Genomic DNA, 72,089 nt, shown 5'->3' on the forward strand with positions numbered 1-72,089 from the left:
TCTTACACAATTATATTATATAGCACAGTGTGGGTGACAGTCATACTTTATTATTCAGAGAAACTGCAACACTCACAATTCCCTACAATGCCAGAGTAAACAGTACCAGTACAGGGTATAATGTTTTTTATTTCTCAGCACAGTCTTTGTATCCGACGTACCTGTGGGAGCAATGTTTGTTAGCACTACCTGAATGCTGCCACTCAACGTTCCAGATTACTTATTAGTATTATGTACATACATCTCACTCTGTTACTGTACACACTCTGGTCACAGCTTCACAACATGGGGGTGTAGATAGGACATACTTGGCTTATTACTCTCCTAACAGTTTTGGGAGTTGCTACAGTGGCAGGATTGTTCTCATAGATGTTTGATAATCACTTGTATTCTACGTTTGCTGGCTAAACATCTGGGATCATCCCACAGACGTAAAAAGGGAACAGGGGGACAGGCAGCAGATATGGGCCCATATACTGGACATTTTGGTCTTATCTGTACAGTTGTGGGGTATGATTCTGTATGCAGCCTACTTCCACTCCCAGGCTTCAGACCGTGGCTGTGTCTGCTACAACTTAAACACTGTCCATCAGAGTTGTGTGCACTATATAGATATTGTTGTACATCTCCTATCTGCTTTCTGTGTTCTAATTCTCCTGTACTTTTGCATTCTGACCTTGTATTACAACACTCATACAGATTTCCTAGACAGTTATATTTTGTAGGACAGTGTGGGCAACAGTGATGAGTAATACCTCATTATTCAGACCAACTGCATCAGTCACAGTGCCATACAATACCAATGTAAACAGTACCAGAACAGGGTATAATTCTTGTATTTCTGGGCACAGTGTTGGTATGTGACAGACCTTTATGAGAAATATTTGTTAGCACTACCTGAATGTTGCCACACACAGTACCAGATTCCACATTAGTATTATGCACATACATCTCACTCTGTTATTGTACACACTCTGACCACAGCTTGACAAAATGTGGGTGTAAACGGGACATACATGGCTTCTTAGTCTCATAAGGTTTTGGGGAATTGCTAGTGTGCCAGCTTTGTTCTCATAGATGTGTGTCAATCAGTTGTATTTCCTGTTTGCTGCCTATATATCTGGGATCATCCCACTGATTTCCCAGGGGGACAGGTTGACAGGCAACAGATATGGGCCACTCTACTGGACATTCTGGACATATCTGTACAGTTGTGGGGTATGATTCTGTATGCAGACTACTACTACCACTGGCAGGATTCGAACCATGGCTGTGTGTGCTAAAAAAAACAACAGTTCACATCTCAGTTGCATGTGCTATTTGGGTTTTGTTGTCTGCCTTTTACCTGTTTTCTGTCTATGTGTGTCTCTCAGTTGTACTAAATAGCCTCTGGGGATTACACCAGTCTTATACAGGCATTCCTACACATTCTATTTATGGTGCACGGTGTGGGTAACAGTGCTTATTACAGCAGTACTATTACATGAATGCAAATCTACATTACTATATGATACCAAAGAATACACATGCAGTCCAGCAGTTAGACCTTTATTGTCGGGCTATTATGCTTTTATTTACATACATACTATATGAGTCTTTTCCTGCCATATTCTCCAGTGTATGCAGTACTTGCCTTAAACAATACAGGTTTTATACAGGCAATTAATTTATTAATACTTTTAGATTTATTTCCTATGACAGTACATGCAAGAGTATTACTGACCTGCCTTGCATTGCAACCTCTCCAGGTGACTGCCATGGGCCTCCTGGTTCACGGCCCACTTGATTACAGTTGTGGAGGACATAAGAGGAAAATTTAGCCATACCTATCCATGATATGCATGAGCTGGCAATGATTTCACACTTAGTGGGGTGATACTTACAGACAGCTGGGGCATCCCTTGCCGTTCTAGCCTCTTGGATCCACTGCTCCAAGAGGTCCCCCTTATGCTGCTTCAGGTTGGCATAGTGATGCCTGACCTGCTCAGCAGTTTGGGGTATGCCAGTGGCACTGGTGAGGTCACGGGCGAGATGGTCCCATGCGTCTGCCTTACATTGGCAGGCCTGATACTGGCCCTGCAGCAGTCTCTGACCATGGTCTTTGACAAGGAGTCATGCCATGACTCTGGACTCCTGGATGCACCAGCACTGCGCCCAAAAGCACACACTCTCTCCCCTTCCTGACATAGTGCCTGCAAGGGAAGCTATGACCAGTTATGGGATGTATTCCCGCCTCTTAGGTTTAAGTAGGGCCGATTTCCTGCACTTTTTTGTGAGTGGCCAGTTTTGAAAAGGCTAAGCTATGGCCAAACCTGCTTACCTAAGGTTGGCATTGTTTAAATGGATATAACCCTGGGAACATTGAGTTAGCTAGCCTACTAGCGTTGCTTAGATTTGACTTTGCATTATATTTCCTTTTTGGCATTGATTTATTATTCATTACATCTTATATGTATGCCTGGTATCCATGATTCATGTGAACGGACATTGTATGGATTCCTTGTGTTTCATTGGGGACTTCAACACTCTATTACAATTACACCTGACTTCTGGGATTACTGCTGTACTCCAGTTCACATATTTATGTTATGTAGTGGGTTACTGAACATATTTCTGTATACGGATTCCTTTCACAGGTTCAGTTTGATTTTACAATAGTGAAGACTTGTTTGCTAATACCTCATTCTTCTCTATTGTTGTGATGGCTTGGTGGTTAACTGCTGTGACTATGGTGTATAGGGTCCTGGGTTCAAGCCTTGCAAGGCTGTTTTTTTTTGTTGATGGGCAGAACAAGGGCCATTGGATACAGAGTGATTAAGGCACTTTTGTGCATTTGTAAGCGGGTTTGCATGGGTTTGCATGGGTTTGTGTGAGGGTAAGCAATGCTAACCTCTGGTTACATATGCTTACAGAAAGTTAGCTTCAATATTGCTTGACCTGCGTGTGCATTGCTACCCCCACGCAAATGGGCTTAAACTCGCTTACTACTGCTTAAATATGCTTTTTACAGCTTATTGCTGCTTAAACCTGCTTACTAGTGCTTTATTCATTATGACACTGACACCTGACATGTGCGTTTACTGCTGTACTCCAGTTCACAAATATATATTATTTAGTGGGTTATGCAGCAAAAATATTGGTCATAACATGCTTTGCCATGGAAAATGAAATGCATGGCAGTGGGACTCAAACTGGGAATGCCTACTCATAAGGCGAATGCTCTGCCTACTACACTATTGTTATGCTGCCTCACTTGCATATATCTTCCTTGTTATCCTCTTCAGCCATTTAAGCTGCATTAACCATAGATAAGAGCTGGGCACACCCACGCACCTATGGTTAGCTTTAATCGGATTTTTAAAAAATAAAGAAATACAGGTTTGTTCATTTTATTTGTATTTACTTGCTGTTGTACACCAGGGGGAATGTTGGTGGTGATATGCAGGCACCTATGAGTGGTCTTGCTCATTTCTTGGGCCTTTCTGCTGTTCTTCATTGCGGGGGCGTGTATATTATGAGAGCTCTGCTCTCAGACACACCCCCTGCACTCTTACACGCTCTGTGTAAGACTAGGAGCTCAGGCAGCATGCCTCATTAATATGCATGACACACTGCCATCCTGCTCCTAAATGGCTGCTTCCATGCAGGACTAAGCTAGTCCTGCACATAAGATTAGTAAATCTAGGGGTACATCTGTAATTAAATGTTAATTGATTCTTATCTTCAAGGCAAGTGTGTTTTTTACATTGTACTACTTGAAGGCCTTAGCCTAGACAGCAAAGTATGTTATGTTTTGCAGATTACTGTATCATATGTTTTGTTTGAGAGTTGCATTAATCAGTTATGCATTTCAAACACCTAACTGCTATACGAAATGGCATAAACAACTGAAATAGTACACAAATAAACATTTTTATGTATGAAAACTTGTGTGTGCTATCCTGTCCTTTGCATTGTGTGTGGGTATATGTTTCATGCAATAATTATCATAATTAAGAAAGAATCAGACACTGGCCATTTGAAAAGGTGGCAACTGTAGGAATAATGGCTGTTTGATATGCTGTGCACCCTCTATATATACTCGTTTTATATATATCTATAAGTATTTATATATTTATATGTGTATGTATGTGTATACACACACACACACACACACACACACACACACACACACACACATATATATATATATATATATATATATATATATATATATATTTCTGTGTATATGTATCATTGGAATGTTTAGTGCTTTCACATTGTACATTCCCTATGGTAGACTGACTGTTCTGCATATGTTAGGGAAATCATCCTGACATCTTACAACTGAGATGGCTTACTGGTAACTTGTTGTGGCAATGTTGTGCAGGGCCCAGCATTCAAGACTTGCAAGTGTTGATTATTGTGTTGCAAAGCATATCGGTTTAGCTGTGGAGGAAGGTATACTGGCAATAATTACAAGCGATCCCTATTTTGGTCCCATTCACCCCCATTAACAGTGCCTTTGGTCAGATGTTTTGCAGTGAGAGGTTCAGAGTGTGGATCCAATGTGTGAATGCAATACATACACACGCACACACACACACACACACACACACGTATATATATATATATATATATATATATATATATATATATATATATATATATATTTATAGATATATATATATATATATATATATATATAGACATATATATATATATATATATATATATATATATATATATATATAGAGAGAGAGAGACATATATATATATATATATATATATATATATATATATATATATAGACATGTATGTCTACATATATACAGATACATGATATATATATATATATATATATATATATATATATATATATATATATATACATATAAATATATACACACACACACACACACACACACACACACACACACACACACACACACACACACACACACACACACACACACACACACACATACATCTACATATATAAATACACTTTCCCTGCTGTTGAATGATTGTGCTGCATGATATGTTTGAGAAAACATCACACTTATGTACAGCTCAAATGGCTTAGTGGTAAGTCGCTATGGTGTGCAGTGTCCTGTGTTCAAGACTTGCAAGGACTGATTATTTTGTTGCTGAGCAAAACAAGGGCTGTTGGATACAGAGTGATTAAGGCACTTTTAAGCAGTTTTAAGCAGGTTTGCACAGGTTTGCATGGTGGTAAGCAATGCTAACTTCTGGTTAAATAAGCTTACAGACCACCTGAAAGTGCTTAATCTGTGTAGGCATTGCTTAGTGCCATGCAAACAGGCTTAATCCCACTTACTACTGCTTAAAAGTGCTTACTCCCACTTACCCCAATGCTAATTTCTTTAAAAGAAAAGAAAAAAGGGGTGATAGGAAAGTGGTGAAAAAGGGGACACAAAGAGAGAAAGACAATAGGAAAAGTAGCTAGGGATGTGCAGGACGGGTGTAAGGAAGGTCCATAGCTGTCCATTTCTTCTACAGAAACAGCTGTGCATATATACTGAATTTGGAGGTAGATTTGGACACTCAACCCCCTGAGAGGGGAGTGAGGAGAACAATAATGTATTGTGACGCCAGTTAGACCAGATTACATGTGTCCAGTGGACTTGTGTGCAAAAATGGACAGCTATGTATGGGGCAAAATTTTGGGGGGGGACAGATTGCCCTTTTTTTTAAGGTGAGAGTGGGATGTTGGGGAAGGATAGTAGGTATATTTGAGGAGGTAGATTGGGTTGGAAGACAGACAAGACAGCATACAGGGGTAGTATATGACACATGTGGGGGTAAACATCTTGGATGGGGAGGAGTATTTGGAAATCGGAAGCCCATGAGCCCCCAAATGAAAACAGTGAGACTGAGGTCCCCACCTATGGGTAGTAACGACTGCACCTTCACGGCCTCAAAGGTGGCTGTGCTGGGAGCTGAGCAGGTGGGGCAGGCTGACCCTATAAATGTGCCCAGCGGCCCTCAAGCTGGCATAGCAGATCTCCAGACTGCCTTCAGAACTTGCTACTCACCAATCCCCGGACCTGACTTCATGTGACAGGATCCTGTCCATCCCCACTCCCGGGGGGGTGAGCCCCATCCCCTGAGGCAGTTCCACCTGAAGGTGCTGCAGGACCAGCAAATGAGGAGGTCCCAGGGTGGGTCCAAGATGTGCCGGGGCCCAGTGCAACAGCTTGATGAGGCGGGAGAGGTGGGTCCGCTGGGACCGGCCTTCAGAAAAGTGCTATGGTGTTGCAGTTTTAAAACATATGTAGGTTAGTAATAGTCAGCACAATCCAGGATTAGTTGTAACAGTATGCATAGATATTCCCATTATCCCAAAAACAGATTTGGAACAGTTGCATAGCAAACAGAGCACATGCATATATGGAACCCCAGTGGCCATTACAATGGCATGCAGGTTACATTGAAAACAACAGGCCACCAATGATAGTATTTCAACATGGAACATTAATAGAAACACATTTCAATATTTATTGAACAATAGGACATATGTCCCAACAGTAGGTTTGGTGTAAACATACCCATTGATTTGTGTATTTAGATTATTGTTGCAGATATGGTGGGGGGAGAGACAGATGTCAATTAACAACTTATATATCCTTGTAGTACTCACAGCTTTAATGATCATTGCTCTAATCATTAATGTACAGGTATTATTACAATACCCTATGGCCTTGGTTTGGGCAGTGGTATGTTTGTACACAGTGTGTAACTGTCTTATAACTAAATTTTACATCTCTTACCTGGTAGACCTGAGGAGGGAATGTTTGTTAACACTACCTGACTGTTTCTCCACATATTCCCAGATTCCAAGTTAATATTATGCACATAGCTCTCAATCTCTTAATGCACACAATCTGGGCAAAGCTTGACAACATGGGGGTACAAATAGGGACATATTTTGAAAATTAAGTTAAAGCAGCAAACAAACACCAACTGTACCACAGCTAGGAAGTTTATTATAAAACACAGGTAAGCGCTTTCAAGGATGTACCCCTTCATCAGACAACTCACAAAAACACCTAATTCCTTATATACTAAAAACACTTGCTATCAATGAAGTCTTAAAGATACAATGTTAAAAACAAATACATGAAAATAGTTCACTCTAATATATCTTAAATATACATATATCTGATTCAAAAATCCATAGATATAGATACTCACATTGTATATATGAGTTGTGGTTAGTCATAATATAATAAAATTGCTAAAACCATGTCCTACTGTGCAATGATATTAAAACTAGAACTATAACGTACAACATAAATACATAATGCACTAATAACATGTAAACTATAATAAGTATGCATATGAAAAGACATAGTGTAAATATATATATATATATATATATATATATATATATATATATATATATATATATATATATATATATATATATATGCATGTGTGTATATAAGTATATAAAAGTGTACATAAATGTATATAGATAAGAAATGTATACATAAGGAATATATAAATAACTTAATTTGTCATAATAACAGAACATAGATTACAATAACTAAAGTTATATATAAAAAATTGTAAAATCCTAACAGCCAATGTTTGAGTGGACGAGCTTTTAAGAAAGGTTTCAAGTACGCCATATTGTTTAGACCTGGAGGTTTATCTGCATTAAACAACATAATCCATTTTGTTCTGCAATCTCCATGTCATTAGACAAATTGCCCCTCTCAATCTCTCTGGCAGGACTTGTAGTACAAGGAACTTAAAATTATGGTCTGGTCCCTCGTTCTTATTATGCATAGCTATAGCACTGCCCTCTTTACAATTCTTGATGTCCCTGTAGTGTTCTAATATTCTCTTTTTTAACGGTCTGTTAGTTTTACCTATGTAAAAACTAAAACATACTATGCAATAGGCAAGATATACTACATTGGATGTAGTACAGTCAGCGTATTGACTGCTGTTAAAACTGAAACCCTTAGATGGGTGTACAAAGTTTCTACCACTGTGAATATACTTGCAGGCTGTACAATCTCTACATATGTAGGTACCCAATCTATCAGATCTATTCTGGATGGTTAATGTATCATTCCTATAGCAAAGGTGACTCTTTAATGTTCTATTGTTCCTAAATGTAAAATTAGGTTTAGGCCCAATAATACCTTGCAGATCATTAATTGCAGAAAGAATGCCCCAGTTCTTAGTAATCACATTACAAACAGAATTAACATTACTGGCAAATGTTAATGGCATTCATAGGGTGTTATCAATAACCCCTTGCGTATGGCTGGTTATATTGTTGTTAATGATTGGAGTATTTAGTTCAATGCTCCCATCTTCATAAAAATAAGGTCTGCACCTTCCATTTCTATTGCTCCAACCTTCATTAATACATTTATCTATAATGTGTGCATTATATCCCTTCTCTAAGAATTCTGTCTTCAATAGTTGTAAAGCACTGGCTAATTCACTGTCATTATTGAACAATCTCATAATTCTGTAAACTTGACCCTTAATGATATTCCGCTTGGTATGCTTAGGATGCATACTTGTGTTGTGCAGGTAGTTGTTCTTCCTAACAGGTTTCCTATATAGGCTGGTTTTGATTTGAAGTAAATTATCTTTCCTAACCTTGACATCCAAGAAATCAATCTCTTGAAGAATACTTAGTTGTAAACCTAAGAAATGTAGTAGTATTGTTCAAGTAAGAAAATAATTCATTTAAATCAGCCTCAGTGCCATGCCATAGCAAAAAGATGTCATCCACATACCTAGTGTACCAGCTAATATGTTTGCTGTATATAGCATTAGATAATACATGAGTTTGTTCCCATTGTACGAGGGAAAGGTTGGCGTAGCTGTTGGCACAAGCTGTGCCCATAGCTACACCAACTTTCTGTAAATATTAATTCTTATGAAAAATGAAAACGTTGGTCAATATGATGTCCAACAATGCACAAATCAAATCACACTTGTTCCTAGTGTGATTTGCGTTGTTAAGTAACTCCCTTACATTGTCAATGCCCCATTCACTGGGGATGACAGTGAAATGTGATTCTACATCCATTGTCACAAAGAAACAATTGCTATCACCATTAATGTCAGCCCATTTAAATCTAAGAGTTTCCAGGAATGTTTTGGAGTCTTTAAGCACACTATCACAATCTTTCAGTAATGAATGTAGAGTTTTTTCAACAAAAATCAAAAGGGGCTCAGTCACCCACCCTCTGCTAGATACAATGGGATGCATTGGTGGTATGTATAGGTTTTATGAATCTTGGGTAACCCGTATACCTCAGGAATAGTAGGACTACTCACAGAAAAATAGTCAAATAGTTGCTCATTAATCATCCCTGTAATCAACAGGTCAAAAATCAAAAAGGAAACCTTATCTATAATACCTTTCACAACAAGGCATGATACAGATTGATATGTTACATTATTATTTAACAATTGAAACATTTGTTCAAGATATAGTTCCTTGTCCAGAACAACAATCCCCCCTCCCTTATCTGCAGGCCGTATCTCAATAGAGTTCATTAGTTTCAACTCTTCCAGGGCTTTGTATTCAGATGTACTTAAATTGTAAAAAGTCTCAGAACAAATACCAGCATTTAATACCTCTCTAATTTGTTTGTCACATACTTCAATAAATGTGTCTATTATAGCATTACCCTGAGGAACATATGTACTGGGCTTCTTAAAAATGCCTTTGTTCATTTGAGTGTTAGTGCCAAACATGGTTCTTAGAGTTAAACTGCGACCAAACAAATGCAAATCTCTCAGAACTTCAGGTAGATGTGCTTTCTTCTTTGGCACAAAGGTTACACCTCTATTTAACAACATAGTCTGGGTTTCAGAAAGCGTATGAGAGGAGATATTGAAAATTAAACCTGCCTGAATCTTTTCCTGTTGTGCCCTTCCGGACTCAGCGGTATTTGCTATTGCTGATTCCTTGAACATCCCCTGATGGGTAAGAGGTTCTGTAGTAAAAAAAATCACTTTGTTTGTTGAACTGGACCCTGCTGTCATCGTTCCGTTGCTGGAAGTTTGCAGATGTCTGACATCTTTGGGTCTAACAACTGGTATGCCATCTACATTTTGAGTCGACTTACTCGCACCCATTAAATCAGTCGCTGGTTGTACAGGACCATTTGTTGTGCCTGTATAGTTGGTAGCCATGTTGCTGCCTTTCATGTATGGCATGGCACTGAGGCTGATTTAAATGAATTATTTTTTTACTTGAACAATACTACTACATTCCTTAGGTTTACAACTAAGTATTCTGTTCAAGAGATTGATTTTTTGGATGTCAAGGTTAGGAAAGATGATTTACTTCACATCAAAATCAGCCTATAAAGGAAGCCTGTTAGGAAGAACAACTACCTGCACAGCACAAGTATGCATCCTAACCATACCAAGTGGAATATCATTAAGGGTCAAGTTTACAGAACTATGTGATTGTTCAATAATGACAGTGAATTAGGCAGTGCTCTACAACTATTAAAGACAGAATTCTTAGAGAGGGGATATAATGCACATGTTATAGATAAATGTATTAATGAAGGTTGGAGCAATAGAAATGGAAGGTGCAGACCTTATTTTTATGAAGATGGGAGCATTGAACTAAATACTCAAATCATTAACAACAATATGACCAGCCATACTTAAGGGGTTATTGATAACACCCTAAGAATGCCATTAGCATTTGCCAGTAATATTAATTCTGTTTGTAATGTGATTACTAAGAATTGAGGCATTCTTTCTACAATTAATGATCTATAAGGTATTATTGGGCCTAAACCTAATTTTACATTTAGGAACAATAGAACATTAAAAGTCACCTTTGCTATAGGAATGATACATTAACCATCCAGAATATATCTGATAGATTGGGTACCTACATATGTAGAGATTGTACAGCCTGCAAGTATATTCACAGTGGTAGAAGCTTTGTACACCCATCTAAGGGTTTCAGTTTTAACAGCAGTCAATACTCTGACTGCACAACATCCAATGTAGTATATCTTGGCTATTGCACAGTATGTTTCAGTTTTTACATAGGTAAAACTAACAGGTGGTTGAAAGAGAGAATACTGGAACACTACAGGGACATCAAGAATTGTAAAGAGAGTAGTGCTATAGCTATGCATAATAAGAACAAGGGACCAGACCATAATTTTAAGTTCCTTGTACTATAAGTCCTGCCAGAGAGATTGAGAGGGGCAATTTGTCTAATTACACTGAGGTTGCAGAACAAAAATGGATTATGTTGTTTAATGCAGATAAACCTCCAGGTCTAAACAATATGGTGTCCTTGAAACCTTTCTTAAAAGCTTGTCCACTCAAACATTGACTGTTAGGATTTTACAATTTTTTATATATATAAAACTTTAGTTATTGTAATCTATGTTCTGTTATTATGACACATTGTTATTTATGTATTCCTTATGTATACATTTCTTATCTATATACATTTATGTACACTTTTATATACTTATATACACACATGCATATATATATATATATATATATATATATATATATATATATATATATACACTATGTCTTTCCATATGCATATTTATTATATTTTACATGTTATTAGTGCATTATGTATTTATGTTGTACATTATAGTTCTAGTTTTAATATCATTATATAGTAGGACATGGTTTTAGCAATTTTATTACATTATGACTAACCACGACTCATATATACAATGCGTGTATCAATATCTATGGATTTTTGAATCAGATATATGTATATTTAAGATATACTAGAATGAACCTTTCTCATGTATTTGTTTTTAACATTGTATCTTTAAGACTTAATTGATAGCATGTGTTTTTACTATATAAGGAATGAGAGGTGTTTTTGTGAGTTGTCTGATGAAGGGGTACATCCCTGAAAGCGCTTACTTTCGTTTTATAATAAACTTCCTAGCTGTGGTACAGTTGGTGTTTGTTTGCTGCTTTAAGTTTATCTTTTTTAAGCCAGCTGTTTTATTAGTTGGTAGAGGATTTTTGTGTTTCATATTTTGAATATTGCTCTCATAAACTTGGAGACTTGCTAGAGTGACAGGATTTGTTTTATTATACATTTTCTGAAGGTTATGAGGTCTGAAAATCAAATGCATGTCATTATTTGGTGACTACAATTTTAAAATCATCCCACTGATTTGCTAGAGGGACAGAGGAACAGGCAGAAAATATGAGCCAATTATCTGGACATTCTGAAAAAATTTGTACAGTTGAGAAGTATGATTATACATACAGCTTACTACCACTCCCAGGATTCGAACCATGGCTGTGTCTGCTAAAATACAACAGTTTAAGTTTCAGCAGAGTGTGCTATTTGGATATGGCTGTCTACTCCTTTGGTGTTTTGTGTCTCTCTTGGTTGTACAACCTGACCTTGTAATTACAACAGTCTTATACAGACATTCCTAGGCATATTTTTATGTAGCACAGTGTGAGAAACAGTGATTGACACAACAGTACTTTCTAATATCAGATGTTACTGAATGCTACATGTCAGGCCATACAATACCAGAGTAAACACTACCAGTCCAGGATTTAAATCTTTATTGGCAGGCACAGTTTTCTTATCTGACAGACCTGTGGAGGGAATGTTTGTTAACACTACCTGACTGTTTCTACACATATTCCCACATTCTGAGTTAATATTATGCACATAACTCTCAATCTCTTAATGCACACACTCTGGACAAAGCTTGACAACATGGGGATACAAATAGGGGCATATTTTGAATATTACTCTCATAAACTTGGAGAGTTGCTAGAGTGACAGGATTTGTTTTAATATACATTTTCTGAAGGTTTTGAGGTCTGAAAATCAAATGTATGTCATTATTTAGTGACTACAATTCTGAGATCATCCCACTGATTTGCCAGGGGGACAGAGGAACAGGCAGAATATATGAGCCAATTATCTGGACATTCTGAAAAATTGTACAGTTGAGAGGAATGATTATGCATACAGCTTACTACCACTCCCAGGATTCAAACCATGGCTATATCTGCTAAAAATACAGCAATTTTAAGTTTCAGCAGAGTGTGCTATTTGGATATTGCTATCTATCTTTTCAGTGTTTTCTGATTAACTCTCTCTTGGTTGTACAGTCTGATCTTGTACTTACAACAGTCTTACACAGACATTTCTAGACATTTTTTATGTAGCACAGTGTGGGTAACAGTGGTTAACACATTACTGTTCAGAGAATGCAACAATAAATGCCATACAATACCACAGTAAACACAACCAGTCTAGGATTTAGAGCTTTATTGCCAGGCAGTTACAGTTTTATTTAAATATGACCTATATGGGACTATTACATTCATATTGTCTGGTTTATTCAGTACAACCCATGCACAGTTGTTATACTGCCAGGTGAGTTTATACTAATTTATATTTATATTTATTTGGTATGACTACTACAAGCAGGATTGTTACTCACCAGCTTCACGACGCAGCCTTTGCAACCTACTAGCATGGGCTTCCTGATTCACAGCCTGCTCAGCTGCAGTTGTAAGGGAAATATAGAAATATTTCGGCATACCTATCCATCATATACACAGGCTGGACATTAGTAAACAGTTACTGGTATGAGTACTTACACACTGCTGGGACATCATCCCTCTGCCTTGCTTCTTTTACCCTCTCGTTCAAGAGCTCCCTCTTTCTCCACTTCAAGTCGGCATAGTGGTGCCAGGCCTGCTCACCAGTCTGAGGGATACCAGTGGCACTGGTTTGATAGTTTTATATATCAAAGTAATTAGGTTACATAAAGAATTATGAAAAATTTAGATAGGTTTTCGAAGTAGACCTTTTTAGTACATTTTTTCCTAACATACCATGGGCTAAGGGAGTTTTTAATACATTCAAATTTACAAAAACATATGTATTAACTAGGGTTTTATTAATGTGTTGAATTATGTTGTTTTTATTTCATGATAACGTGACTATTTTTATTGATTGATGCATATTTGAGAGCTGTATATAAAGATGAAATGAGTAAGGTTTTTTTATCTGATAAAGTTCCATTTTGTTACGGTGAATAAAGGGAACAAAAATGCTAATTACCTTACTCTGCCTAGTGTCCTGGTTCTTTGCCTCATTGCAGTCTTGTGCTTTGTGTTTCGAGTGTGGTTACAGAGTTTATATCATATTGCATTTATAAAAAAAAAATAATTATTTGTTGTGTTATTTTATTTGTACCCTTCAGAATATCCCTGCTAATGCTGAACCTGTTATTCTATCAACTTTCGGGTTTGTGGGACGATTGTCCCTTTTGGCTTTGTCCACATTCCTTACTCTGACAGGTTGGGAGGTGTGTGCTATGTGCTTATGCTACATCTGTTATTCTGACAATATTTGTCTTGGTAGGGATGATTGTCCCTTATGACTTTGACCACATTTGTTATCCTGATAGTTTGGGAGTGTTATGAGCATTCTCATTCATTTTAAATTGCCAAAAGGCAATTCTGGAGTGCAGGGGGCATGTATATTGTGAGAGCTCTGCTCTCACACACACTCCCTGTGCTCGTACATGGAACCATGTCCATTTTAGGGCACGACAGTGTGCCTTCATATGTATGTATGGCACGCTGCTGTGCTGAATAGGAATGGCCTCTGTCATGCAGGAATAACTTATTCCTGCACAGCTGCTTACTGAATCCCATGGATTATCTTTTTTATTTAGTTTTTCATCTTTATAAATTTGTTCTATGTTTTCTTCTCTTTTAATGAATAATTCCAATACATATTCTTTAATTATTTCATATATTCCTAATTGCTCTTATTTGCTTACTTTTCTTATTCTTTAATTGTCTTATTATTTTTCCTTCTTTTATTATTTTACTCAAATATGGTGCTACCTCTTTCTTTCCTTGAAAATGATATGTTTGTTTATATAACAAGTTGTTAAGTTTAATTTGATTCATTTTATACATTTCTCTTTCTTTTTCATAAAAGGAATTTTTCTTCTCTAATAAACCTCTGATTGTTTCTAGATTTAACATCTTATCTCTTTTTTTTCTTCCTTATACCTGCTAAAAACACTTTTTTATATTTCTCTTTAAAATTAAGCTACCAAACAGTCCAATTCTCCTAAAACTCTGTCATATTCATATAATGTTTTTCATACTTCCATAAGTTCTTTTTTCTCTTCTAAATCTAATTCATTTTCATTAATTCTTTTCATTAATGTATTCCTTTTTCTATTCTTATATATGCTTCATTTTCCTGTACTTTAATCCATATAGCCATATGATCTGAAAATCCAGCATACTTAATTCATTTTGCTTTAACTTTTAAACTATCAGATATTAAAAAATAATCAATTTCTGTCCTAATTTCATTTCTTTTATAGGTCCAGTGTTTATTCTTTCATGCACTTAACTTTCTGCTTCTCATTTTAACCTCACAGTTGCTCTTATTTTTTTCTTAAAATACAATCAAAATCACCCACTGCTATAATGTCCATATTTACACAAACATATTCAAGAATATTTTTAAGCATAATATTTTTCCTATTTTTTGTTACATATGCATATAAAGCTATAATTCTTTACACATATTCTTTCTATCTGAACTCTATTACCATAATTTGTTCATAGTTCCACTATGGTTACATCTAATATTTTAATGCTTTCTTGACATAATAAGCATATGCCCAAGCAGGACCCCTTTGAAATCTTGAAATACTGAAAGATCAACTTTCAGTATTTCAAGACAAAAATAATGAAAATACAGTTATTCAAAACTGTACTTTAATGAATGTTAGATTATTGAATCTGTGGTTGTTGTGTTATGCTTTGTCTTTAAGGTGCAGTGTGATCTGGAATTTAGACATGGCAGATGATGTGTGGTTGTGTATGGAGATTCAGGTAGGTTTTAACTGTTTAAGGGTTTTGTGTAGGGATTTATTATTTTTTAGTTGTTTGGGAAGTTTTGGGAGTAGGATGGGGTAGATAGGTGAGAGCATGTGTGTGTTAGTGTCGAAGGTGGTGAGTTTTGTAAATGTGTAGTATGTGTGTTTTTTGAGTGTATGTTTGACAGTGTGCAAAGTAAGTGTAGAGTGTGTAACGGTAGTTTTTTGTGTTTTTCGTGGTAGTGTGACCTCAGAGTTGGTATATATAAGTAGGGGTGGTATGGGGGGTGCAGGGGGGCTTGACCCCTGCTTATACATGAGTTATGTGGGTTTTGTTGGTATATGTGTTTTGTTGCTTTGTTACTGTGTAGGCAGGGAGGTGTTGTTTGTGATGTTGTGGTGGAGGGTATATTAAAAAACTGAATATCACTTGCTGAAAATTCGGTGTTATCAACTTTCAGTATAGGGACATTCAGTTTTTTAATTTCTCGTTGTAGTATGTGTTCGGTATTTCGGTCTCGAGATACTGAAAGTCGATCTTTCAGTATTTCAAGATTTGAAAGTAGACACACCCAAGCATGTTTCTTTCCCATGTTCCAAACTACCACACCATTCCAAAGTTTTTCAGTTTGTATTCTTTCTTCCTCTATTAATAATCTGATATCGTCTGAAACAATAATATGCGCATCTACTGCAGCACACTATTGTAATCTACCTATTCTACTCTTAAGATTTTTTCATACTGTTCACATTTAAAGATAATATTTTCAGCTTTTAAGAACAGTTAGTGTAATAAAAATTTTATCCCTTTCCTTTCTTATTTTCTCTAAGCATATTTTTTTTAATTTTCTTTTCCTTTCTTTAACTCTTTTCCCTATTGAATTATTTTTATTTCTTACTGCACACCAGTCAGTTCTTCCTCACTTGTCTCCTCTCTTTCTTTTTCCTTGTTACTTTCTTCAACTTCATGTACAACCTCTTCATTAGCCACATCATTCTGCACATTTTCTTGTATAAGACATTCTTCTATTTCTTTCTCCTGTATAACTTAATTTTTATTTTCTTGCACATTCATTTCACATTTTAGCATGAATGACCAGTATTGCCACATTTATTGCACTTTAAATCACATTTTTGGCATTATACCCTGTTTTACCACATAAATAACCCCCCAGATTTACTAAACTTCCATGCACGACTAGCTTAGTCCTGCACGGAAGTGCCTGCTTAGGAGCAGGAAGGCAGCACATCATGCATATTAATAAGGTGCGCTGCCCGAGCTCCTAAGCTTATATGGAACATGTAAGAATGCAAGAGGTGTGTCTGAGAGCAGAGCTCTCAGAATAAACATGCTCCTGCAATGTAAAACAGCAGAAAGGGGTAAGGAATGAGCGAGACCACTCATAGGTGTCCGCATATCCCCACCAACAGTCCCCCATGTGTACAACAGCAACAGTACATATAAATAAAATGAAGAAACCCTTTTATTTTTCTTTAAAAATCCGATTAAAGTTAACCGCAGGTGCGCCCATTGCTTAGCTAAGGTTAAAGCAGCTTAAAAGGCTGAGGAGGATAACAAGGAAGTTATATGCAAATGAAGCAGCAGAGCAATAGTGTAGTGGGCAGAGCATTTGCCTTACGAGCAGACATTCCTGGTTTGAGTCTCACTGCAGCACATTCCATTTTCCATGGCAAAGCACGTTATGACCAATATTTTTGTTGCAAAACCCACTAAATAACATATATTTATGAACTGGAGTACTGCAGGAAATGCACATGTGAAGCGTCAGTGTCATAATGAATAAGGCACTAGTAAGTAGGTTTAAGCAGAAATAAGCAGTTGTAAGCATATTTAAGCACTATTAAGGGGGTTTGAGTGTATTTGCGTGGGGATAACCAATGCCTACACTGGTTAAGCAATTATGAAGCTAACTCTCTGAATGCAGATGTAACGGCAGGTTAGCAGTGCTTACAGTTGCGCAAACCCACTTACAAGTCCTCAAAAGTGCCTTAATCACTCTGTATCCAATTGCCCTTGTTCTGCCCATCAACAAAATAAATAGCCATACAGGTCTCGAACCCCATGTCTATACACCATAGTCCCAGTAGTTATCCACCAAGCCATCATAGAAGTACAAAAGAATGAGGTAGTAATAAACATATCCTCACCACAGTATAACCAAACTGAACCTGTGAAAGTCATCAGTATACAGTCATATGTGCCATAACCCACTACATAACATAAATATGTGAACTGCAGTACAGCAGTAAGCCCAGAAGTAAGGTGTAATTGTAATAGAGTGTTAAAGTCCACAATAAAACACAAGGACCCCACAGAGTGTATGTACACATCAATCAGGGATACTAGGCATACATATAAGGTATAATGAATAATAACACAATGCCAAAAAGGCATTATAATAAATGTGTAATGCAGGCAATGCTAAGCATTGCACAGGCCAGCTTAGAAGGTGTGAGCAATGTATAGACCAATTAACTCTTTGTGGCCAATGCTATACCCCTTTAAACAATGCTAACCTTAGGTAAGCAGGTTTGCCCATAGCTTAGCCTTTTCAAAACCGGCCAATCACGGAACAATGTGGGAAATTGGCCCTACTTAAACCCAAGATTTGGGAATACAGCTTATAATTGGTTGTAGCTTTCCCTTGCAGGCACTATGGCAGTAAGGGGAGAACAAGTGCACTTCCGGCTGCATTGCTGGTGCATCCAGGAGTCCAAGGACATGGCAGGACTCCTAGTTAAAGACTATGCACAGAGACTGCTGCAGGTCCAGTACCAGGGCTCCCAATATAAGGTGGAGGCCTGGTATCGTCTCGCCCGTGACCTCAACAGTGCCACTGGCATACCCCAAACTGGTGATCAGGTCAGGCACCACTATGCCGACCTAAATAGTGGCGGAAGGGAGACCACTTGGAGGAGTGGCTCCAAGAGGCTAGAGCATCAGGGGATGTTCCAGCCGTGTGTAAGTATCATCCCAGTATATGTGTAATAATTGCCAGCTCAGGTATATCATGGATAGGTACGCCTAAATATTTCTGTTATGTCCCCCACAGCTGCAACGGAGTGGGCCACGAACCAGGAGGTCCACATCTGCCGCCTGGTGTAGTTGCAATGTGAGGCAGGTCAGTAATACTCATGCTTTTACTGTCATAGGAAATAAAAGTAGTAGTAAATTAATTTCTAGTATAAAACCTGTATTGTTCAAGGCAAGTACTGCATACACTACAGAATATGGCAGGAAGAGTCTCATATTGTTTGTATGGCAATAAAAGTGTAATATCCTGACAAAACAGGTCTAACTGCTGGAATGCATGTGTATATTCTGGTATCATATGGTAATGTAGATTTGCAATCATGTAATAGTACTGTAGTATTAAGCACTGTTACCCACACCATGCACCATAAATTGAATGTGTAGGAATGCCTGTATATGACAGGTGTAATCCCCAGAGGCCATTTAGTACAACTGAGAGACACAAAGACAGTAAACAGGGAAAATGCAGACAACAAAAAACAAATAGCACATGCAACTGAGATGTGAACTGTTGTTTTTTTAAGCACACACAGTCACTGTTCAAATCCTGTCAGTGGTAGTAGTCTGCATACAGAATCATACCCCACAACTGTACAGATATGTCCAGAATGTCTATTAAAGTGGCCCATATCTAATGCCTATCAATCTGTCCCCCTGCGAAATCAGTGGGATGATCCCAGTCCTATAGACAGCAAACAGGAAATACAACTGATTGACATATATCTGTGACAACAAACCTGGGACACTAGCAACTCCCCAATACCTTATGTGACTAAGAAGCCACGTATGTCACATTTACACCCCAACTTGTTAAGCTGTGGTCAGAGTGTGTACAGTAACAGAGTGAGATGTATGTGCATAATAGTAATGTGGAACCTGGCACTGTGTGTGGGAACATTCACGTAGTGCTAATAAACATTCCTTCCACAGGTCTGTCAGATACCAACACTGTGCCCAGAAATACAAGAATGATATGCAGTTGTTTTGAATAATGAGGTATTACACATCACTGTCACCCACACTGTCCTAGAACATATAACTGTCTAGAAAATTTGTGTAAGAGTGTTGTTATACAAGGTCAGAATGCATAAGCACAGGGGATTAATAAGACAGAATGCAGATTGGAGATATACAGCAATATCAACATAGTAGACACAATTGTGATGGGCAGTGTTTAAGTTGTAGCAGACACAGCCATGATCTGAATCCTGGGAGTGGAATTAGACTGTATACAGATTCATGCCCCACAACTTTACACATGAGGCCAGAATGTCCAGTATATGTGCCCATATCTGCTGCCTGTCCCCCTGTCACCCTGGTAAGTCTGTGGGATGGTCCCAGATGTGTAGCCAGCAAACAGGGAATACAAGTGATTGTCAACCATCATGAGATCACACCTGTCACTGTAGCAACCCTCAAAACTGTTAGGAGAGTAATATTTCAAGTATGGCCTACCTACACTCCAATGTTGTCAAGCTGTGACCAGAGCGTGTACAGTAACAGAGTGAGATGTATGTGCATAATACTAATGTGTAATCTGGAACCTTGTGTGACAACAGTCAGGTAGTGCTAACAAACATAGCTCCCACAGGTACATTGGATATGAACACTGTGCTGAGAAATATAGACCAATATAACATGTACTGGTACCGTCCACCCTGGTATTGTAGTGGATTGTGAGTGTTGCAGTTTCTCTGAATAATAAAGCATCACTGGTCACTGTCACCCACACTGTGCTACATAATATAACTGTGTAGGAAAACATGTATATGTGTGTGTCAGGCCACTAAAGGTGGAAGAGGGCAATATTCTAGATATGTCCAGGCACACCAGCATGTGGTCAACACATGGCCAGAGTCTATGCAGAAAGAGTTGGATAGAATATGCAAAACATCAACCCGGAATCTGAGAGTATGTGTACAAACAGTTAGTCAGTGTTAACAAACATTCCCTACACAGGTATACCAGGTAAGAGGTGTATACTGCAGGTAAAACTGGTTCATGTGCAATGATGTTGACAGCCATATCAGTGTCCAATATAGGCCTATAGGGTAGTGTAGTAAGACTTGCAAGGTACAGATAACAGCACTGACTAAGAAAGTAATATGGAGTACAGGAATATACTAATTGTTAATTGACATCTGCCCCCCCCACCTTATCTCCAACAATAATCAACATAACCACCCCACTGGTATGTACTAAGTCTGATACTGTCCAATTGTTTGTTAATATTTAATAGTTCCCATGCATGTGCCATATTGAATTATTCCAACATTGTTGGCATGGTGCCATCAAGGTACCTACATCTGCATGCTGTTCTTAGTACCACTGTGGTCCCATATATGCATGTGTTTTGTTTGCTATGCAACTGTTCCGTATCTGGTGTCTGGGTTAATGGGAATATCTATGCATGCTGTTATACCTAACCCTAGAATGTGTTGACTATTACTAACCTATATATGATGTTGAAATCTAAACACTATAGCACACTTGGGAAAGCCGGCCCCAGTGGACCCACCTGTCCCACCTCAGCTGGCCAAGGCACCAGGCACTAGCATGTCTGGGGCCCAACCCCGCACCTCCCTGTCTGTTGGTCCTACACCACCTTCGGGTGGAACCGCCTCAGGGGATGGGGCTCGCTCCCCCCGGGAGTGGGCATAGACAAGCATCTGTCACTCATTGCCAGGTCGGGGTCATGGTGCAAAGAGCGATCAACGAGCAGTTTGGTGATATTCTATGCCAGCTCGAGGGCCGCATGTCACAATTAGAGAGTCATCTTGGCTCTGCGACTCAGCCCCCAGCACAGCCATCTTTGGCACTGCGAAGGTGCAGTGGTGACTGCCCATGGGTGGGGACCTCAGTCCCACTGTTACCACTAGGGGGCTTGTGGGCTTCAGATATCCCAGCACCCCTCTCCATCAAGGTGTTTACCCCCCACGTGTCAGATACCGCCCCTGTATGCATCTTGTGTGTCTTGTCTGTTAACCTACCCAATCTACCTCCCCAAATATACCTACTACCCCTCCCCAACATCCCACTCTCACCTGAAGAAAAAAAGGGCAATCTGTTCCCACAAAAAGTCACGCCCCATACATAGCTGTCCATTTCGCACGTGTCCACTGGACACATGCAATCTGATCTAATTAGCATCACAACTTATTATTGTTGTCCTCACCCCTCTCCCAGGGGGTTGAGTGTCCAAATCTACCTCCAAATTCAGTGTATATGCACAGCTGTTGCTGTAGAAGAAATGGGCAGCTATGGACCTTCCCTACACCCTTCCTGCACATCCCTAGCTATTTTCCCTACTGTCTTTCCCTCTTTGTGCCCCTTTTTTCACCACTTTCCTATCAACCCCTTTTTCTTTTCTTTTCTTTTAAAGAAATTAGCATGGGAGTAAGCAGCAGTAAGCACTTTTAAGCAGTAGTAAGTGGGTTTAAGCCTGTTTGCATGGGGGAAGCAATGCCTACACACATTAAGCAATTTAGAAGCTAACTGAATATAAGAAACTATAACTGGAAGTTAGAAGGGCTTACGTCCACGCAAACCCGCACAAACCCGCTTACAATTGCTTTAAAGTGCCTTAATCACTCTGTATCCAGTGGCCCATGTTCTGCCCAGCAACAAAATAAACAGCCTATGCAAGGCTCACACCCAGGACCCTGCACACCATAGACAAAGTGATCTACCACTAAGCCATGCCAGTTATACATAATTCGAATGTTTTCAGAAACATATCATCCAGCCCAGTCATGCAACAGTACAGAGAATGTATACCAACATCTAGATGTATGTATGTGTGTAAATATATTAATATCTAAACAGATACAAAATATCTATATATGTAGATATATATAAATTTAGAAATATATACATATATATAAGTTTGTATGAACATATATACATGCAAATGCCTACATTGGCACATATATATGTCTACACCTATATGTCTACATATACACAGCAAGTTACATATATGTAAGCAGATATATATCTATGTAGGTATATACGGACATAGTTATATATATATATGTAAGCAGATATATATATCCATACAGGAATATATGGACATACATGTGTAGATATCAATGGGAGATTAACTAAATCCTAAATGTCCACATGCACCATTAACGGGGTTGAGAGGCCCCAATTTGTAGGAATAGGTATACCTCCCCACAGCCAAACACGTCCACTCGCAATACACTACCAAGTGTTGCAGATCCTATAACCAGGTCCTGACAGGTCATGGGCACCAAGATGTTAACAGTACTACATCCCACCTGTATGATGTCAGGCTGGTATTGGTAACATATCATGCAGTACAGTCTGGCTCCCATAGGAAATGTAAAATGTGGAAGTTAGTAACATTCCCAGGATACATATACACAGACACATATATGCAGATACAGATATATATATATATATATATATATATATATATATATATATATATATATATATAGATAGACATGTGATTACACATACACATGCAGAGATATGTAAAGTAAGAAACTCGTGTAGTAGGCGCACACAATATGGAACAGCCACTATGCCTACAGTTAACACCCTAACAACTGGACACTGGATGGGCCACCCATACAAATGACATATGTTGCCTGCAACATATACCCACAGAGAGGCCATAGGATAAAACACCACACACAGGTTTGCAGAAATGGAATACCTTTATTTGTGTACTATTTCAGATGTACATCCCATGTCATATAGCTGTTCGGACACTGACATCCATATAAACAGAGTAATGCAACTGTGAAACAGTTCCACTAATACAGTAGTCTGGAAATGTCCACAACTGTTGCTGTCCAGGACAAGCCCTTCAAATTGTACAATAGTAATGACAGACTGGGCCACAGGATACTACACAATCAGCAAAAAGTGATGCAGGTGTATAGTCCAGCAGCCCATATCTACACTCTGTACACAATCACTAGGTGGTACAGACTTCAGTTGGCCAAATGGGATGTAACTGATACATAGCATGGCATAACTGACACCATTACAGGCACACTGACAAACAGAACAGTCTGTATAGCAGGAGGCAGTAGGCCTGCAGTAACCCACTTTATGTAAGTAATGTCAAGATAGATGAAATTTATGGTACTGTACATCCAGATACCTTATAGCAGCCCACCCCTGATACCCTCACATTTTGTAACAGCCTAGGTTATGTATGGTGCATTCCCCCCTAGACTTAATACTACAGGGCCATATACCACTGTTACATACACTGGCCTATGGAGTGCATATGGGCACACATGTGTTGTGCAGGTGAAGCCCACATATCTATGACTCCAGCCCCATCGTATGTGTGGTGGATACAACAGCAGTGAACTGCTGGCAGGAATGGCAGCATGGTATATGTATATGTGCATATGTATCACTATCTGTATATGTGTAGACATATAATGCTCTGTATGTGCATATATCTGGGCGTGTATATGCTTATCTATGTACATATACACATCCATCAATATATGCCGATATGTACATGTGAAATTATCTATATAGATATCTGGATAATCATATGTACATATATATTCACCATATGTCCTGAACATGGGGTGTAGCCCTACCTCAGCCCCTATAGTCCCAACACCATAGTGCAAGAGGATGTTGATATGTATAGCAGGTATATTAGTAGACTATTGCTACTGTAATAGGGATTGTCTTCACAGACATGGTGCGCGTGGGAGGTCACATCTGATTTTCACATGTGTGCCATTGGCTACTGACCGCTGCAAGCACGTAATGCTCCTGTGGACTACAGCAGAGATATTGGCCAATAGATGTGGGCATTCTGACACACTCTGTACAGTCCAGAGGTATACACAGAACCCCTTAGTGCAGTACATGTGGACCAAACCTGACAATATGGATGTTAACAGCCATGTAGATGAGTATAACACATAACAACTGGTATACATTTGCCCCATAGGTTATGCATTCACACACCCCTGTCTATCCTGTCACATAATAACTGCTAGTACAGAGGTGCCATGGCCACATACTACCCACTAGATATTGACATATATCTGTACAGCATCCCACCACTCAGTCTGGCATACGTGACTGTTAAGGGAGGCCCGGCAGCAGTACATCTGGCAAGTATCTGCACATGACATCTCACTGGGTAAGTACATTAAGCTGCTAGGCATGTAACAAAGCACTGTGCAGGCTACAAGCAGGCTGGCTAAACACTGGCCTACATCTCCTATGGGGAATGCACATGTACCTGCATATATAGCAGGCTCTACAGGCATGTCACAGCACAGGGTAAGATACACCTGTGTAGAAGTGCATAACCACAACAAATGTGAACACAGCCACAGCCACATATGGTAAGCTAGCATAATATTACAGTATATGGACTATCTGTTTAACACCATCCTCATATGTGCCACTCAAACACTAACTCTACATATACTGGACCACTACACAGTATGGCCTGATGCCTGTCTGTGGCATGGGACATGTGTGTGTATGGCCCTACAAACATGTAAGCTAATATAGTAACATACAGTGGAGCAGCATGTAACATCAGATATGACGGGACCTAGAACTATGACATCTACCACAGTCTGTACACAGGCCAAGGTACATATTGACAATACACACACTGTCAACATTCACCATACATACACAGACCTCACTACTGTACAAAAACCACAGAATGTCCAGGTTATGTCATCAAATATAACCCCTACTGTACATAACATGTGTAACAGTCTGATATCACACTTCTTGTTACCAGACTTGATGACACTAATTATGGTTTACAGCACATATGCACCTCTTAATGCATGACATATGTACAGAGGGTGACTGAGTTGTGGCTGGAAGCACATACACAAGGCCAATATTGACATGTTGCAGTGATAACATCTTACATTTACTGTTGTAACAGGGTTTGTTGCAACATATGTCCTATGAGGTATATGAAGTCAGTAACTGTCCTGGCTTTCAACATCTACAGACTGCAATCTCACACTGCCTTCTGCAGTTCACAGATACATGCTCTGTGGGTAGCACATGAAATCAAAGGCACCACACACTGCCCAGTCTGCAGATGACCCTACAGATGGGGAGTCCTCGTAAAATAGAACTGACATGACAGGTATTAATACCTGTAGGACAGCCATGTCTGCACACACCCTGTTAAACCAACATTACTCCAAATGCAGTATAGTAGCACTTACACTCTGTAGTCAGGTCAGGCACATTCCCCCTCCTGTGTGTTGCCCTGTTTCCACAGTGTATGTTGTCAGTGGTAAATCCCCAGTCCATCTGAGATGCTGTTTACCAAACAACAGATTGAGTTCCTGCTCACAGTGAATGGAAAGGCCCAACACCAACATGATTTTCCTAGATACTGGAGTGTATTTCCATGCAATTGGCTATGGGAATGTTACCATAGCTGTTCAACATGCAATCAGCTAGGGGAGGGCTGCAATTCGTGCAGAGGCCATCAGCTGATCATGAGCATCACTTAAAATGCACATGCTGGTGCCTAAGCAAAGCTGGTGTAGGTCTCCATATCCATCAGTGAGGGAGTGAGAGAGACAAAGAGAGGCAATGATAAGTCAGGGGGGGTGGGAGAGTAAAACTTAAGCATGTTTGTGTCACACACCTACCAGTACAGGGTATCAAACCCCTGATGACTATGTAGTGCTATCACAGTCCTACGCAGTTATGTGATGCACCACATAGGTTACCTGTTGTAGAGTCCTCAAAACATATATGCGATGGTGAGTGACATCTGCAACAGGGATATGGTAGCTATATGGTAGGTGAAGTACAGGTGCCTGTCCACATGAGCAGGTGCCAGCGTCAGCACAGCCACACTCTCACAGGGACGCACACACATTGACACACTTGGCAGGGCCAGGGATATAGCTCATCACTAGTGAGATTGCCACAAGACATTACTGTGCAGGTATGAAATGCACCACATGGGTCATACAGAGGTTATATGGGCAAAGGGTATGGGGAGGTGTCTGACATCAGACAGCATGCTTCAGTATGCTACTGGTGGTTGTAGTGAGTGTGGATGTGATCATATGCATCATACACCACACACACACAAACACACAGGGTGCCAGTACTGACATGGCATTGGTGCATTTCTGCATGGGTATGTGGTGGTCGACTGTGCCAGATGGCTATACAAGGCTAGGTGATGGGTATACCTTGGCATCAGACCACATGACAATGGTCTGCATTGTGGCTCAGAACTGTGGTTCCTGCATTTGCCCACACAGATGGGTATCTACCATCTAGTCACCTGGGTGACTATTGCGTGTGGCCAATGCTGTGCATCAATGGCCATGTATGTGTTCCTTAGTCCATAACATGGATGGTGTCTGGGATGTGCACACCTCCCACATGCATGTACAGTGACATGTGGATCTGTACCTAGGGTGCTACGACCATGTTGTGTACACAGATTATCATCAGATGTGCCAGTCTTGGTCACCTGTGGCAGGAACTGGTAATGGACAGCAGATTAACCCTGCACCTACATTGATAGCATGCTAATGGCATTCCCTGTTGTCAGTGGCATCTGTCCATACAGGACATGTTTTCGGGCATGGTATGTCCTTTGTGTGTCACATGTCATGGCACCACAGGTGTTTCAGGTGTCCAGTGGGGAACATGGGGAAGGTGCACTGACTGCATGTATGTGCCTATTGGACTGATGGACAGGGTGCCATGCCATCTGTAGGCCACTGCAATCACTCCATAGTTACTATTGGTTGGCATTATGCAGTGTACTACACACATATTGGCTGTTGCCTCAAGATGTGTGTGTGTGTGTGTGTGTGTGTGTGTGTGTGTATGAGACATGGGTTGAGACTGGGCTCTGGGTAATACTGGGGTTGCTAACTGTGATTGCCTGGCCTTGATGTCACATGTATGGGTATAGATTTGCACCCCAGCCTCTCGGCTATTTTACATCTGTTATCCCTGTACAGTGGACATTGTGATATATACTAGGACCACCATATCATATAAGAAATTTTCAAAACCCACCCCACATTGAGTCCAGGTGTCACACACTCACCTCCAGACAGGATACAAGTTACACACACACACACACACACACACACACACACACACACACACACACACACACACACACACACACACATACCTGTCATGGCTGGGAATAGAACCCCTACCTAAATAAGTTATTACACTACAGCACTACAAAGCTATAGCATGCACCACAGACATGACTAGAGTATTTCTTCCCCAAAGATGTATATCACATTGGATGACATCAGCAGGATTGCCAAAGTAGGGCATTTGACACGTACTGAGTTTGACTAGCCTAAGATGCATTGTTCCCTACACAGAGATTGAAACACATACAACCGACTTGTGTGGGTATAGAACCCCTAATAGCATGGAGCTGTTATAGGACACACAACACAGGGATTACTGGAGAACTCTTTCCCCAAAGGTGTATTTCACAATAAATGACATCAGCAGGATTACCAAAGTAGGCCATTTGACATGTACTGAGTGTGACTAGCATAAAATGCATTGTTCCCTAAACAGAGATTGAAACACACACAAAACATCCACAACTGACATGTGCGGATATCAAACCCCTAACAGAGCTCTATATCGCACTACAGTATGGAGCTGTTATAGGACACACCACAGAGGATTACTGAAGAACTCTTTCCCCAAAGGTGTATTTTCACAATGAATGACATCAGCAGGATTGCCAAAATAGGGCATTTGACATGTACTGAGTGTGAGTAGCCTAAAATGCATTGCTCCCTACACAGAGATTGAAACACACACAAAACATTCACAACCAACATGTGCGGGTATAGAACCCTTAACAGACGTCTATAGCATACTACAGCAGTACACAGTTATGGCACGTGCTATGGAGATAACTGGGCTACACCCTTCCCAAAGGTGTATTTCTAGGTAGATGACATCAGCAGCCTTGCCAAAGTAGGTCATATGGATTGTATGGAGTGTGATTACCAAAAAAAGCATTGCTTTCTACACAGTCAGGGATAGACAGACACACACAGTTGCCAAGGCTGGGGTTAGAATTCCTACCTAACTATTTTATCACAATACAGCAATACACAGATATGGCACATGCTATGGAGATTACTGGGACACAACCTTCCCAGAGATGTATTTCTAGGTGGATGACATCAGTGACCTTACCAAAGCAGACCATTTCAATTGTAGGGAGTGTGACTATGCTAAAAAAACATTGTGCTCTACACAGACAAACACACAAACACACACAGTTGTCAAGGCTGGGGTTAGAACCCCTACCTAACAATTTTATCACACTACAGCAGTACACAGTTATGGTACACACTATGGAGATTACTGGGATACAACCTTCCAGAGATGTATATCTGGATGAGGACATCAGCAGCCTTACCAAAGTAGAGCATTTCAATTGTAGGGAGTGTGACCACCCTAAAAAGCATTGCTCTCTACACAGACAGACACACACACAGTTGCCAAGGTTGGAGTTAGAACTCCTACGCAAATAATTTATCACACTACAGCAGTATGCAGTTACGGAACATGCCAAGGAGATTACTGTGCTAAAACTCTCCCAAAGGTGTACTTCACAGTGGATGACCTCAGCATGCTTGTCATAGTGGAGATATGGGGAGGGCAGTGTGTGTGCATGGGCCATAACCCATTCATCTAGGGGTTGACATGCCACATGCGGGCACAACCTGGGTCATATTTCACAGGTACATGTATACAGCTGCTAGATGACTACTTCCTTGAACAGTCATGTTGCACAGCTGGCGTGTGCATCACATACTCTGTAATGCTGTCAGATACCAGTGGCTAGTATCTGCAGTGAGTGACATCTGACCCTCATGTGGTTGTGGCCCTTTGGCTGTGTGCTGGGTGGGACAGGCCTGGATGGCTCCTTGTCACAGTCACCCTCTTCCACACATCTATGTATGTCTACCTTTGGCTTATTATAGTGTGTTGTCCTTACATATATGCCTGTATTCCTATCCACTGTGTCTGCAAAGCATGAGTAGTGCATACTGAGGAGTGTCTGTGCTAACATCTGCAGCTGCCAGATATGTCTATTCCACTGGTGTTTGCAAGCATGGCCTTCACATGTTTAAGTGTGTGAGCATGTCCAGTATGATCTTTCAGTATGTTGTTGACTGACACTGCTTTCATTTCTCTAAGTGTGTGGGCATGCCCAGTATGGCCATCTGTAATGAATGTGTGGATCAAGTCCAGGTTGCTTGTACTGCAGTGCTGACCTTTGTGTTGTACACCTACAGGTAGCATGCTGTCTCTGCAGGATATCCATCAATCATTTGGCATTGACTGTTACTACATTTCTGCATAGGATGGGGGGGCACACCTGACTACTTCTACATTTCTACACAGGATTGTCGGGAGTACACCTGACTGTGACTACATTTCTATGTAGGATGGGGGGCACACATAACACTTGTACACATTTGCTAGGACTGTACTGGTATGTCGGGTACTTCATTTCAGTCTGTAGTCTTACCTATCGTGCTGACTAGAGGCATACCAGTGTACTACAGATCTTAGCTTTTAATTCAATACATATTAGTTTCTTACTTCCTACCTTTCAGAACTGACATCCCACTGCCTGACCTGCTGTAGTCTGTCTGTGTAGGCCTGGGGGGAGGTTACCCATTGGCCTCATTCAGAGGCCATAGCACAGCCTTTGTTTGTGTTTGTCTACACCAGTCCTGCTGGCTGTAAATGTTGTTGGGGATGTGAACCCCCCTGACTGGCATGTGTGAGTCACATACCTTGTGGGTGTCCCAGTACTGAGGGTGGTGCTGCAGGACTGCCTATGTCAGGAGCACATAGTACACTCCCTACACATGGTTAAACACAGGTAATGTAATGTTTGGTATCCCTTTTACTGTATGTGAGAGTCAGAGAGAGGTGTTATTCCCCGGGTCCCTCCTGTGTCAGTGTATGTGCTATGCGTTGCCTCTTTGCCAAGGCCAGGGCATACTGGGCACGCCTTCTTCTGCCTACTGGGGAAGGCTCAGGTTGTTCCTCCTTTGAGTCACTCTGTGCCTGTGCAGACCTTGGCAATTGTGGGGGGCTATGTGGTCCTGCCCCATGCTGTTCCTGCTGCAGCTGTTTCCACAGGATCATATTGTGTAGCATGGCACATACAAGGACAATTTAGGTACATGTAGCTTGTGAGTACTGCAAGGCTCCACCGGATGTGTCCAGGCACCAGAACCGTGACTTGAGCATCCCAAACACACACTCTACTATAATTCTGGTCTGTGCATGTGCCTCATTATGGCATTCTTGTTCGGGTCTGTGTGCATTTCTGATGGGTGTCATCAGCCATGGCTCCAGTGCGTATCCAGCATCCCTCACTAGGTGACTGTCAGGGCTGTCCCCATTGGCAAATCTCTGGTACAGCTGTGTCAGTATGCCAGATGTGGGAATTGTGATAGCGTCCAGGTCAGCCAGCACACACATTCATTATTATGCCCTGGGCATCGCACATGACCTGACAGTTGATAGAGGGGAAGCCCTTGCAGTTGATGTAGAACCTACCCCGCTCACCAGCTGGTACTTTGATGCATATGTGCATGCAGTGTATAGCACCCACTGCCTCTGGGTATTCTGCTATTTGGTGGAACAGTTGCATATTGCTGGCCAACGCCTCACGGGTGTTGGGGAAATATACGTGCTCAACAACATGTGCTGACATGGCATCCAGAAACTGGTGGGGTACCCTGGATGCTGATGCCTGTGAAATCCCCAATATATCCCAAGTTAGCCTTTGGAAGGTACCTGTGGCTAGTATTCATAGGCCTACACATACCTTGGTATCCACTGGGATGGGTTCCCCTCTCTTTGTTCTGTGTGTCAGGCATGGCTGGCACAGCTCAACAATTTGCTGTAGGAGGTCCCTGTCCACTCTATAGTGCTTCACTATCTTCAGCTCATGTAGCCCCTGGTAGGTTACCCTGGGTCTGTACACTCTTCTCCATCTCCTCATTGTGTGTTGGTCGACAGCCTTCACATCCTCACCACCTTCAGCCTCCTCCACAAGTTGTTGTATGATAGCTATTGCAGCCCCTATCATTTTGCTGTTGTGAGTGTTAAAAGTTCACCACTTGTTTACACCGGTAGTGTAGAGTGTGGGAAAAAACAGAGGGGAAGGGGTTTACATAATTTATAGTAGTGTTCTGAGCTGGGCTGGTCTGCTGCCTGTGTAATTGGCTGATTCTGATATATTTCACCTGCCAGCTAAGCTAGTTCTCCTTGATTACCTTCCTACTGCTGTTTTCCCTTCCCATTGCCTTCTTCTTTAAGCCCATGTGCACACCGCACAAACAGAATGCTCAAATGTGCACACTGCTGCTATTTCCCAGTTTAACTTATTTTTTCTTCCTGTAAAACCTGGTGCACAGTGCGCACACCTGTTTAGGCTTTGTAAAGAGTGCTAGGCAGGTTTAGACACACACCCTAGCTTAGCTGTGTTAAGCTAGGAGCATACCTGAGCCACAGGGCTCCAATCCACTTACAGTATGCCTGACACCCCCCATGATGTCACCTAACTCTTAGGCTTGCACCAAGCTATTCCTACTCTTACACTGTTGGGACCTGGTTCATATGCTGGAGAAAACTGGGATTCACTATCTTTCCCCTCATTTGCATAGGATTGTTTGCTAATGCATAGTTACATGTCTCACACTGAGCCTCCCTCCCTTAGCAACTGAGCCTCTGCCCCCCCCTTAGCAACCACTACTCACTGGCCATGTTGTCTTCTACCTACCATTGACTTGCATGGCAGAATACTGATTTTAGTTAGAATGCTTAATTTAGGTTCATTTTGTTACTTTCCCCGGATCACAAAAAGTTGATTTCTGTATTTTTTTATGTTTGCAATGCCAATGGCCTTATACTTGGCCATTGGCATGCTTACTACATGATATGCAGCCTTTATTTAGAGCTGTCATAGCTCCATTTTGGATTTTGCAGAAATGTACTCGGTTACTAACCGAGTACATTTCTTCAGATAGCACTAGTCCTGCACGGACTGTTGCAAGCTTCCTGGATTGCAATATCACCTCATTTGCATAGATTTATCCTGAAAATGAGGTGATTTGCATACCAGGGCTTAGTCCATGCAGGATTAGTGCAGGAGCGCTCGTGCACACTCCTGCAGGCTGTTCTTGGATCACATGGCAGACATATTGCCTGCTTGAGCTCCTGCACCGATCTTGCATGCCGTGCAAGCTTTCGAGAATCTGGGGGAAAATCTTTTTTATCACATCCATTGATTAAATGATCATTTTTTTCCACAAAAATAACAAGTCTTTGGTTGACCCTTGTATGTCACAAAACCTCTATTACTTTGAACATTAATAATTCTAGGTACATGCATAACATTATCATTTTCCATTTTCAGTATTTCACCACATTCGCATCCCGCAGTCCATGATCCTCTTTCATCATATATTTTTTCAGTGTCCATTACTTTTGTACATATAGTTGACAAATGTTCTTTCAGTTCTTTTGCTTCAACTTCAATTCTAAACTGGATCATTCTTCTTTTTTTGTTTGCCTGTAAAAAAGCTTGCACAGCATATTATGACCATGGATAAATATATTTCTTTTGTTCATATGCACCCAAAAAAATTTCCATGGCCTGCCCAGTCTCAAATATTAAATCACAAAAACTCTATTAATTAAAATAAATGCTCTTACCTCTTTTGCTTTGACACCCAGAGGTGCTTTGACAGAGTCCCAAACCTCATGCATGACAAATTTCCTCTTTTTTACTGCTCACATGTACTGTATACTTCTTTTTTGTTTCTTTTATTTCTTCTTTCTTCTTTATTCCTTCTCCACCCATTTGTGCATAAGTTTTTATCTCAGAAACTTTCTCTGGCACAGTCTCTTCTTCTCCCTTTTCTTCTTCTATATTTTCCATAATGTCACTCCATGAAATTGCTGCTCCATTTTTTGTCTCACTTTGGTTTTCCATTTCTTCAAAATAATCATCCTACAACCCCCCTGATTGGAGGGTTGTAATTATGCATTTTTCAGAGGTAATTGTCTCTTCTTCAAACAATCTCCTCTGAAAGTTTCCTCCAAATCCATCTCTGTTTCAGCTACAATCTCCTTTTCCTCCATTGTCACTGTTTTTTTTCTGCACCCAAATCATCAGAAAAAAACTTCTGGTAGTGATTCTACCATTTCAACTATGTTTTCAGCAACTTTCACTCCAGTTTCAGTAAAAGCTGAATCAGCCATGTTTCTTCCCTGTTCCTCCTGGCTGCCTCTGCACCTGGACAGGATACAGGAAGTCAGGACGTGTACCACACAAACTCTTCCCCAGACTACAAAGACTAGGAGAAGTCCCCAATGGCCTGCCAAATTTTCCCTATTAATATAACTGCCACCTTGGTTCTCCACTAATAAGAAACCACTAGTTTAGTGGGACTAACCTAGTCAACAAAGGATAAATAAAAGGATAAAAAACTTCCTGACTATGCATGTATTTCAGTGTTTCACAGTTACCTGCTGCCCAGGTCACTATATCTTTCTAATGTTCATGCCACTCTTCTGTTAAACCATCATCAATAATAAAGCAAGTTTACAATAACACAGTCAGATGTGCATTCAACGCGCTACTGCATTTCATTGAAAAGAAAATCATTCATTGGAATCAAAACAATATTTAACTATAGTTATGGATAGTCCATATTATCCTGTACTATCTGGAAAGTTGTCCATCTATTTCCATCTTGATTCATTTGTACAATCTGATTTTAACCTGATGTCTCATATCTGCATGTTTATACCTCATGCAGTATCCAAAGTCACAGAATACGCAGCAGCATAATTTCCAAATTATACGTTCATCTACCTAAAAATCAAAAATTCTGCCTAAAACAGCTTTCATAGGTTCATAGGTTGGTACTAGGCTATTGGCCCTAGGGCCTATACAAGCCTAGCCATAACAATTCCCTGGATATTTCTTCCCACAATATTTACTTCCCTGGGCCCTTGTCTAGCAGGGCGACTGACATGATCCTCGGGGTGAATTTCCTGTCTCCCATCCAATCATCAAAGACCCTTTTGAAGAGGGCCAAGGAGGCGCTCTGCTTGTTATGTATGGGTAGTCTATTCCAGAGTATGGGGAGTCTCTGGGTTAGAAACCTATCCCTCCAGCATGTTTTCTTCATTGTGATGACAAGGTTTAGATCCCTGGAGCATGTGGCTCTGAGGGATTGGGATTTCTTTAAGTGGAGCATGTCCAACAGCTCAGGGTTTGACAAGGCCTTGTATGTTAAGCAGAGATCGCCTCTGAATAGACAATATGCCACAGAATATAGCTGGAGTTTTTTTTAGATGGTCAGCATAGGGCATCTGCTTTAGGCCTGTGATTCTTTTAGTGAGGTATTTCTGCGGCCTTTCTAGCTGTTGCAGATGTCTTGTGAGGTACATACCAAATGGGGCGTTGTACTCTATAATGGGTCTAATGAGGGATGAGTACAGTGAGACATTGACCTCCTTTTTCTGGATGAAAAACCCTTAGTGATGAGGTGTGCCACATAGAAGGATTTCCTGACTGTTGTGGTGATGTAGTTATCGAAGGTGAGACCACTGTCCACCTGTGTCCCTAAGTCTCTCATCACACTTTCGATGTTTAGTGTACTGCCACCTATGTGGTAATTCATGGGTACATGAAAGCAAGAAAGTATTAAAAAGCTACTTCAGCATAAATTGAGAATGCATTTGAGTTAGTGATATCACTTGACAATACCTGTGAAATACCTCTTTCTCCTTGTAAACCTGAGCATGCTGTCATTAACTGTTAGTTTGTCACAGAGGACTAAAACTATGAGTTGGTGACATGCTTCTTTCTTTAGTTTTGGGTTTGTTTTCCTCAGCTTTCATTTGCCTTCTATGTAAAGCTGAGAAAGTCACTTAACCAGACTGCTCACATATTACCCCTGAAAAAATCAGTTGATAACATTGCTTTGGATGTGCATTTCAATCATTGATAATATTCTTGGTAACATCAGCTGTAAGTTTTAACCAAACATAAACGTTTCCATAAAACAATTTTCTATGTATTTTTGATTGTATCAAGTACTGTACATAGCTTGCATATATGCCTAAATCTGTCTCATAGGTAGAGAGCTGACAGACATATATATTGATAGATATATAGATAGCTATTGACATACTTTGCATTTTACAATTCTATAATTTCTTCTCTGTTTCTTGTTTGAATTAATTGTATTATTTCTGACGATTTTGAAATAATTTTTCTCCTGGGCCTTTGCTGAAAATGGTTGCTGTCCAGTCAAAATTTTATGACTCACAAATGCTGATAAATAAATTACAGTCAAACAAGCAAATGCAAAAACATATATATAAATAAGCCAGGAGTAAGTGAGGAGTACAAGGCTAGAACTCGGTACCAACTTTAGTCATCATCTTGGAATATATAAACAGATGAATGGGGACATGGACTGCATAGATGTGGCTAAAGGTGGGTCCTTATTCAATAATGCCCTACACTATATAGCCTAAGTACTAGACTGAGGCATAATAGTTCAAACCAATAGGAATTTACCTAACAAATCAATCTGTAATACATGCAAGGTGGAAAGAAAGATTCGTTCTGCCAATTCAACAAATGAGAGTCCCTTCATTGATACCAATTTAGGTACTGTTTCAGTTTGATCTAAAGTACAACATTTTAGTTTTATTTTTTGATGTCTGCTGCAAGTACTGCACCAGTATGTTTTTTGTCACACTGTAAGAAAATGAATAACATTACAGAAACTTTTTAAATATTTTTCTTTGAATTGCTCACCTTTGTCTGATCCATTTATACAGCATGTATCGACTACATACTTAGTTTTTGTTTATCTATATACTTACATTTTGCCATTAAATATTCCCTTTCTTACTAAATACTCCCTGGTGTTCATTTCAGATCTGACTAATATGATGTAACATTTTGGAATAAAGATACATATAACTAAACCACTACTGGAAGACAAAATGGCAAATATCTCCACAGCAACCATATACTTTCCCCTGGTACTCAGGTAAGCAGGGATGAAGGACAGCCAGACGCTGACGAACACCAACATGCTGAATGTGATAAACTTGGCTTCATTGAAACTGTCAGGCAGTGTCCTGGCTAAGAAAGCTACCACAAGACTTATACTGGCTAAGAGGCCCATGTAACCCAACAGCCACCACAAAGCATTACTGGACCCATCATTACATTCTATTATTATTGTATCTAGTTTGAATTTCATGTTTTCTTCAGGAAAAGGAGGTGCAGTTGACAGCCACACCACACACAGAGTGACTTGAACAATTGTGCAGAAACAGATGATGCAGCCAGGAAGTACAGGCCCCATCCATTTTCTTAGCTTGCTATTTGGATTAGTGGCCTTGAAGGCTATGACTACTGTGACAGTTTTAGCTAGTACACAAGAGACACACAGGGCAAACATTATACCAAAGACAGTCTGGCGGAGCATACACATTAATACAGTGGGTTTTCCAATAAAAATCAAAGAACAAAGACTACACAAGACAAGAGCTATGAGAAGAATATAACTGAGTTCTTGATTGTTTGCTTTTACAATAGGAGTGTAACGATATTTAAAAAAAATAATTAACACAGCAGCAGGAAGCAGAGCAGTGACACTAGTGATGGCAGTCAGTATTGCTCCAAGAAAGTCCTGATAAGAGAGAAACTCAATGAATTTCTTTATACATTTATCTTGTCCTTTGCTGGGCCATGAATCGTCTGGACACTTAATGCATTCACTGGCACCTGAAAACAAAATAAAAGACAAAGCAAATGTATACTGTTACCAACTCCAGAAAAGATTTTAGAAAAAAATATGTAATGCACTCTACAGCATCATACCTAGAATGAGGTAGCCCCAGTCTACTATGTGTTCTTATCTATTTACTAAAAGCAATCTAATTATATGACAGAAAGTAAATAAAGTTGCTTTAAAAATGTATTGGCTTCATATTAAAATGTATTTCTTTACTCTAGACCAGAATGTGTTCACATGCATGCATAGTTTGCTGCGGAAAGTATTCTGGTCATTGCTACCCAGAATACTATATGCATACTTTTATCTGTAATCTCACTTATTGGGATACTGACTTACATTTGAAGATGTTATTTCTAGTGGCATTAAACATGATTGTAGGTGTTTTATCTGATAGAATATGAAAGGGACTTTCTAACTTTAAGTTGAAGAACACATTGAGGAATATTCAGTCTACTGTGGTTCTATTCTCACACCAGATACTTGGATTCATTTTGCAATACTGAAACTACAGTGGAGCATAAGAGTGTGGTCTTTCAAATGAAAATTTAAACCATAATCCCATCTGCATGAATTGGGGTTAGCTCATGTGGATGCAAAATATTCCATGGCTCTTATAACAGAATTAATAAAAAAAAAGCAAAAGATTAGTGGTTGGTTTAGTTTCCTTTTCATTCATCTCATACAATAATTTACTAAACATGTAGCCCAATTTTTTGTACTTTCAATTTTTTTACATACATATATATACCATTTACACTTAACAATATTAATTAATAATTTAATTTCCCGTTCTTTTTCTGCATTTACATTTCCTCTAGCCCCATCCCTTTTCCCCACAACAATTGACTTATTTTTGCTAAAATATAATTTCCTTTTTTATATAACAAATCATAACACCTTCTATTCCACATCACTCATACTGCAACAAAAGTACTTTATCTCATTTCTCAATATCACATTTCTTTGATCTTTAATATTTCACACATATCACAACAATATTTATACATCTAAGTTTTTCCATTTATATCCAATTTTAATATTTTCCCAAAACATTTTAGCCTTCTTCCAATCCCCAAAACAATGTTTGTTGTTTATTCTCATTACAGTCATCACATTTTCTTTCCTCCGTTACTTTATATTCAATATTCCCTTTCACTGGTAAACAATCCAATAATATTCTCAAGAAAAATCACTCCTTCACAAAGCTTTTCATATCTTTTTCTTCTGTCTTTTATTGCCATTTTTAGTTTTCTTTTAACTCTTCCATCATGCAAGAAATATTTTTTTCCAAAATCATATTATACCAGTCCTTTCTTTTCCCCTTCAAATTCATTCATTTTAACCTCCATATTTTTCTTCTATCTCTTCTATTATATCCTTTTTTCTTTTCATTTTCTCTTTTCACATAAGTTTTTATATTCTTCATATAACATATCTTCTATCATTTTGTTTCTTTTTCCTTTACAGTCTTTGTTACCCAAAAAAGTGCTTTTTTGGTTCAATCTACCTTCCTCTTTATTATTATAAAATATCCCTCTTATTACAGGATTCAACATTGATCCTCAAATAAAACTACAACACATCTCTAATAACTCTTTTTCCATTTAAGTAGGAAATGTATATATTTCTTAATTATTAGCAGTCAACTTTTTTTTATGAAATGAAAAATTAAAACTCTTTCACCAAGCCAACAATTATTCATATTTCTTCTATTATCTCTCTCACTTGATTTATTATACTTTTATATTCAGCACATTTCTTTCCCAAAATCTTTATTTCCTTCTTTGCAAAATAAACACCTTTTTTATTTCATCCACCCTTCACACATTATTTTATTCAAATGTAAACCATTCACTTTGACCAGTTTTCAGTTCTTATTATAACATCACTTATCATTGTTTTTTTGCTATAAGAAATAAATTATCTGCATATGACAAACATATTGGTAATGCATATTGGTAATAGAACTTTCACTTCCACCGCTCATCCTGCCTTCCTAATTTCATACGTACATGTCTGTGCTATTACATTAATTAATAATATGAATAAATGTGCTCAGCGGACATCTCTGTTTTACTTCATTTTAATCTTTTATTTTTATGCACCCATCCATTTATCATAACCTGTACTCATGATCTTTCATAACAAATCTTTATTACATATCAGTTTTCCATATATACAATATACCCTAAATCTTTAAATCCTGCACACTGCTTCATGACTTATTCTGTAAAAAAGCTTTAGCTACATCATATGATACCAATCTTTCTTCTTTATTTTCTTTCAAAATCATCTCTACTACTTCTTTAACTATTATTAACATTGTTTTACCTCTCTACCCTTTATTCCATATACCACACCTCCTACAATATTACCCAATACTTTTTGTATCCTATTTACATTATTTTAATAAACATTTTATACTTAGTACTCAATGTTGTAGGCCTTCTTTCATGCTTTTTCCATATAAATTGTATCATTTCACTACATAGCTCTTCTTCCAAGATACCTTCCTTCTTTTATTCATTGAGCATTTTTAAATATATTCATTTTTCATCTTTATTTGTTTCTTTATAGTATTCATAAGTTAATCCATATGATCTTGGTGCTGATTCATCTTTGCCTTCTTTTATCACCTTCTCTACTTAATCTATTTATATGTCTTCTTCTAGAAATTTCTTTATACTTGCAGATACTTTTTTCACTTTCTATTCTTCTTGCTCTTACATTTCTTCTTTCTCATATATTTTTTTCTACAAAATTTTCTATAACGTCCATAATCTCTTCTGGTTTGTACTTTATCTCACCTTACCATCTAATATTATATTTATCCTTCCTTCTCTTACTGTTGATTCATTTCCTATGAAAGGTGAAACATCTTTTTTTTCTCTTTCAAAAGTGCTTTGCTTATATAACATTATTTTCTCCTTTTCTCGATTTTTCATAAATCTCGATTAATTTTATTTTTCCAGTTCTTTGTTATATCTCTTTTTATATTCCATGTTATTTCTTTATTTTATTTTTTGTTTTACTTCCAAATATATTTGTTTATACTTTACTGCTCACCTGTATGTCCAGTTTTTACAACATAATCTGTTATATGATCTTCCTGCAATGTTTCTCTTTCCTCATATCTACTTCTTTCCTTAAATCTGAAGTTAACTTTTATACCTTTTCCCTCTTTTAGTATTTGTTTATCTTCTCCTAACATTACCCATACTTTTCTATTAGGCAGAAACTTGGACATCTCTAAAATCCTTTTATTTCCTTCATATTCTTAGAATATACAATATAACCAATTTAAGTTGTAACAATTCCCCTTTCATATACTTATTTTGTATTTGTTCCTACTTTTAAATGTCCAACACTTGCTAGTTGTCTTAACATCTTAATATCTGTGTTATTTTTTTCCTTTCTGCCTTCCATAGATTACAGTTAGTCGCCTACCATCGCTATTGATATATTAATTAGTAGAAACATTTTAGTCAATTACTTTCTCTCCATCAGATTAGTATATGCATAAATCACCATTAACGTTATACATTTTTATCTCATTCTTAGATCACATATCACCTTCTTTCCTTCTATCACTGTTGTTATATCTAGTATCCTTACTTCCTCATTTTTATATAAAAAATATGTTCCTGCGCATGTCTCCATTTTGTACAGATAATATAATCTTGCCCCCACCCAATTTCCTCAATTATCTTTCTCTTTTCTTCTTTATGGCATTGTGTATCCAGTTAACAGAACAAATCCATTTTTATTTTTTTCACAATTCCATTACCAACAAACCTCTTATATTATTCCTAATACTATTATAATTTAATACTAAAATTCCTATATAATTCTTTTTCCTTTATGTACTATTATTTACTTTTGCTTCTTCTAATTTTTTCTCAGACTGAGTTGTCATCAGTCCATTCTTGTTCTTCCCATCTTCAGATTCCCCTTTTCCTCCTTGGCACTCCCTAACAGTGTAAAACTGTTTTCTTTTTGTATCTTGAACTCATTGCCATGAAATTTTATTTCTTCTCTAACTACGACATCATTCTCTATCCTTTCTTTATTGTTCTCTTCCCCCTTCCACTTTCTCTTTTAACATATTCTACTGTAATACTTTCTTCTGTTTGTCTTTCTTCTGCACTTTCATCTTCATTGACTCTTTTTCTAGTACAGAACAATCAAGCGAGATGTTCCCAGATGCTTTACATTTTCTACAAACTAGATTACATTTTTTGCAGTATGTCCCTCTCTACACATTGCCCACACCTTCTTTTATTATAGTCCTGAACTAAATGATTTTCATCACAAAAAATATGTTTTTGGTTGGCCCCAATATTGAACAAATCCTTTCTTACCATTCACAATTATTGTATTTGAAATATGTTGAACTTTCTCTTCATTGTTGTTGCGTCTTTCAGCTTTTCCCGGTTAGGGGTCGCCACAGCAGAACTCCAGTCCCGCTAATGATTGGTAGTTGATTTTTACATGCCGAGTTACCAGCCCTGACGCACAGCCTTCAACAAAGGTACACCCATTCACGCATGTCTCCACGCAGAAAATGCTCTAGCTGAGAATCGAACCGGACAGCGTCTTACTGTAGGGCGACAACGCTACCGCAGCACCACCACCGTGAGTTGAACTTTCCCTTCATTAACATCCTTTATTACCCATACTTCTAAACCCCAGTTCACACATTTCTTTTATCACATAGTTTTCAAATGCCATGTACTTTGATACATATAAACAGATGAAAACATTTTCAGCTCATTTTTATTTACAGAACATTTGTTTTTCTGTTTTAATTAGGACTATGAACTTGAAATAAATAGTCTATCCACCGTTCAGCAACTGCATACATTTTCAGTGTCAGTCCTGAACTTTTCCAACAATATAAAGCTTTAAAATGTGACTTCAAATACGTTTTTGTCTCTGAAATAGATGAATGCCCTTATGTATCTAATGTCAAACCTTAATGGTAATATACTACCTGTTAACGCTGTCATTATTTTTATTTTTTATTCTCACCATCGGGCATCTTCTCTCTGGCTGTTGCAGCCCTGCAGTTTCTGTACTCGCTCCTCCTCCTTTCTTTCTCCCTGTCCTCCTTGCCTTGATGCACTTGCATATGTCCTTTTTTTAACAAAAATTACCCATTGCAGAGATAAACCTTTAAAACCAGTTGTTCCACCAACAAAGAATATCTCCTATATTTTGTATTCATTAGTTACTACTCCTGTCACTGGCCACTCTGTTTCCTCTTCCTATAATACTCAGTCTATGATGCCACTCCACTCTGCTTTGGCTCCATCTTTTCACTTTTTCTAGCTCATTAGGTCTACAAACAATGATGTCTCCAAGCCTCTGATTTCCAGCTGCATAATTACCATTTGATCTGTCTTCTCCTTCCATCAGTATCTTTTTTCTGCTTTTTTCCAGATCTCTGTTGCACTCCCTTCCAGCTTAGAATTCCCAGAACTGTGGTAGTAGCCCTCCAGCACCATTTAGCAGCAGCAAAAGGTAGGGGAAGTTTCATAGTGTCCTGGCCAAAGTTCCCCTAGTTAATATGAATATCAACTGTGGTTTCCTCTGAAAAGATGACACTGGCCTATTGGCACTAACCCCATAACAATGAGTATTCTCCCATAAACCACATGCATCAATGTGCACCATCTGTGATACTGGTGGGTGTCTTGTCAAAAAGTGTTATGCTATAAAAAAAAACTGACTGAGAGCAACAAATGGGATTTAATTGTAATGCATGACAAAAGCAAAACTATTCCAGTCCACTCCCCACATCATCATGTGGATACTTAATACCTGGCATCAAAAGTCAAAGTACAGACACAGACAAGTGGCTGATCTACAGACAGATACTCTAAAACAGTAAGTAAAGTCTGACTTCAGGTAAAATAATTACAAATGTCATAGTCCATTTGGTACATTTCCCACTGACACCAAGACACCCGACAAGGGAACTGCAAATACCCTGTCACAGCATGTCAACAATCACCTTAGTGACATTGGTAAGTGTCCCCTTCTTCGTATCTCATTTGTGAAATAATAAAAATGCAGGAATTACAAACCATGTTTTATGTTTTAAAACTTGCTCACTGAGGTTGTCCTTCCATCTCTCACTTGTGTGAAGCTCTCTCTTACAATGTTGTTTTCTTCTTTGTGACACTAGCAGGTGCCTAGTTCCCTGGTGATAAAGATTCCCTGGTGTAAGTGCATCAAGACAAGGAGGACATAATAACAAACATGCTCCTTTGTCCACTCACCTCACCTTACCACAATTCAGCCCTCTGTCTGTGGATCCACTTAACAGATAAGATGGTAGGTTCTCTTCTTCACTGGACTAGTGATAAATCTCTGCTACTCAGCTGCTAACTAGCAATTGTGGTATATGCTTATAGTGAGGGTGTAACATATTTCTACTGCATTTTTCTAAAACTGGCCATGATATGATTAGTTGTTATATTTTAAACATTCCTAATATGCTTTGCAAAAGCAAATAATAGTACATAAAGCATTTAAAATTACAGTGGAGTACACAAATCATATAACAACTGTCATAAGTCATTTTTCAGCAATAGGCAAAATTATTTTCCCATAATATTATTAAGGTAATATTTTAACTCTTGTGTTGTACATTTTATACTTATATATATTACAAATTATACATTAAATTAAATAATTCACAATGTCTAAAACATTAAAACGTCATACTGCTCATGAGATATAAATGCCACATCATAGTAGTGCATAGAAATATCTCTGTAGTATATTGAGCTGAAATAAATCTTGCTACTTATAAGATATCATAGGTGTACACTAAGCTAACTGGAACTTTTATAAGCCTAGCTATGTATCTCTTAAAGGGAAGAATCAAATCATGGACCTTGCACCTGTCAGGTAGGCACCTTAACCATTAAGCTAGTCCTCAACATCATACTGAACTAGCATATCATAATTCAATATAAATATATAGTCAAAATCAAATGTCTACTCACACTGACACAGGCATACTTCTGTTTCAAGAATACAGTCAAGAATGGGATATAATTGTTTATCTTAACATATATTTTTCCTAAATATTATGTAGTAAGTACCATTTAGATCAATTTCTAGTACAACTCAACATGAATCTACTTATTCATCTGTTATTTCTTCTAAACAATTTATTTTATTTGTTAACCATATAAAAGTGCATTTTTAAGGGTTCCTCAGGAATACAGTCTGATTAAGAAATTTGTTTATAGTCACAAAATATGCAAATAGTGACTGAGAGAGTCAAACCTGGAACTATACACAGAAGCTTACAAGTTGCTCATAATCTTAATCATCTGCACTAAAATGCCAGATATTCTGCCAGATTCTCGAAAGCTTGCACGGTGTGCAAGATCGGTGCAGGAGCTCAAGCAGGCAATATGTCTGCCGTACGAACCAGGAACAGCCTGCAGGGGGTGTGCACGAGTGCTCCTGCACAAATCCTGCACAGACGAAGCCCTTGTATGCAAATCACCCCATCTGCAGGAGACATTTATGGAAATGAGGTGATTTTGCAATCCAGGAAGCTTGCAACCGTCCCTGCAGGACTAGTGCTATCTACAGAAATGTACATGGTTAGTAACCGAGTACATTTCTGCAAAATCCAAAACGAAGCTGTGACAGCTCCAAATAAAGGTTGCATATGATGTAGTAAGCATGCCAATGGCCAAGTAGAAGGCCATTGGCATTGCAAACATTAAAAAATACAAAAATCAACTTTTATTTTTTTTTAGCTGATCTCGGCTGTTTAAGCGTAGGGCGGCGGCATGCAAACAGGATCGGAGGGGAAATAACAAAAGGAACCTAAATTAAGCATTCTAACTAAAATCAGTATTCTGACATGCAAGTCAATGACAGGCAGAAGACAACATGGCCAGTGAGTAGTGGTTGCTAAGGAGGAAGGCTCAGTGTGAGACATGTAACTATGCATTAGCAGGCAATCCTATGCAAATAAGGGGAAGGATAGTGAATCCCAGTTTTCCCCAGCATGTGAGCCAGGTCCCAGAAGTGTAAGAGTACGAATAGCTTGGTGCAAGCCTAGGAGTTAGGTGACATCATGGGGGTGTGTGTCAGGCATACTGTAAGCAGATTGGAGCCCCGTGGCTCAGATTTGCTTCTAGCTTAGCACAGCTGAGCACTGTGTTTGCGCGGCACACCCCTAGGCTTGAACAGGAAGGCAATGGGAAGGGAAAACAACAGTAGGAAAGTAATCAAGGAGAACTAGCTTAGCTGACAGGTGAAATGTATCAGAATCAGCCAATTAAACAGTCAGCAGACCAGCCCAACCCAGAACACTACTATAAACTATGCAAACACCTTCCCCTCTGGTTTTTCCCACAATCTACCGAACCGGTGCAAACAAGCGGGGAACTTTTAACACTCACAACAGCAAAATGATAGGGGCTGCAAAAGCCATCATACAACAACTTGTGGAAGAGGTTGAGGGTAGTGAGGATGTGAATGTTGTCAACCAACCCACAGTGAGTAGACAGAGAAGAGTGTACAGACCCAGGGTAACCTACCAAGGGCTACATGAGCTGGAGATAGTGGAGCGCCATAGGGTGGACAGGGACCTCCTACAGCAAATTGTTGAAATGTGCCAGCCATGCCTCACACACAGAACTAACAAATGGGAACCCATCCCAGTTGATAACAAGATATGTGCAGGCCTACAAATACTAGCTACAGGTACCTTCCAAAGGCCAACTGGGAATATGATGGGGGTTTCACAGGCATCAGCATCCAGGGTGCTCCACCAGTTCCAAGATGCCATGTCAGCACATGTTGGTGAGCACGTATATTTCCCCAGCACCCATGAGGCATTGGCCAGCAATATGCAACTGTTTCACCAAATAGCAGACTACCCTTAGGTAATGGGTGCTATAGACTGCACGTACATATGCAACAAAGCACCATCCGGTAAACAGGGTAGGGTCTACATCAACCACAAGGACTTCCCCTCTATCAACTGTCAGGTCGTGTGCGATGCCCAGGGAATAATAATGAATATGTGTGCTGGCTGCCCTGGAAGTTATCATGATTCCCACATCTGGCACCTGATGCAGCTGTACCAGAGATCTGCCACTGGGGACACTCCTGACGGTCACCAAGTGGGGGATCCTGGATACGCACTGGAACCATGGGTGATGAGACCCATCAGAAATGCACACACACCCGAACAAGAACTCCATAATGGGGCACACACACAGACCAGAATTATAGTAGAGCATGTGTTTGGGATACTCAAGTCATGGTTCCGGTGCCTGGACACATCCGGTGGAGCCTTGCAGTACTCACCAGCTACATGTACCCAAACTGTCCTTGTATGTGCCATGCTACACAGTATGATCCTGCGGAAACAGCTGCAGCAGGAACAGCATGGGACAAGGCCACACAGCCCCCACCATTGCCAGGGCCTGCACAGGCACAGATTGACTCGGAGGAGGAACAACCTGAGCCTGCCCCAGTAGACAGAAGGAGGCATGCTCAGTATGCCCTGGCCTTGGCAAAGAGGCAATGCATAGCACATACACTGACACAGGAGGAACCCAGGGAATAACACCTCTCTCTGACTCTCACATACAGTAAAAGGGATGCCAAACATTACACTACCTGTGCTTAACCATGTGTAGGGAGTGTACTATGTGTATCCGACATAGGCAGCCCTGCAGCACCACCCTCATTATTGGGACACCCACAAGGTAAATGACTCAAACATGCCAGTCAAGGGGGTTCACATACACAACAACAGTCACAGCCAGCAAGACAGGTGTAGACAAACACAAACAAAGGCTGTGCTATGGCCTCTGAATAAGGCCTATGGATAACCTCCCCCTCCAGGCCTACACAGACAGCCTACAGCAGGTCAGGCAGTGGGATATCAGTTCTGAAGGGTAGGAAATCAGAAACTAATATGTTGGTAATTAAAAGCTAAGATCTGTAGTACAGTGGCATGCCTCTAGTCAGCATGATAGGCAAGACTACAGAATGAAATGGAGTACCCGACATACCAGTACAGTTCTAGCAAATGTGTATGAGTGTCAGGTGTGCCCCCCATCCTAAGTAGAAATGTAGTCACAGTCGGGTGTGCCCCCCAGTCCTGTGTAAAAGTGTAAAAATAGTATGTTTGTCAGTGTGCTTGTGATGGCATCAGTTATGCCTTGTTATGTAACAGTTACATCCCATTGTGTCAACTGAAGTCTTTACCACCTAGTGATTGTGTACAGAGTGTAGATAGAGGCTGCTGAACTATACACCTGCATTACTTACTGTTGATTGTTTGGTATCCTGTGGCCCAGTCTGTCTTTACTATTGTACTATTTGAAGGGCTTGGCCTGGACAGAAACATTTGTGAACCTTTCCAGACTACTGTATTAGTATAACTGTTTCACAGTTGCATTACTCTGTTTATATGGATGTCAATGTCTGAACAGCTATATGGCATGGCATATAAAACCATAACAGTACACAAATAAAGGTTTTCCATTTATGTAAACCTGTGTCTGGTGTTCTATCCTATGACCTCTCTGTGGGTATATGTTGCAGGCAACGATTGTCATTTGTATGGGTGGTTCATACAGTGTCCAGTTGTTAAGGTGCTAACTGTAGGCATAGTGGCTGTTCCATATTGTGTGCACCTTCTACATGTGTATCTTACTGTACATATCTCTGCATTTGTATGTGTAGTCACATATATATCCATATATATGTATATCTGTATCTGCATATATGTGTCTGTGTATATGTATCCTGGGGATGTTGATAGCTTCCACATTGTACATTTCCTATGGGAACCAGACTGTACTGCATGATATGTTACCAATACCAGCCTGACATCATACAGGTGGGATGTAGTACTGTTAACATCTTGTGCCCATGTCGTGTCAGGTCCTAGTTATGGGATCTGCAACACTTGATAGTGTATTGCAGAGTGGACGAATTTGGCTGTGGGGGAGTATACCTATTCGTACAAGACATATATTGTTGGCCTCTCAACCCCATTAATGGTGCATGTGGACATATATGTTTTAGTTATTTTCCCATTGTTATCTACAGATGTATGTCTTTATATACCTATATAGATATATATATATATATATATATATATATATATATATATCTGCTTACATAAATATAACTATATCCGTATATACCTACATAGATGTATATATCTGCTTACATATATGTAACTTGCTGTATATATTTAGACATATAGATGTAAACATATATATCTATAGATGCAGGCATTTGCATGTGTATATGTTCATATATATTTATATATATGTGTGTGTGTGTGTGTGTGTGTGTGTGTATATATATATATATATATATATATATATATATACCTACATATATAGATATGTTGTATCTGTTTAGATATTAATATATTTACACACACACATACATCTAAATGTTGGAATACATTCTCTGTACTGTTAACTGACTGGGATGGATGATATGTTTGTGAATACATCAGGGTTATGTGTATCTGACATGGCTTAGTGGTAACTCACTTTGTTAATGGTGTGTAGGGTCCTGTGTTCAAGCCTTGCAGAGTCTGTTTATTTTGTTGCTGGGCAGAACAAGGGCCATTGGATACAGAGTGATTAGGGCACTTTTGAGTAGTTGTAAGTGGGTTTGCACAGGATTGAGTGGAGGTAAACACTGCTAACTTCCAGTTATATTTTCTTATACTCAGCTTCTAAATTGCTTAATCAGTGTAGGCATTGCTTACCCCCATGCAAACAGGCTTAAACCAACTTACTGCTGCTTAAAAGTGCTTAATCCTGCTTAATCCTGTGCTAATTTCTTTAAAAGAAAAAGGGGTTGATTGGAACGTGGTGAAAAAAGGGGCACAAAGATGGAAAGACTGTAGGAAAACTAGCCAGGGATGTGCAGGAAGGGTGTAGGGAAGGCCCATAGCTGATCATTTATTCTACAGCAACAGTTATGCAGATCCACTGAATTTGGAGGTAGATTTGAACACTCACACCCCTGGGAGGGGGTACGGACAACAATAATAAGTTGTGATACCAATTAGACAAGATTACATGTGTCCAGCGGACACGTGCAAAATGGACAGCTATGTATGGGGGAGATTTTTTTTGAGGGAACAGATTGCCCTTTTTTCAGGTGAGAGTGGGATGTTGGGAAGGGGTAGTAGGTATAGTTGGGGAGGTGTGTTGGATAGGATAACAGACAAGACAAACAAGACGCATACAGGGGCCTTATTTAACACATATGGTGGGTAAACACCTTGATGAGGAGGGGTGTTGGGAAATCGGAAGTCCATGAGCCCCCTAGTGGAAACAGTGAGACTGAGGTCCCCACCCATGGGCAGTCACCACTGCACCTTCACAGCCCCGAATTTGTCTCTGCTGGTGGCTCAGTCACAGAGCCAGGCTGACCCTCTAGTCATGGCATGCACCCCTCGAGCTGGCGTAGCAGATCACCAAACTGTTGGTTGATCTCTCTACGCACTACAGCCCTGACCTGGTGACAGGTGACAGGTGCCTGTCTGCTCCTACTCCCGGGGGGGGGGCAAGCCCCATCCCCTGAGGTGGTTCCACCCGAAAGTGGTGCAGGACCAATGGACAGGGAGGTCCTGGATCGGGCCCCAAACATCCTGGTGCCCAATGCCATGGCCAGCTGAGGTGGGACATGTAGGTCCACTGGGTCTGGCCTTCCCAAGCGTTCTATAGTGTTTAGATGACATCATCATATGTGGGTTAGTAATAGTCAGCACATTCCAGGGTTAGGTATAACAGCATACATAGATATTCCTATTAACCCAGACACCAGATACAGAACAGTTGCATAGCAAACAGAACATATGCATATGTGGGACCACAGTGGTAATAAGAACAGCATGCAGGTACATTGATGATACCATGCCACCAATGTTGGAATAATTCATTTTAGCACATGCATGGGAACCATTAGAATATTTATCAAACAATTGGACATTATCAGAACATAGGTGCCATTACATACCAGTTGGGGTGGGTATGTTGATTATTGTTGGAGATATGTGGTGGGAGAAGAGAAATATGTCAATTAACAACTACTATATTCCTGTAGTCTACATTACTTTCCTAGTCAATGCTGTTATCTGTACCTTACAAGTCTTACTACACTACCTATAGCCTTAGTTTGGACAGTGATATGGCTGTCATCATCGTTACACATGAACTGGTTTTACCTGCAGTAGACACCTCTTACTTGGTATACCTGTGGAGGGAATGTTTGTTAACACTAACTAACTGTTTCGACACATACTCCCAGATTCCGGGTTGATGTTGGGCACATAGCTATCCAACTCTTTCTGCACAGACTCTGGACATGTGTTGACCACATGCTCTTGTGCCGGGACATATCTAGAATATTGCTCTCTTCCACCTTGAGTGACATGGCACACACATATATACATGCTTTCCTACACAGTTATATTATGTAGCACAGTGTGGGTGACAGTGATCAGTGATACTTTATTACTCAGAGAAACTGCAACACTCACAATTCCCTACAATACCAGAGTGAACAGTACCAGTACAGGTTATAACGGTCTGTATTTCTCAGCACAGTGTTCGTATCTGACGCACCTGTGGGAGCAATGTTTGTTAACACTACCTGACTGTTGCCACACAAACTTCCTGATTACACATTAGTATTATGCACATACATCTCACTCTGTTATTGTACACACTCTGACCACAGATTAACAAGTTGGGTTGTAAATGGGACATACGTGGCTTCTTAGTCACATAAGGTATTGGGGAGTTGCTAGTGTACCAGCTTTGTTCTCATAGATGTGTGTCAATCAGTTGTATTTCCTGTTTGCTGCCTATACATCTGGGATCATCCCACTGATTTTCCAGTGGGACAGGTTGATAGGCAACAAATGTTGGACACTTTACTGGACATTCTGGACATATCTGTACAGTTGTGGGGTATGATTCTGTATGCAGAATACTACCACTGGCAGGATTCGAGCCATGGCTGTGTGTGCTAAAAAAAAACAACATTTCACATATCAGTTTCATGTGCTATTTGGGTTTTGTTATCTGTATTCTTCCTGTTTACTGTCTCTGTGTCTCTCAGTTGTACTACATGGCCTCTGGAGATTACACCTGTCATATACAGGTATTCCTACACATTCAGTTTATGGTGCATGGTGTGGGCAACAGTGCTTAATACAACAATACTATTACGTGATTGCGAATTTACATTACCATATGATACCAGAGTATACACATGCAGTCCAGCAGTTAGACCTTTTCTTGTCAGGCTATTACACTTTTTGACATACTTTTATTGACATACAAACAATATGAGACTCTTTCTGCCATATTCACTAGTTCATAGGTTCATAGGTTCATACTAGGCTATCTGCCCTAGGGCATTTATAAGCCTAGCCAGAGTGTGTTTGGCTTTCGCCACCCATTCTAAATTAATTTTGCTATGCCCTTTTTCGAGGTTAGTATACTGTGCCTCTGTCTAACAGTGACACAGAAGTGATACCCGGGGTAAACCTATGATCTCCCATCCACTCATCAAGATTCCTCTTGAAAAGAGTCAATGAGGGACTCTGCCTAACCTGGACTGGGATTTTATTCCAGAGTGAAGGGAGCTTCTGGGTTATGAATCTGTCCCTCCAGCATGTCCTATTTATTTCAGTGCTGAGGTTCAAGTTTCTCGAGTGCGTAGCTCGATGGGATTTGGATTTTCTGAGGTGCAGCATGTCCATTAATTCCGGGTTGGACATGGCTTTATACGTCAGGCACAGATTGCCTCTGAGCAGGCGGTATGCCACTGAGTAGAGCTGGAGTTTCGTTAACCGGGCAGCATATGGCATCTGTTTTTAGCCCTTTGATCCTCTTGGTGAGGTACTTTTGGGGTCTTTCCAGTTGCTGCAGGTGTCTGGTAAGGTACATCCCAAAAGGAGCATTGTACTCAATTATGGGCCTGATGAGGGATGAGTAAAGAGGTACGATGACCTCCCCTGATCTAGATGTGAATCCCTTCATGATTAGGTGGGCTATATAAAATGTTTTTCTAACCACTTTGGCCACGTGGTTGTCAAATGAGAGATTGCTATCAACTTGGGTCCCCAGGTCCCTAATTACTTCTTCTGTACTTAATGGATTACCACCTATGTGGTAATTTCTGGGCACCTTGTTTTTGCCAAAAGGGATGACTATACACTTTTTGGTGTTTAGCTTGAGGCCATGGCTCTGGCACCAGTTTTCTGTTTCTATGAGGCCCTTTTGGAGGATGCTTGTGTCAGCTGGAGAGTCGATTATGGCGCCCAGTTTGCAGTCATCTGCGAACTTGGTCAGCCACAGTCCTTCCGTGTTGGCCTGTACCTCCGAGAAATATATACCGAACAAGAGAGGTCCCAGGACTGAGCCTTGTGGGATGCCACTTGTAACTGGTTTGGAGTCTGACATGGCTCCAGCAATTCTAACCATGTGGGTTCTGTCCTTGAGCCAGTTTGCAACCCATCTAGTGACATAGGGGTTTATATTTAAGCTGGTGAGCTTATCTATAATGCCCGAGTGGGGTATTGTATTGAAGGCTGTTGCGAGGTCCAGGTAGGCTGTGTGGACCACCTTCCCCTTGTCAATGGCCTTGGTGACTGTTTCAAAGAAATCAACCAGGTTTAAGAGGCAGGATCTGCCCTTAACAAAGCCGAACTGGGTAGGATCCATTGTCTGTAGGTCCCCAATATCTTTATTTATGAGGTCCATGATGATCCTTTCCATAGCTTTGCAGACCAAGCTAGTCAGGCTTATGGGGCAATAGTTTCCAGGATCCGTTGAGGCACCACCTTTGTGGAGAGGGATCACTGTTGCTGTACGCCACTCTTTAGGTACATATCCTGTAGTAATGCTGAGATTGAACAGTAGTTTTATGTTTGGGTTCAGCTCTTCTTGGAGTTCATGTAGGACGCAGCCTGGGACACCGTCTGGTCCCACTGATGCTGTGTTTTTTGCTTTGGAGAGGGCAGCTCTTACCTGAGCATCTGAGATGTCAGGGGCAGCACTCTGCTGGGATAGATATTTGCCCTTTGGTGGGGAGTTTGCGCTGAACCTGTCAGCTAGGATGTTGGCAATGTCTGTGGGTTTGGTGTATTTTTTGTCATTTTGGACTAATTCTGAGCATATCTGGGAATTTCCACCCAGGTTCCTAACATAACTAAAGAAAGCCTTGTGATTATCCTTAGTGTCCTTTGCAATTTTTCTCTCGAAGCTGGCCTTAGACGATTTTATGAGTGCCCGTAGTTTTTTGCTAATACTGATCAGAGATGCCTTCCCTTTTTGGGATTTTGCTCTATCATGAAGTAGCTTCCTCCTTCTATTGTATAGTTTGTTTATGGCTGGGGTCCACCAGACAGGACGTCTGCCTTTGGAGGATTGGGTCTTGGTTTTATTTGGGATTGCATGATCCATGCATTCCTGAAGGTGTTGATAAAGGATTCTGCGGTCTGGGCCGTATTTTCCACAGGCCCGGGGGCTTTGAAGGATTCCACCTCGGTTTTGAGGAGTGTGAAATTTGCTTTAGAGAAGTTTTTCACTGTGGTTTTCAGGGCAGGGGGTGGAGTTGGGATGTGAATATCCAGTGAGATTAGTTTATGGTCTGATCTTACCAGTGAGGGATACACTTCTGGTCTGGAGCATAGAGTCCCCATGTTGGTGATGATCAGGTCCAGTATGTTTTCCCCTCTTGTGGGAGTGGTAACAAGTTGTTCCATAGCATTTGAGTTTATAAATTCTAGGAACCTTTGGGCTAGGGTGTTGGAGCTAGAGTAATGCTCCCAGTCTATGTTTGGGTAGTTGAAGTCACCCTATATAATGGTGTTTGGAGAGACCTTCATATTTTCCAGTGTTCTCAGGAAGGCTGAGTGGGGTTTCTGGGATTGGGAGGGTGGTCTGTAGCAGGCTATAAACTGGAAGGCAGTTTTACCCACTGTTAGCTGCACATGGATAGTCTCTGATGCTTTGTGCTGTGCCACCAACCTGGAGGTGTGGGTATCTTTGACGAATATTGATACTCCCCCTCCTTTTATGGTTCAGTCCAAGTTTTGGGGCCGAAAAGCATGGTATGAGGTATAACCTAGTAGTGCTGGGGTGCTCTCGGGAGCCTTGAACCAGGTTTCTGTTACTGCACAGATATCGATGTTCTCCATGCTAAGGAGAGTTTCGAGTGTGTGCATCTTGAGGTTTAGACTTCTGGCGTTGAGTAGCATTACTCTTAGTTTCTTATCCCTTGTGATACCTATGGAGGTGGGTTTGTCTTTTGAGCCTTGCCTAAAAAAGGCACTATGTGTATGCAGTACTTGCCATGAACAATACAGGTTGAATCTCCAGAGGCCATGTAGTACAACTGAGAGACACAGAGACAGTAAACAGGAACAATACAGGTTTTAACAGGCAATTAATTTACTACTACTTTTAGTTTTATTTCCTATGACAGTAAATGCATGAGTTTACTGACCTGCCTCACATTGCAAACTTGCCAGGTGACTGACGTGGGCCTCCTGGTTCGTGGGCCACTCCATTGCAGCTGTAGGGGACATAAGAGGAATATTTAGCCATACCTAGCCATGATATACCTGAGCTGGCAATTATTACACACATAGTGGGGTGATACTTACACACAAATGGAATATCCCTTGCTGCTCTAGCCTCTTAGATCCACTCTTCCAAGAGGTCCCCCTTACACCGCTTCAGGTCAGCATAGTGATACCTGACCTGCTCACCAGTTCAGGCTATGCCAGTGACACTGGTGAGATCATGGGCGAGATGGTCGCAAGCCTCTGCCTTATATTGGGAGCCCTGGTACTGGCCCTGCAGCAGTCTCTGATCATGGTCTTTGACAAGGAGTCCTGTCATGAGTTTGGACTCCTGGATGCACCAGTGCTTTGCCTGAAAGTGCACACCTTCTCCCCTTACTGCCATTGTGCCTGCAAGGGAAAGCTACAACCAGTTATGAGATGTATTCCCACCTCTTGGGTTTAAGTAGGGCTGATTTCCTGCACTTTTGTGTGATTGGCCAGTTTTGAAAAGGCTAGGCTGTGGACAAACCTGCTTACCTAGGGTTGGCATTATTTAAAGGGGTATAATACTGGGTACATTGAGTTAGCTGGCCTACACATTGCTTACACCTCCTAAGCTGGCCTGTGCAATGCTTAGTGTTGTTCACATTAGACTTTGCATTATAATTCCTTTTTGGCATTGAGTTATTATTCATTACACCTTATATGTATGCCTGGTATCCATGGGGTCCTTGTGTCTTATTGGGAACTTCAACACTCTATTACAAATACACCTGACCTCTGGCCTTACTGCTGTACTCCGGTTCACATATTTATGTTATGTAGTGGGTTAAGCCACATATGTCTGTATACTGATTCTTTTCACAGGTTCAGTTTGGTTTTACTATGGTGAAGACTTGTTTGCTGATACCTCAGTTTTCTGTACTTCTGTGACGGCTTGGTGGTCAACTACTGTGACTATGGTGTAAAGGGTCCTGGGTTCGAAACCTGCATGGATGTTTATACTGCTGATGGGCAAAACAAGGGCCGTTGGATATAAAGTGATTAAGGCACTTTTGAGCATTTGTAAGTGGGTTTGCATGAGGGTAAGCACCGCTAAGCTGCCATTACATCTACTTACAGAGAGTTAGCTTCAGAATTGCTTAACCAGTGTAGGCATTGCTTACTGCCATGCAAATGGGCTTAAGCTCGCCTACTAGTGCTTAAATGTGCTTATTATTGCTTAATGTTGCTTAAACCTGCTTACTACTGCTTTATTCATTATGTCACTGACACCACATATGTGCATTTACTGCAGTACTCCAGTTCATAAAAATATGTTATTTAGTGGGCTATGCAACATAAATATTAGTCATAATGTGCTTTGCCATGGAAAGTGCTGTAGTGGGACTTGAACCGCAAATGCCTGTTTGTAAGGCAAATGCTCTGCCCACTACACTATTACTATGCTATTTTATTTCCATATATCTTCCTTGTTATCCTCTTCAGCCATTTAAGCTGCATTAACTGTAGTTAAGCGATGGGCACACCCACGCACTTATGGTTAGCTTTAATCGGATTTTAAAATAAAAATAAATACAGGGTTTGTTCATTTTATTTGTAATTACTTGGTGTTGTACAGGAGGGGGAATGTTGGTGGGGATATGTTGACACCTATGAGTGGTCTCGCTCCTTTCTTACCCCTTTATGCTGTTCTTCATTGCGGGGTGTGTGTATATTCGGAGAGCTCTGCTCTCAGACATGCCCCCTGCAGTCTTACACACTCCATGTAAGATTTCAAGCTCAGGTGGCATGCGTCATTACTATGCATGGCTCATTGCCATCATGGTCCTAAACAGCTGCCTCCATGCAGGACTAAGCTAGTCCTGCACAGAGGAATAGTAAATCCGGGGGAGTATTTTTTTCAATAAAAGTTCTTTCTTTTTAAGTAACCTTCTAATACTTCAATGTCTAATGTCCTAACTTTGATGAACAAGACAGAATCGTAACTTGCATGTGAGGCATAGTCCTGAAACTCTTCTACTTCTTAGTGAATCCTGTGTTTTGTCTGCATAGTGCAAGGCTTTGTACCTCAAGCCATATTAAGTTTTGAGAGTAGATATTGGTATTTTCCATATAGGTTGCACAATTTAACAAACCTTTATTTCTGGATTCAGTTTCCATTGCACTTTCCATTAGTGTTATATCAGTTGTCCATTTTATTAATTCGTAGATGATATCAGTATCTTAGCTGCTCTTTGTGACCTAGCTGTGACTGATTCAATAGCCACCTGGATACAGAAAACCTATAAGTATATTTTTGGCACTTTATCTGATATCAGTGATAGACAACAAAACTGTGCTGCATTTATTGATTTACTTGAGGTTGCTTTTCTTGGTGTCTGCATTTTGTTTTAGTTAACAAATCTGTGCTGCATTCATTGATTTGCTTGAGACTGCTTTTCTCAGTGTCTACATTTTGTTTTAGTTAACAAAACTGTGCTGCATTTATTAATCTGTCTGAGATTGCTTTTCTCAGTGTCTGCATTTTGTTTTGCCCACTTTCCCACCCTTGTGTTGGTGTGTTCTTAAATTTGGTGGCTTTGGAATTGCCCGCCCTTGCTGTAAATTTGATTTTGGACACTCCTCGCAGTCCATCTCATTTGCTTACTGTACAGAATACAGGGTGATCATTTGGGTAGGACTACCCCCTTGCTTCTTTGATTTTGGACACTCCTCCCAGAGCCATCTCATCAGCTCATTCTACTGTGCACAGAGAGAGCATTTGGGAAGGCCAACCCCCTTTGTCTCTTAATCTTGAATTATCTTCTGTTCCTTCCCTCTCCACAAAACAAAACAAAACAGAAAAACAAAATTTTGCACTTTATTCATTTATTTATTGTGTTCTTCCTCCTTACTCTTAAGTGTTGAACTGGATTTGTTCTGCTGTATTTATTATTGCTTGTTAGTAGCCTCATTAAATTTGTCTGTTATTCTAACCCTCTTAGTTTTGGTTTTAGCACTTGGACTTCAGGCTAGTTATTTTACATTTAAGGAGATTTTTGTAATCTACACTGTTGTGGACAAACCCTTATCAAAACCCTCTCTCCCCAAGTCCATCCAAGTTTCAGAACACTATGTCTGGACAATTCCCATCAGTTTCTCCTGCCAGCCTGGTCAACTTGGGCATACTGAGACAATGTAGCAACTACCTCATGTTCACTGACAACACTCTTCTCCTAGCACATAATTCTTCTACTTGTGAGAAATGCATCTATATCAGTAAAATGGAATCCATCCTCTCTTGCGCCTCAGTCAGTACCCCTGACAAAGAGGAGATTCCACGCACAAACACCACACCACCCACATCACATAGCCCAGCACAGCACACACCCTCATATACAGAGGTCCTCAAAAAAAGCTTACCTAAGCTGCAGAGAGCTCCAAAACACACTCACAGACATTCCACACACAACAACAAACACATCACAGACAGCAGACAACACACCAGTGTCTCACAAATACAGCCTATAAGGCATAAAAATAAACACATACAGCCCGTAAAGCACAGCATTAAACCAAGCATACTAGTCTTTGGTGACTCAATTGTGAGACACACCAATGTCCCCCTCACCAGACTCAACAAGGAGAAGATCACGGTCAGTTGTCTGTAAGGTGCCAGAATCCACCACATCAAGGATGCACTTAAGTCTCTCACAACAGGTACAAGTATGACTCTGTCACTGTTCATGTTGGGGTGAATGACTTGGGATGTACCTCCCTGGACTATATGAAGAGAGACATGATTGAGCTGTTAGAGTATGTGTCCCAGGCAGGTATGACCCTATCCCTAGGCAGCATCCTACCCTCACCAAAAATAATACCACAATACCAACAAAAAATGATTGACTTCAACAACTGGCTTAGTTTTTGGTGTCATTCCAAGGGGATCCAGTATCTGTCTGCCTGGGATGACATGGTTGACAGACCTCATTGCTTTGTTAGAGATGGTCGCCACTTGTCACCCCTGAGATTCAGGATTCTGGCCAAGGTTCTTGCCTCCCCCATTGTGCCTTTTTAGGCAATGTCCCACAGACAAATCTTCCAACATAAAAGATCTGTCAAAAAGTAAATTGAAGGTCATGCTGCTTAACACTAGGAGCCTTAACCTGAAAATCCACTCACTGGAGGCTCTCCTAACACTGGAAGGTGATGACATCTGTGCAGTCATGGAAACTTGGTTCAAGGCTGTAGAGAGCACCCCTGCCTTACCAGGCTATGCGTCATTACACACATTCCAACCTCAAAATGAGGACGGGAAGACTAAGGGTGGTGGAGTTTCTATTTTCATTAAAGACAAGCACATCTCCAGACTGGTTTGCCAGCATGATCCACTAGAACTTCTCCAGGTGCAAATGACAATTGGCAAGACACCCATCCAAGTTACAGCCAGCTATAGACCCCCCTCCATGACACAGGACACCCACTCCTCCTACCTGGACCTACTTGAGTCCATCAAGGTACCTCCTAACACCCTGATCCTTGGTGACTTCAACTACCCTACCATAAACTGGGTGAACTATTCCTGCTCTAATGCACTCACCCAATATTCCTTGACTTCAATTCTAACACACTTGACCAGCTTGTCTCATTCCCCACAAGGGGAGATAGCATTCTAGACTTGGTTCTCACCAACATGGGTGACCGCTGCACAACCCCCATAGTAAGTTCTTCCTTGGTGAGATCAGACCACCGGTCTGTCTGATTTGAAGTGTCTATCCTGTCCAACCCCCCCCCCCCCACCACCAGCTATAACCAGGCTAAAAAACTTCTCAAAAACTGACTACAACCTTCTGAGGGAGGGTATCTGTAACTTCACACCACTGCCCCCTCAGAGGATGCAGAAAAATATGCTGAACAGTTTGCCCGTGTGTATACAAGCACCTGTACAACTGCATGGACTCAGCATTACCCAACAGAGCTAAAACCTGCTCCTCAAGGAAACACAAACCTATGTGGTGGACATCCTCTATCAACAGGCTTTACAACAAAAGGAAGACATTGTTGTCCAAGGGTGAAAAGGCACAAATTCCCAATTGGAAAAACTCCCTCCTTAGCCTCAACAAGCAAATTACATCATTAGTGAAAACTTCCAAAGCCAATTATGAATTGAAACTAGCCTCCAAAACAAAGGCTAACCACAAAGCCTTTTTCAGTTATGTCAGAAACCTCCATGTTAAGCCCAGGTTTGTTCCAAATAAGTTCTTAATGGTACCATTTACACTGATCCTACTGACTTAGCCAACCTGCTAGCAGATAGGTTCAGCACAAACTTCACCCACCTTTCCCCCCAAAGGCCCATTCATCAACCCCAATACTTACCCTGCACCTGACATCTCCATAGATCAAGTGATAAAAGTCCCTATCAAAGGCAGAAAACACAGTAGATATCCATTTTATTCCTTCTGTCCAGGACAGAAGGAATAAAATGGATATCTACCACTACTCTTGTGTCTTCCTCTGAATTTGTTGGTGTATTGCAGTTTCCAAGTATTGAAGCTTGTCTTCACTAGTGTTTGCTTTTTTGAAGAAAACACAGCTTCCATGGGACCTGATAATATCCCAGGCTGTATTCTGCAGCATCTCCAGCAAGAACTAGAATCGCCATTGAGCATCCTATTCAACTATAGCCTAAGTACAGGCTTCATTCCAGCAGAGTGGAGAACTACCATTGTCATCCCTTTGCACAAAGGTGATGCCACTACTGACCCTGGAAACTATCGCCTCATTAGCTTGACAAATCTGATCTGTAAGGCCATAGTGTTTTATTATGGATCTCATAAACAAGGACATAAGCAGTCTCCAAGCACTTGACCCCACCCAGTTCAGATTCGTCAAGGACAGATCTTGGCTGTTGAACATAGCTGACTTTTTTGAGACTGTCACCGAGGCACTGGATGAGGAAAAGTCAGTACATGCAGCTTAGCTTGACTTGGCCAAAGCCTTTGACACAATCCCCCACTCGGGCATCATCAAAAATCTAACAGAACTTTGCATAAATCCCTATCTCATCATGTGGGTGACTAACTGACTCACTGATAGGGCCCACAAGGTCAAAATAGGTGCCACTACCTCTGATAGCAGACCTGTCAATAGTGGTGTCCCCCAGGTATCTGTCCTGGGACCCCTATTGTTTGGCATCTACTTCTCAGAGTTCCAGGCAAAGACAAAAGGCCTGTGGCTGACTAAGTTTGTGGATAACTATAAGTTGGGTGCTGTCACTGACTCCCCAAATGATGTTGACATACTTCAAAAGGGTCTCACAGCAACAAATGACTGGCACCAAAGTCATGGCCTTAAGTTAAATGCAAAAAAATGTATTAACATACCATTCAGCAAAAGCATGGCCCCTACTGATTACCACTTTAGCGGCAACCCTCTAAGCACACAACCTGTGGTGAGAGACCTGGGTACACAAGTTTACAACAATCTCACATTTGACCATCATGTAGCGGCAGTGGTCAACAAAGCCTTTACTTAGTTCATCTCATAAGTAAAGGGATTGCATCCAGAAAAAAGGAGGTTATTACCTCTGTTTACTCCTCCCTCATTAGGCCAATAACTGAGTACAGTGCCCCATTTGGTATGTACCTCTCCAAACACCTGCACCAAAAAGGACACAGAAATACCTCACAAAGAGAATCCATGGCCTGCAACACCTGTCCTATGTGGACAGGCTCAAATCACTCTACTCTATATCATACAGATTGCTCAGAGATGATCTGTGTCTAGCCTACAAGGTGATCTCAGACCCTGTTCTACTAGAGATGCTCCATATCCGTAAGTCTAGCTCCTCGTGTAGTACCCAGTCGAAAGACTTAGATATAATATGTGACATAAACAAAACCTGCTGGAGAGACAGGTTTGTCTCCCAGAGGCTGCCCCATCTCTGGAATAGACTCCCCATACACGGCAAACAAAGTACGTTGCTGACCCTCTTCAAGCGCAGCCTTGATGAATGGATGGGCAATCACAAATTTTCCCAGGGGTTCCACCTGTGTCCCTCATTGACAGGGATGACAGGTGCTGATTGAGGTTTCTTTTTTGGGGATAAACTCTTGGCTAGGCTTGTAAGTGCCCCAGAGCCATTAGCTTAGTAATGTCCTATGATCCTGTGATTTGCACAAGCATAACATCTTTGTTCCTGCTCATTTTCCCCTACACATGAGTACCACTCATTTTCCGGCATCGCACTAATGTCACCATAGAAGGCTACATCTTGAAGCAGGACTGCTATACATGTCTAGAAAGAAATATTAATAAAGATCATATATTATGGAAATTTATTAACAAATAATTGGGACAAGGGATCTGCAAACAAAGTGGAATGCAGGTAAAGCTCATTGTAAGTTTTATATTTTTCAGCATGTCTGTTTCTTGTTTCAAAATACAATATATTTCAGTTTTATTAGTATTGTGTTATATTTATTATTAAAAGTGCCCCTCTGATTTAACTAAAAGATGAGTCAGTGCATTTCAGTCAGTAGTGCTTGTTTCAAAATGTAAGCAATGCTTCATGCTCAGTGGTATCCCTTAACCAGGGTTACTGATTTTCAGGCTAAAAACGTAAGTGAATCATAAATATGTACCTTCTGAAGCAACAAATCACTTGCTGCAGTAGTGTAAGTGAAAACACTTTACTGTGGTTGCACTGACTCTATAACAACCCCCTTCCATATCTATATAGCTTCTTTAGATTCTAGGCTAAAAACAGGCAAAGTTCTTCACAAACAGGAAGCATCCTGATGATGCGGGAACAACACAGGGCTCTGGTGTTGTCACAACATTCATTGTAATGTTATCTATCTCACTAGCCTGGCTGATATTTTCTAAACAACTACATCCATTCATTTATCACTAGCTAGACCTGCAGCCTTTGTTGACAAATAGATTTTTGGGCAGTTTCTATGCATGCTATTAAGGAAATGAATTAACGGCTGAGGTATCGTACAAAAAATTTGTATCCCCATGGGTTAAGAATTTTTTTTTCATTTGTTACATACAGACCATGACTATACAATCATGATTACTTCTAAGTTAATTTTTAAGAGCTATTAAATGTCTTTTGAAGAACCTGGCATATATTCTGAAAGAGTAAGATCTGATCTGATTGCAGAGCCGCCTATCAGAAATATTAAATTTATTATGGAAATTTTATTTGGAAGTTGCATTACACTAACCATGCATCTTGTTTTAATCTATGTTTTGGTAGCCTGCTAGGTCATAGCTGAAAAGGATTCAATAGTGAGAGTTCACAGACCTAGTTAACATATTGCGAAAACACTGTTAACATATTATAAAAATGCATTAAGATATGTTTTGGCTGAACATTAGAAATGTTAGTTCTTTACCAGTGATATTTGTTATTTCTCTCTGTGAACAAGGAATACAGTCAAAACAACATGGTGGCTGCCCATTCTGAAATACTTTACGATGTCCATGGCCACAGCTTTCACTACAGAGGGAAACAGGTACCTGAAAAACAAGAACAGAAAGATTACATAAATGCTATAAAATGATATGCTGTAGAAGAAAAAAGTGCTTGAACAAAACAGTAATCAGTGGACCAGAGACTACTGTGGAATTTACTTGGATGTACATTTGCTGATGTAAATATTCTGAAAATAATGATGAAGACTGACAACTCTGAAAATATTTCTAGCCACTAAAGTCATTCTTTAGCATCCTCATTGGTTTAAGTTACTGGAATCAGCAAAGGGCATCCATCTTCCAAAACAGAAACTGCTAAGCATCCTATATTGAAACTTTTTTGGTCAAGAATTATGGAAAAAGTCAAAATTACTCTAAATTACTTAAAAAAGTTAATAGAATAACATATTTTGTATCAAAGTGAGTTTTCTAAACAATAGGGTCTGACATTGTCTGACTGTAATCCTTAGTAATTTTACCAATTTTTATGAGGTACAGTAGAAAAATGTGAGTTATAATCGGGATGTTCTGCAAAATCAGGGGGCGGTTGAGAGTATGGTGATCATGGGTGAACAACATAGGAAAGGAAGGCTGATTCATGCCAATGTGTCAAAGCATTTATTTACTGAAAAACATGTAAATACATGGAACAACCTTTTAAAATTATGGTGGAATCATCAGCAGCCTTTAGGGTGTATGGGGCACACAGTGATCTCTTTTGGGAAAGAGAAATACCTCACAAATAGGTACTAACCCAAGTAAAACAAGGCCACCAGAAACTGAAGACTATAGCAGAGAACCGCATAATCAGTAAAGAGAATGTAAGTTATCCCACCCCCTCAGCCTAACAGGACTGCCTACAGACCAGCAAAAAGCATATTATTATATTGTAAACTGTCTAAAATGCATTCATAATAACTGAATGTTTATTAAACTTAAGAAATGAGTTATGTCAAAAAGGAATGTATTTGTTACATAAGTAATGCATCCTGACATTTGGGGCATGTACTTCACTATCCAGTATTATTGTCTGAAGTACAGAGCTTATTATATTTCACAATCCTCTCAAGGTATGACAGGCTCTCATGAGATATGAAACAATGTCAGGTCTCACTAAATAATAAATTTGCTCTTAGTGACTAATTGGCAGATAAAAAAATGAGGAAGAAAATAACATGGGCACCTTCTCATGATCCTTCCACATCAACGCCTCTTCTCTGATGACAAGGTCTTGTCCTGAAGGAGCAGCAGAGTCATATTTTCCCACGTGTACATATTTAGATTCTCCACTTACATTCACGTACCAAGCTATGAGGTCGTACGCTGCAGGTGGATCTCCATTTTTGTCAAAAAATATCTCTTCTCCAGCTTTGTTCATGAACCTCACATTTCTAAGATAATGGAGCAGCTGCAGACAAATATAAAACATTTACGTTAAAGGGAAATCGTGAAATATAATCTTTCACTGCAGCATAGGCTTGCAAGTAGAATATGCTGGCTTAAGACACTACCCATTTAATTATGACTGTGTACAGAAATATGGATTCAAAGACAACATTAAGAGAGAAACACAGGTGTTTTTTCTTCTTAAAATTATTATAATAAGATGGTCCTGTTGACTGAAGTGGACAAAGTGCACAAAATGGTTTCATGCTATGGCAGTGAATGACCTGCAGGGACTGTATTTATTTATTTTTAATTTTTTGGCAGGACCCAGAAAGACTTATAATTAATATTGGACATATGGACTGCAGCTTGAAGCATTGGTTGCATATGGCATGTGTATGCTATGCAGTCACCTTTAATGGCATGTGAATGCACATGTACATAACATAGTGAACACGTAAATACATATCTCTGGTACATATCCTGTACATGAGTATACATGTAAGGGGCATAATCTAAGCATAGATATACATGTATACAGCACAAGTTGTACATGAATAGACATGTATGGGATACAGGCAACACATAAATATACATGTACAGTGCACAGCCTGCATATGAATATGCATGTATAAAGCATAATCTGTACACTAATATACATGTATGAGAGATAGCTTAGATTTGCACAGTGAAGAAATAGATTCCTGGAGATAGACTTATTCATTTTTGTCTTCATTTTACTGTGCTAAGCAACATACTAACAGAGCCATAATCTCACTGTGCTGGGGAGATACAATGCCACTGGTTGGTGCATTGTTGCTGTTCTGTAGGTTACTTCACTGGGGCTCTCCAAAATTCTAATGGTGCTAGCTGGATGAATTGCATAAGCCTGAGGGTTGTTGGGGGTGCTTTGCACATATACTCTATGTGCATGGTCTTGAACCACTGTGTACTGATCTTTCTTAATTAGTAAGAGCATGGTGCACAGATTTACTGTGTACCAGACCTACTCTACTGCCCACCAAGTTTTATGAATCTTACCCTAAGTTCATAAGGACAAATCCTTTAGTAGACACTATTGCCAGGAATGAAAATGAAAACTTCTGTTTTATTAATGTAACAGGATGATTAGTGATGATGATGTTGACTGGTGGTGCTGATGGTTATTAATATTATTATTATTTTCATAACTTATTATCATTGTTACTGTTTTAAGCTTCCTGACTTTCTGGAAAAATGTAGGATTTCATGTATGTGCTTGGATTACTAAGGTACTACATAAAACAATAGACCAGTTGTAATTTATTTTATTCCAGACCAAAATAGTTGGATAATATGGAATATAAGTACATCTTCTGTTTTTTTTAAACAAATTATTTATAAAGTATTAACATCCTTGTGGCATAGAGGGACAAAGCCTTGACTATGACCCAAGTGACCTGAGCTCAGTTAGCATCTTGAATGTCTAGCAGGGACAGGGAGAGAGAAAGGGTATGCCTATCCTGGGGGGGAGACTATGTTGGATGAGGTGAAACTCAATGAGATGATGCCAGGTTAGGTAGGTAGGAGAACAGAGCACTTGTGGGTCATCTCTATGGGCCCACAGGAGGAGGGCATGGGCTCTAACTAGAACTTCATGCCCAACAACCCTGAGAAAGTTATCATCAGTGCATAGCAGGAGGGCATTAGGGTTGAAGAGAGATCCTGGTCTCTTTCAGAATAATGGTGTTTTTCCTGGTAGCTCAATTCATGCTCCCAGGGAAGAGAAAAATAATGACTCCAGAAGGTGATTGGGTGAAATGAGCAAGCTAGGAGGGAGACCTGGTAGTCAGAATGTGATCCAGGTCCCTTAAAATGATTTAGAGGTTTAACTTGGCTTTCATTTATTTTAGCATGGAACTTTAGACTTAGATATGTACACTTTCAACAGCCAGTCTTGAATTTTTCATGATATAAGGAATTGCGCATGTTTTCTTTGAAGATATGTTTACATAGCCTTTTGAGTATAGAAAGTAATGTACCTGTTATTATAGTAATCAGTTTGAATTTATTTTGCATTTGATTTTATTATTTTCACTGATGTAAGGCAACAAAAAGGTATCTAAACAATGCTGAATATCAAGGCGAAGGAGTCAATTATATGTCATTAAGCCTGTAAATATTTTGTTTGCACTCAGCTGTAATTATACAGAATTATTTTGCAAATAATCTCACCACTTTATTTTCATAACTGGAAAATATGTATGCTCAGGTGATTTCTATGTCCAGTGGAAGGGTAAAACATTAAAATAATGATTCCATCCAAGATAGCCACCAGAACAACAGTCCTTGGTAGAATCCTTTCCAATTAAAAGGTTTAATTTTATGATTTTTAATTTAAAATAATAAAAGAAACTGTGTCTAACAGTGTACAGAATAATGGAATGGTATTATTTTGAAGATTACATCAATTTTATAAAATAGATTGACATTTCCTTTGGAAGCAATTCACACTGACAAATTAAATGGATTTTTCACTATGATAAGAATACTTCCAATGAATATACTTTCATTAAATCTTTTCAGCAATGTATACCTACTCTGCAAGAATTAACAATTAAGACAAAGCACACCAAAGTGTATCCAGTTCACAATATACATTATTACCAGACTTGACAAGTCACTATAAAAATGGAAACTTCTTTAATTCTGTTAAGGATACTGATTGCTTATTTATATATGTGCTACTTGTGAAAATCAACGTTGCAAATATACAAGTTCCCAAAAGTAAGTCACTGTCCAAAAAACATGTCTGAAATGATTATTCTTGTTTTAACAGTTATCTGTTCATATTTAATTTCATTTTCATATTTATAATGAATAGAATTGCAGCAGGTCTATTTACCCAGCAGTATAACCTAGACTAAAGTGATTTGGGGATATGCAGGATGGATGGATGGATTGTGGGAGACAGCATTGGGCTAGGTAGGAGGAATGAATTTAGCACTGAATGTGTGTGAAGATATTTGCAATGGCCTTGAAATCAACATGAAAGACTCTGTTTGAAATGATACCAAACGAAAACAGTCCTTGAACCAAATAAGGAATCAGATGCAAAAACCAGACAATACAAGATAAAGAAAAATAATCTGGTTCCACACAGCAGTGAAAATCAATATGTCCTTTATTGTAGTAGGTAAGCGCTTTCTCGGAATAAAATCCGCTTCATCAGACCAACAAAGATAGAATAGCAGTTACATTTTTAAACACTAAAACATCCAATCAAAAATCAGATAAAATGTGCATCATAGCTAAAAGCCATGTGATAAAATACATCTGTAGAATATATAGATTGTTAAAAAATTGAATAAAACAGACTAAATGAACAATATGTACTTAAAACTGGTAAATACAATAGTAAAAATAATAAAAGATGAACTATTGAAATATACATGACAAAATATTAAAAGAGAGATCAATGCTTTAATGGCCATGCTTTAAGGAAGGGTTTCAGGGAAACTCTGTTGTTTAAACCAGGAGGTTTATCAGCTTGAAAGTGCAAAATCCATTTATGTTCACTAGATTCTGTTCTATTATTTATGTTACCTCTTCTCTTGGTACTATGCAGAATCTCTGTAGTACCATAAAGCTAAATTTATGTTCTTTACCCTCTTTAGCTACATGTAGTGATAGTGCGCTGGTTTCTTTAACATTCCTGATATCCCTAAGGTGTTTTATTCTAGCCTTAAACACCCTGTTCGTTTTCCCTATGTAAAATGAGAAGCAGGTAGTACAATAGCAAAAACACACAACATTTTTTGTTCAACAATCTGCATAAAAAGCAGTATCTATCTTAAAACCCATAGTGGGATGTGTGAAATGATTACCAATATGTATATGTGTACAGGCCATACAATTCCTACACATATATGTACCAAGTCTATCAGATATTAGAGTTGATTTAGTATTAAAGGATCGATAACAGAGCTGACTCTTAAGTGATCTATTATTTCTAAAAGCAAAATCTGGCTGTGTGCCAATGACCCCATTCAACTCATGTACAGTAGACAGAATATCCCAGTTCTTTTTAATAATATCACATGCTACATGCACATTAAAGGACATATTGATTTTCACTGCTGTGTGGAACCAGATTATTTTTCTTTATCTTGTATTCTATTTGAAATGAGTTTGGTACAGTAATGGGTATCATTTCTAAGTTTCATAATGTAAATGAACAAAGCCTTATGATTACCTTTAGTGTTGAATGTAACCCTGAATTCATACCTGGCCTTGCATGCCTTAATATCATGCTTAAGGGTTTAAGTTATTAGTGTTAAATCCCTTTTACACTGAGGGAATGGGGATCTGTTGGAGATAGCTTGAATTTCTGGGGGGGGGGGGTTGTAAAGCTTCTTAATGTGGGAGTTTCATTATACATTTTTGATTCAATTTACCACTATTCTTATGGCAGATGGGTACAGACCTCTTGATGTATCTGCACATAACAGAATAGAATTCAGAGGAGAAATCAGTAGCATTGGGTGCTGGGTTATTTGGAGAAATTCATTATTGATGGTTGTCAGGAATGTCTGTAAGTGTGAGAAGTTTTGTTTTGGAGTAATCTTGAAAAAACTCTACTTGGTTTCAAGGTGTGTTATAAAGGGAGAGTGTTACAGCTAGGTGGTTGGATTTGACTAAGGAAGCAGTGAAATCAAGGGCAGTACAGGGTGGGAGAAAATTGATAAGGACTATTAAAAGAAGATATCACCTTTTCTTGGAAGAGGAAAATTTTGGTCTATAGAACTGGCATTAACAAAACAGAGGAATCTTTGAACATATTTTTGTTAGTTATATTGACACGCCAGCTTATAGTGGCATATTTAAAGTCACTCATAATAAATACGTTTGTTTTTCATGGAGAACTTTTCTATCTGCCATAGATGATCAGTGTGTGCAGAGGAAACCTCTAGTTGGCAATGATAAGATATGCTGTTTGAAAAGTACCTGAGCACCTACCTATCCAACTGTAGTATCATGTGTAATTTTCATGTGAAACAATTGATTTCCTAACAAATATGGATATAAGTCCTCATGGACCAGAAGGCATGAGAGGGGCACACAACCTTGTCAAAGAGCGACTGCTGTTTGCTGTGGAACCACGTTTCCTTAATTACTAGAGCTCTCCCTAAACTGCTATCACATGTTAAACTGTTGACATTCTTTATTAGAATTATTTCAATATGTAAGTAGTTTTGATAATTTTAGTAAAAATATGAGGAGTAGATGTGATGTGATGTGAGCTTCATGAAAATAATTAGAAATATGGTAACTGGGTAAGTGCACTGATTTAATGACTCTTTTCTGTTATGACCCAGACTCCAGAGGAGCAAAGTAAATCATACAACAGCAAAAATCAGTAACAAAGGTGAAAAGACATCATGCAATAACAAAAATCAATATCAAAAGTGATAAGACGTAGCAAAAGGTAGTAAAAATCAAAGATATTCACAATATTTCAAGTGCAGTAGAAATATATACAATATTTACAATATTTATAGAGTGTAGTTCTCCCAGAGTGATACCTGGGCTTACTACTTGTAGTAAACATTCCAGTATAGTATTCCACTTAATACTATAAATTATAAAAAATGTGGATTACATGTGAATACTGAGTTAAAAATGTAGATCAATGGTGGATGCAATTGTCTGTTCAGTGGCTCTGGTCAATTTAACACATTTAATATATTTAATGGTTGCATTTCTCTATACTGCTTAGTACAATCATTTTGTTTGTTTAATTTGATATGAGTCTTAGTTTAAACAAAAAACAGGAAGCTGCAAATGTAAAAATAATCGGTACTTTTCCATTAACGGGGCAGCAGTCGTCGCGCAACATAACTGTTGCCGGGAAATGTAGCCTGCAAACATGATACATTCAATGTTTTAAAAATATTTTTAAAGTGTCCCCGCTTACTTCTTCTTCTCTACAGATTTGTTTCTAATTCATTGACAACTATGCAGGTAACATTACAAACAATGATAGCCAGTGAAAATGCTATATTCTACCACCGACCCAAGTAATAGCAAGTGGCTTAGGTAGATCAAAATTTCACCTTTCACTGTGTGCCCCACTAAAAGCAAACCATTTCATAGAAATGAGCAGTTCAAAAGTGTAAGCAACCCATGGGATTTAACAACTGTCTTGACAACCTGAAAAAAGCAGCAGCGGTGAGCTGAGAGCAGCCATCCATTTTCTGCATTGCCCCCTTAACGGTTTCTCGCCATTTTCACTAACTTGTGAAGAGAAAGTAGTAGTACTGCAACAACCTGGGCAAATTTACAAGCAAAACTGTATCTTTTTCTCTGGTTTTAATGTTGTGTTCGTTCTGACAGATTATTCATTTTCTCACGTCAGTATTTCTTATTTTATTGTGACTCAGTGAAAATGGAGACAAACCGTTAAGGGGGCAGCACAGAAAATGTACAGTTGCTCTCAAGTCACTGCTTCTTCTTTTTTCCTGCTTTTTAATTTATGCTCCTTGTGACAGTAATAAATATGAAAAAAATTAATACTATTGTCACAAGGAACACCACATTAGACCCCGAGAAAAAGACACTGCAGTGACTTTATATCAACTGCACATGTCACTTGCTGCCCCGTTAACGGAAAAGTACCAAATAATCTTACAATCTTAATTACAATATTTATAGGAGCTATACACAGTTTAAAAACTGGACATCATTCAGTTCTACATTTTATTAGGTAGTGCTTTATTAATTGCTTATATCCCAGTATTGTTTGC

This window comes from Protopterus annectens, chromosome 12.part0 (genome assembly GCF_019279795.1).
Source record: "Protopterus annectens isolate FY-2018-M chromosome 12.part0, PAN1.0, whole genome shotgun sequence".
In the NCBI taxonomy this organism is placed as follows: domain Eukaryota; kingdom Metazoa; phylum Chordata; order Ceratodontiformes; family Protopteridae; genus Protopterus; species Protopterus annectens.